General features: G+C 32.0%; 2 protein-coding genes across 5 annotated transcripts; one reads left to right on the top strand and one right to left on the bottom strand.

Annotated features, from left to right (window-relative positions):
• Positions 1–5,927: 5,927 nt before the first annotated feature.
• LOC124366069 (interferon-inducible double-stranded RNA-dependent protein kinase activator A homolog) lies at positions 5,928–36,797 on the bottom strand. 3 transcript variants are annotated; one of them, XM_046822290.1, is made up of 10 exons: positions 36,406–36,792; positions 28,022–28,101; positions 25,943–26,116; positions 25,054–25,207; positions 22,051–22,180; positions 15,914–16,095; positions 12,363–12,481; positions 9,433–9,582; positions 8,304–8,415; positions 5,928–6,220 (listed from the first exon to the last, which is right to left on the bottom strand). In XM_046822290.1, the coding sequence occupies exons 2-10, from the start codon at positions 28,025–28,027 to the stop codon at positions 6,084–6,086; spliced, it is 1,164 nt and encodes a 387-aa protein (XP_046678246.1). In that variant the 5' UTR covers positions 28,028–28,101; positions 36,406–36,792; the 3' UTR covers positions 5,928–6,083. The 3 variants fall into 3 exon arrangements, with proteins under 3 accessions (XP_046678246.1, XP_046678245.1, XP_046678247.1); XM_046822289.1 differs by lacking the exon at positions 28,022–28,101; XM_046822291.1 differs by lacking the exons at positions 9,433–9,582; positions 28,022–28,101 and having other exon boundaries at positions 36,406–36,797.
• A 2,876-nt stretch (positions 36,798–39,673) lies between these two features.
• LOC124366071 lies at positions 39,674–57,739 on the top strand. 2 transcript variants are annotated; one of them, XM_046822294.1, is made up of 2 exons: positions 39,674–39,809; positions 55,571–57,739. In XM_046822294.1, exon 2 carries the CDS (start codon positions 55,571–55,573, stop codon positions 56,027–56,029), a length of 459 nt encoding a protein of 152 aa, XP_046678250.1. In that variant the 5' UTR covers positions 39,674–39,809; the 3' UTR covers positions 56,030–57,739. The 2 variants fall into 2 exon arrangements, with proteins under 2 accessions (XP_046678250.1, XP_046678249.1); XM_046822293.1 differs by having other exon boundaries at positions 39,712–39,977.
• The last annotated feature ends 3,209 nt before the right edge of the window (positions 57,740–60,948 follow it).

Consider the following 60,948-nt stretch of genomic DNA (forward strand, 5'->3'; position numbering starts at 1 on the left):
AATAACATTACCTTTTAAACATACATTTTTATTAAAAATTTATTTTTTTAACTCAAATTATTAAAGTTTTTCCTTACATTTAAAAGTAATTACTGACATTATCAATGATTTGTAAAATTCAATTGAGAAATAAAAATTTTCATTTTGGAGCAGTTACCCGCAGCTTCAAAAGCAAATTCTAAAATACAGGACATAACCTATTTGATGAAAACAATTACGTGTAATATGATGGAGTCATATATTTTTTAAACATATGTAGATATATATTCCCGATAAAGAAAATATATCCATACACAACCAGAAAAAGACTGGTAATGCTGTCACTCGTTATTGCCGGGTTTATGTGCCACACACAGAGCTGCTCAGCTGGTAGCACATAACACATTTATTTACCAAACTGCTACCAGAATCCCCTGTTTCATGTTTCATCACGTCAGATCGTTAATATATTGAGTTTACATCCCAATCGCCATCGTTATTCTCAGATAAGTTACAAACTGATGAATGCCCAACTCACAACACATCTGAACTCTCAACTCAAATCTAAAATTGATAAAAATTTCTGAATATTATGACAAATATATCCCGCTATATCAGCTTAACCATGATCAAAAGAGATGAAATTACAGTAGCAACTTCAAAACCACAACTGAAAAACTAATAGTTATGTTCTTTCTGTTTCTAACGCCTAGGTAAAACTACACCATGTGCTTTCGCAACAGTTATTTAGTTGACTGTCAGAGTGTAGTAGCAATTAAACAGCACTACTGTGGACTTATAGTAGTTCAAATAAACACTACTAGAAGTCAGTGTGTACCATCTTACAGCTGCCGGGCATTGTTGATGTGAAGGAGCGGTTTGGCACATGTTAACACAGACGTGTCCCAAAAATAAATTTTTGAACCAATTTTTAAAATTTTGAATCAATAGTCTTTCTAATGCACTCTTCTAACCCTCTTTCCTCTAGACCTAATGATAACCACAATAAAATTGATTTATATGAACATCCAATAAGAAATTAATAATCGTGTACGTAACTTAGCCTCAATCAAATTTACTCCGTTTCCAAAAAAAAAGCCATGTTATATTAATTCCGCATGTAGGGTTATCTTTTTAATTAGTACGAAGATAAGATTCATTTGAGTCTAATGTCTTAATTTGTTTTCCATACAAAATAAAAGCTCTGTTAACATATTGCAATCACGAAGTATATTACAACTCATGATATACACTTTACAGTATCATCCCCTAGTAAATAATCTTTTAACAATCTTGAAATTAACTGAAAACTAAAGATTTTAATCGATTGCATTAAATTATGTTTTTTAAGATAAATTATTATGTAAACTCATAGTTAGAACTTTAATTATTGTTACAAATTATTTAGTAAATAACATAAAAAGAAAGAACAGATAATAAACAAAATTAAATTCAGCTGTATGTTATATGACTTTGTTGGTGGTAACCCTGGAAGCGTTGATCAAACCCATTTGTTGTCGATCGCGTAACTTCCAAATTGCAACCGAAAGTGTTGATTGCACTTTACTGATAAAAGCATAATTACTGGTCAAAGACCTTTAGATTGTACATTAATCTAAAGCCTACAACTTGTTGTTTTTAATGTTTTGTAGTCTTTGATTTTCTTTTAACCCATTACTAGTTACCAATCTGGTGATTTTCTCAGATGTGATTTTGTTGTTAAGCTCTGTGCAGCGGATATTGATGTTTGTAAACATGTAATTTATTTTTGTTGGGAAGTTTTTTTTTTATTTGAAATGAGCAAAGTTATATCAAAAACTGTTTATTATAACACCAGAATGGGTGACTCATGTAGATCAAGTAATATTTGTTACATTCTGTAGAATCTGACATCACTAACTTTATTGAGTAATGTATATAACACTACTTATAAGATTTTATATGAAATTTATAAAGAGACTCTGAAAGACCTACAAAATCAGGGTACACTTTAGAATTTCCGATAGACACTTCCAGGGTTAAAGTTTATGATCAGAAACTAGATACTTTTATACTTGTGCAACTGCCTAGTTCATAATTTGGATGACTTTTGTATTGAAAACAATAATATTTGTTTGTTGACCATCCTCTTGATAACTTAACTGTCAGTTCTATTTGTTATTTTAAAACAACATTAGGACTTGTTTGTACTGTATCCCTCCTGATACCATTGGGTTTCTGGTCACTTTATTCAAAGTATCTCCATTTTATCCTCTTGATATTTTAAATTGACTTAAAACCGTTTAACAAAATGCAGTTTTTAGACATAGACTTTGTGCATGAATTTTTTAGAGTTATTAGTTTCAACTATTTACGTGACATTTTCAGATAAGGCTTACAAAAGTATGCATAAGTTTACTGAAAACCCATGGTTTATTGTATGATTAAATATTTGTCACAATATCTTAAGGCAAAGGTAAAACTGTAAACTTTAATATGCAAGGAGCTGTGCGCTGGACAATTTTAATTGTGCAGAAGACTGAAAATTCATACATGCAGATATTACACAAATTTTATGTAGTCTTTCATCAGTTTTAAATTCACAACCAATAATTTTAAACTGGTTGTTTTAAAAAAGTTAACATATTGAAGTTTACTTTTTTATATATTGCAAATTGAAAGTCATGTTATATTTTCAAATAAAATAATTAGTGTTAATGTGTCAAATTTTGCAGTGCAAAGTACGTTTATTGAATTTTAGGTAGATTTTTAATATACTTCAATTGTTCATAAATTTATGAGTAAGGTCTACAATTTCATTACTGTGCATAATTTTCACTTTTGTTGATTTAACCACGTCAACGTGGACACTTTAGGTATGTCTATAAACTAATTTTTCAGAAGGATAAAAGATTTTTTTTTTTAATAATGTTTAGGCTTCAGTTACATAATTTGCTCACTGGTATCGTTCAGCGGCGGTTGGCGTGTCCGAACTTATAATGGAAAGATCACACCAATAGTTTGTTCCTGCAGCAGTGATATCGCTAAGTATCTTCTCTTAAAAAAGTTTATAAAAATCTACTAAAAGAATAATTTCTATGCATCAACCATTAGAAGACCTCCATAGTATTGTACTTGCACCAGTTATAATAATCTATTTCCAGCAGCTGGTGGTCATCAGTTGTTTAATAAGTGAAACATTATGGTTGCAGTTTCAGCATGCTATAAAAGTAAGATGCTAATAATGCTGAGATGTGTTACGTTTTACAGTTTTTTAATATCTTGTGTTACAACCGCTGCATAACAACTTGTATTTCCTAAAATTATGAATTTTACACTGCTGCACATTAATTTTAATCATAGCAGAAGCACAAGTTTTACCTCAACATGTCTAAATTAGTAGATTCAATATTCACTACTATTATTAATTCAGGCACTATAATTTAATTTATACAAATTATACAACTTGGTAATTTTCAGATTTGGTCTCCACCGAGTATTTCTTTTTCTTTTTGCACTATATTTCATATCAAACTTAACCTAAGTTTCATTACAAACCTTACAGAGACTATGTGGGATAATTAAACAAACGAAATTATTACTATTTAAGTTTTGATTTATTACTCTTTTAATTGGCAAGTTCAACATACGTGTCAATAAACTGAGTATTAGGTTGGTAAGCATAACCATTAGATAGATTATAAGCAGAAACAAGTATAACACTTCTTCCTACAGAATAATCTAAAAACTTGGTTAAACCTTGGGTATGTATGAGTAAAAAGTATCAATTCTAACACATCATCTGTTCTATGTTTTTACTAACACATAACTTCTCAAAAGTTGATACAGATGGAATTCTGAATTAATTTGACAATGAGGTGGTTACAGATTAAATTGATTGACAAATTATACTTATTCTATTTTAAACCATATCTACATGAAAAGAAAATAATTAACTCTTTCGTTCTAACGCAAATTTAAACACTTGAAAATTAAATAGCTCAACTCTTCAGCAACAAAATCAACAAAGTTCATACAGGCATCACAATTTTAAATCAACTTTTAAGAAATGAGAACATATTTAACAATATCAGTTGTGATTATGCTTTCTTTATACTAGTGAATCTTTAAAATACGTCAAAGATAAAGTACATACATCTATAGCTAAGGAACTAAACTTATAACTACAACTAGATCAAATATTACAACCTCTATACTTTGCATTAAAATAATGCCCATTTTCCAAAAGTAGTCGGTCCATAAAACCAGCACTCACCAGAGGAAAACTACAAAAAATACAAAACACAAAAAAGATGACACAGTGAACAAAAAACAGAACTTCTCTCCTTTTTTGCAATTTTCTGGTAGTGTCCCTCCAAATGTGAGAAGGGGAAAATCCCACTAGTTCTATGCAAAGTATAGCTTGTAGATAAACAGCCTTGCTCTGGAAATTTGGACCACCTTGGAAAGAAAATTCAACCTTTTTTAACTCACAGTGCTGCGATTTTCCAACAAGACTTATGTATATTTTTAATGTTTAAATAATACTTATTTAAAAAAAGTTTGATGATGAGTACAAATCTAAATCGAGTAAAACCTAAAATTTATTTTCCATCACCTCAATTTTAGATTTTATAAAACTTGTGATTTAAAACTAAACTAAAATATTGTTTTTCTTACATACATACCACAACAAATCTTCCATGTACTTACTGGATGAAAATTTACAAATAGTTTGACCAAATTAAAAATCTTGGCAAGGAGGAAAAAGACAAGTGTTGATGAAGATGTGTTAAATGCAGATTACGTAATTTGACAGAATCAATTGTTTAAGATTTAACTAACCATGTTACTAAAATTATTCAATGAGAGAAAGCAGCAAATGCTAATATTGTAAGTTACATTGTGTAAAAACTTATGTTTCAAATTATAATACAAATAAAACAATACAAAATCTAATTCAATGTTTGCTAAAAAGTATTGACAATTATTCTGAACACAAGAAACATTTTTAAATGTGTTTTATTTACATGCTCCCAATATTTATAAATTTTAAACTTAATTATTCAAAAAAATTGTTTTCCAAGAAAGAACAAAGTAAGAAGAATCGAGTCATTTCATTAAAACATTTATACCATATACTGAATGCAAGCAATTATTTGTTTGAAATTATTAAAAACAATCATTATTCTAAAAAGAGCCATGGATTACAGGTGCAGCATTCAAAAGTGTCAATTCATCGTTAATTTCCACAAATGTCTTAACACAATTAACAACTGAATAATTAGCTGCAGAATTGAGTTAGGTTGTAATTATCATGCAGAAATATAACAAAAATGTTATGGAAACATTACAAATTACTACACCCTGACATAAAAATCACAATGTTCGTTCCCAACAAGATTTTCTGAAACATAATGATATGTGTTCTAAAATAAAATGACAAGCCAATTATGAACTCATTAACAAGTGTTAAAAATAAGACATTTTATTCTAAAAGTACAATTGAATGTAAGTATAAAAATACTGTCATAAATTTGGAAGAAACAATTTGAATTTCTAATTTAAATATTTCAAGATAAAAAAAACACCTTGAATAACATCTTGTTTAATGTAAAGATAGAACTTTATAATTAATTCTTGTTTGACAGGTAACAATAAACAATAACATTTAAGATTAAATCGTCAGCAAAATTAATAAAATTAAAAATCTGCGAGTAAAGAGGTTGAAATAACTGTCCAAGATGGTCCCACCCCGATATTACATTTCCCTTTAGACAATTTCAAATTTTGTTGTTGTCTAGAAAACAGACATGAACATTTTTTTTTGTCATCTCGACAACAGACACGATAAACATCTAAAAGCAAAAGCTCAGTGCAACACTTAATGAGGTAGCACAAACAAGAAAGGAAAATCTATTCTCAGGGAAAATAATTGTACACGCCCATCGAGTGGACGTCGTCTCAAAGTGTTTGGTACCAGCCGAATGAAGAGGAGACTTGTGGATTCTTTGCGCTCGCTGCAACCGTATGGAGCCTAGGGGATAAGTCATATGTCGGACTCCATACGGTTGTAGAAGAGGCAGCTACCAACAGTCTCCTTCCAGTTCGGGTCCGGGAGATGTTCATTTCTTCGTCATTATCTTCAAGTACTCAAGAGCGTTGTGTGCTGCAGCCGTCTGAGCTTCCTTAGAGCTATTCCCAGAGCCGTGACACACCGCTACAGGCAAGGTGGACAGTTGTACCAGACACTGATACTTTCCTGTGGACAGACCATATGAGAGGTTCATTTATGATGATATGACACCCTGACACTACAACCTTACCTCTTCACCTGCATATCATACAGTGCCAGATTAATGACAATGTGTATGTCAGTTTTAAGTTTTGACAAATTATTTAAACAATTGTACTGAATTTATCTTCTGCAGTATTGATGGTTGTCTTGTTTCTGAACTGTTCTTTTATATTACTAACTTAATTAAATGAGAATTAATCAAATGATACAAAATGACTGGCAATTTCACTGAATGTTGTTATCTCAAAGTATCAGTACATGAAATGGGTTTTTTCTAATGAGGTTTTTAAACATAATTAACTGTAAAACAACAGTTATTACAATTTTCATAACTAAATAAGTAACAAAATTCACAACAGAGGCTTCAGAAAGACGGTTTGCACCAGCTACTGACATCACAGCATAACTATGTCCAGTATTCATTTACAAAGTTTAACTTTCCAACTTCAGCCAAGTAAAGAATATTAACCCGTCTACAACAGAACCTACATTATAACTTTCTGAAACTGTAAACCAGCACCATTTTTAGAGTGTGAACCTTTTGAGGTCAGATTCCCGGCTTAGTGTTCTTCTAATAGATACATTTAACTTGATGTACTATTCAAACTATGATCTCATTTAAGATTCTCATCTGACCCCTTGTAGGCCGTACTCCTGATATGACAGAAAAGTGTTAGTTACTTCAAAGAGTAGATTTTTAGGTGCAATAATTGTATAATGAGTGTTATCACTTTATCTTTAATAGTTCAGAAAATATTGAACCGGTGCAGTACTTTATGAACACATTATAAAATCAAGTATTGTATTGACTATCATATAAATTTATATTTATATTTATAACCTTAGGTGTGCTGCCTCTCTGCCCATTATTGTCGATCACCTGATTTACGCAGTGCTGGTGTCTATTTCATCACTATTTCACCTGTTAGGTATATGTTCTGCTCTTTATTTTACAATTCGATACTAAGGGTTGACTGTGCAGGAGGGTAACCCTATCAATGAGGTTCTGGGGATCTTTTGTGGCATAACACTAAAATCTAGACAACCAAATCATCTTAAGGCTCTTGATGAACAGACGTCAGAAGGAACTAAAAATCCCACTATAGTGGGTTTTAGAAATGCCCGTGAAGATGTCTCCACATAGTCAGGACAACTGCTTCCTATCATAGAATGTATGTGTATAGAAGTCTCCTTGGAGACCGTGCAGAACCAACGTATGTCCAGCTCAAGAGATACCCATCTTAAACAGTTAAGTGGGTAACGCCCAATTAATAGATTGAACAATAATCTGATGTCTGGTCTTCGATCAACAATAGTCCTAGGATATAAATAACATATACAACTTTTGATTGTCTCAGACCTGGGTGACTTTTCCTGTAGTGGAAAGCTTCTCCAGCCACCCATTTTGTAACAGAATTTTTTATTTTAAATTGGTGAAGCCATTAAAGGTTCTGGACCTTTATGTTGTGACACAGTTTCAGCTCTCACCAACCTGTCCACTGCCTCATTTTCCACAATTTCTTCATGCCCTAGCATCGAATTCAGAGTGACACTGTTATAGATAGCCAAGTATTATCTCTTTATTTCTTTGATGTAAAGATATAATAACACTGTGTTAACTGTTTGAAGTAATAATAATAAAAATATACTACTATAATTAAATATTGCAGAGTATATTTTGCATTGCTTCTTACATTGCATAGAAATGTGTTTTTCATTCTACACCTTACCTTGCTGGAAATTTTTAAACTGGAAACCTCTTTCGATGGACCTAGCCGCTTTCCAAACATCATACTGGAGAGACAAGGTTTCACAAGGGCATGCCTTTATTTTACACCAACAATGAATGAAGCAAAATAATTAGATTATTCTACTGATGTAATTTAACTTATAAATATGCTTTCATGTACTCTAATTTTGGAGACATTGGAATCTATCAAGGTTTAAAAAAGTAAGACTACTCAACAGATTTTTATTAGAAATTTACAAATACAATTAATTTTTAATAAAATACACTTACAATCTACCCTATAGTTTACATACTAACCTGTCATGGACTTTTCTTCGATATCTACATAAGTGACCTCAAACTGCTGCTCAGAAGCTATTTCTTGTAAGAACTGTACAAAGTTGAAGCCCTGATTCTTCAGCACAACCGTCTGCAATAAATCACCTCATGATGAAATAAACATCATCACTGAATTTTTATATATAGATGTTGCTTAGGTATAATGTATAAATGTGACATCCATTTACAAAGGTCTTAATAATATTTTGACTAAATAAAGTTCAACAGTACACATTTCAGTAGTGTGACAATGTAATGCTCCAGGCTTATCATTTGAGTTTAACATGTAATTTTTCATGTTACTTGCATTCAACTTAATTAAGATGATACTAAACTGATAACATTGAAAACTAAGCTGACACAAGGAGGTCTTATTAGTAATTATTAAAAACTAGAACAAATTATTTAACTAGAACAAAGTAATTATGCTAACTTCTTTCATACATCTTGAATTTTTTTAATTCCATGAAGGACATTTCCAAACCATGGTTCAACTGACTGCGTAAAAACATTAGGAAAAATGTCAAGGCATTTGTTACATGCAAAATAAATATTTATTTAATGCAAACATTTTGCCATGACTGCAGAAGTACATAGAATTTGTAAAAGTAAAAAAATCTTAAGATCGCCACTTAAAAATTGCAAAAGAATGTCAATATTGTTAAAAACATGTGTTGTATTAAAGCAAATTTATAACTTAGCGTATATATTTATAAAACTAGTATTACATTACTTTGTTTATTAACTATCACAAATACTTCTTCAAATGTGATCTTTTCAGTAAAGAGTCAGTGTTATTTAATTTTTGATTCCCAAAAACAAAACTTACAAGTCCTTTTCTACAGGAAAAAGTAAATTTGTTCTCAATGTAAAATTTACCCTTGCACTACCCAGAATTTCTATTCTTTTTATTCCTTTACAGAATAACAAAATAAGTAATAACTGAGTAAAACTTACTTGAGATAGCTTTATAAAAATCTAAACACGTTAATTTTAATTATTATACATTATTGATGTATAATAAAAAACACATAATCAAAAATGTTACAATAATTAATTAATAATTGCAAATTGATTTTGGAATTAGAAGAAAAAGTCCTATACGAACCTGTAACTCATTAAGCTTTTCACCAAAAGAAGATTTGAGGTTCTTGTGAAACTGAGACACCTTGTGACTATGTGGGGTCGTCAAGGTCGGAATTTTTGCCTCTTTCAGTTCACCAAATTCGTGATTGATCTGGGAAACGCGCTGAGTTATCTGACAACAAATATTTTAAAATTTATTACAACTATAGAAAACCCAACACCAAGGTTAACTTTACAATTAAAATGTAATTTAACATCTTTCATTCAGTTCACTCAATAAAAACTTGACCTCACAGCTGCAAAATACTTATAATTCATCAAATAAAGGAATTACAAATTTAATTATGATAAAGGTTATGGTACGTCTTGTTTTTGGGAATCGACCTGTCCGCTTAATATATTCTTAGGAAATTACCTTATTCAATTTTTTTACACTCTCAACAGATACGTGTTTAGAATAAAATATAATTTAGATTTACTACAGGAAAAAGCTATAAAAATAACAAAATTAAAAGTATTGCCAACTTTGAATACAACGGTTATCTGTTTATTAAAAGTACTACATACTTACAATAGAAAACCACACACTTTATAAGTCTGTTTTTCATGTTAAACCAGGGTTAGTACTTAAAACTGATAACTGTTAATATTATTTTAATCACAATTTAACACTGAACATTTTCCAAGATTCTATATAGTAAACCCTCCTTAATTAAAATTAATTTTATAAGATCTACTAAAAAGTATCTAGATCAGTAAGTAAACCCCGCTCTTTGTTTAAAATTTGTTATTAACGATGGATAATTTGAAAGAATAATAGGATTTCAGACATTTCTTTCCATTACATACTACAATAAACATATATTTTTTATAACATATAACTATAGCAAATATCCAATACCCTAGTCCACTAATTAAATGTGAGGATTTGAACTTAACTTGACTTAATTTTAAAGTTACAAGAATAATTATTTACTTTTTTCACTAAATAGTTTTGTTTTCGTAGTCTTTAAAATCTTCAGCCCACTTGGATATACTGAAAAGTTATCAGTTAGAATAACCGATACCCACATTCAGTTAAATGCTTAGCGAAATTTTGTAAGAACATTTAAGGAAAGTTAACATGAATTTTCATGTTATAATGTTTGGGATTATATAACGATTTAATGATTGCACTAAAACTTTTAAACAAGATTTTGTATATATATAAAGCCTTTTTGAGTTACTGGCCATAAATATGTGCAGATAACCAGGAGTGATAAAAAAACTTTCAAATCAAGCTATCAATTGATACAAACTCATGTCAATATTATTTTTTATTCACTTCTCGTTCTCTTTAGTAAGGTTCTTTATTAACATTTTACTTTTTTTAAGGCAATTTTTTCGAGAGTAGAATGAACTTCATGTTCTTTTCAACTTGTTATCACATTTTTATTACCGGGCTCTTTTTATAAACTTCTCCTCTAGCCAATTCAATTACAACTTTAAATCTAATTAGAAAAACTAACCAAAATAACAGATAAATAAGTTAAAAGTGTAGAAAAATTCAAGTGCCAGGGTAAGAATGATTATTTAAAGTAATGACAAAGCAAAAAAGTTCATGTATAGACTGGAATTAGAGCCAATGATCCTAAGTGTAATGTCTGCACACTGCTGACTGTGCTACTCACTCACAGGTCATTAGACACACAAGAGATAAGCTTTATCCATTTATAACCAGAATATGTTGATAACTTGCTTTAACTGGATTGTACTTGATAAGAGTGTAGTATATTAAAGATAGTTATTCATACTATTAATACATTACTATTTTAAAATAAGTATTGATTGTTAAAATGTATAAATACTTTACTCTGATCCCATTTATGCAATATATTGTCCTTTATTCCACACAAATATTGAAAACACACAACTGATTCTGAGGTATTTGAAGACTTCACTTCAACTTGACAAAAGAACTGATTTGGTGGCTCCACTTAAGATTCACATCTCAGGATAAAGTCCTCAAAATGACATTCAACAACAAGGCCAGTCATACCCTAGTACATGTTTAAGAGGTCACTCATTTTTGTAAATGATCTTATGTGATTTCTTCAACTATTTTGGTCTAATGTAACTTCAAAATTGGTCCTACAAAAAAACTTGAGAGTCATGAAACATTTAAGATATACAGATTCTGTTAACCATATTTCTTTCTGACAGTATATGGTTTCATTGGTTTTGACATTTGATTCAATAATTTATGTAAAACTATTTTTTGATCCTATACTAAAAACTAATAAACATATATACAATACTCGTTTTAATAGACATATCGATCAACACAATCTCGAATTTTACAAAAAGAAAACATATTACAGAGTTGTGATATATTTACATAATTTACATAAATTTACCACAGATCTATTAAAATTTAAAAAAGAAGTAAAGTATTATTTAACTAATTTGTCTCTATATTCTTTTGAGGAATATTTCAGTACAAAAACCAATTCATTCATTTAAAGAATAATTGAAGGTAAATTGTTTAGATGTAAGTTTTATCATTTAAATGAACTAATGTTACCATTGTTTATTTATATTTTTTAATTAATATTAGTATTTAGTTTTATTGTAGTAACACTATTCTTTGTACCTTGTACAGTACATTATTATGGAATAAAATGGTGTGTGACTATTGACTTCAAATTCTCATTATTCAACAGATAATTAGTCTAACTTTATTACGGTCTCTCTGTGAAAAATGTTTAAATTGAATCTGAAAAAAACAAATTTTTCACAACTGCTCAGCTTAGCTGAGAATGAGTTAAGTTTTATCATCCTGAGAATCCAATGAAAATGTGGGGGGAAATGTCAATTACTATTTTACTACAAAATCTTTTTGCCAATATTGTTAATATTGTTAAATTAAAATTCTAGCTTGGGAAAGGGTCTAATGTGTAAAAACAAACTTACCTCATCATCGTCCTCCAGATTGAATGAGATGTTGTTGGTTTCCACACTAATGTCCTTGAGTTTGTTCCACATTTTGTTGGCAGCCTGTCGCTTGGCTAGTTTCTTGGACTTGCCCATACCTGAACAAATGGCAAACATCATTTTTACATCTAAGAGAACTGAGATTTTCATCACAATGTCTTTAGTCAAGTCATTCACATTGAACTGACCATATTAGCTGATAATGGAAGACTAAAGTTTTTAAATAATAATATATGATTTTAAAGCATTCAGAAAGCGTACAATTTATTCAAAACAAAAGAGATAAAGTTCACATAATGTGTGCAAACCTTTGTTCATTAATTTATTTTCATAATAAACACCCTTTTCAATTGCTGAATCTACTTATTTATTTACATTGACTACTTATTTATTTAAATTGTAAGAATGGCAAATAAAAAGTTTGTGCATTTCAACTTGAATAACAATTTGTCATCTAATTATCTTTATTTGTGATAATTGTGATTGTGATACCTCCTAGCACGACTGGTCGGAGGGAATCCACCAGCTGAGCTTTAATAGTTTACAGACGGCTCTAAAACAAAAATCTGCACAGGTGCTGGAATTGTGAGGGTGAGACCATGCAGGGAGCTGATGGTTCCTATGGGTCCTTATCCTACAGTTTTTAAGGTAGAGGTCGCAGCCATTATGGAATGTGCTCGTAAGAATCTTCGTTTGCGATATAGGAGTAAGACAATCAATATTTTCATGGATAGTCAGGCAGCACTGATGGCACTGGACTCTTGTGTGTTCAAATCCAATCTTGTCTGGGATTGTTATTAAGTCGTTTCTTCCCTTGCCAGAATCAACAATGTGACTGTTTGTTGGGTTCCTGGTCATGAGGGGATCGTTGGGAATGAAAGAGCTGATACCCTGACCAATTGGAGCTCAGCGTCAATTATGACGGATCCTCAACTGTTCTGAGGTATTCTAAGGTGTGAATCCTTTGAGGCTGTCTCAAAATAGGTTCGCGTTGAATATGAGAGAAGATGGAGATTGCATCCGGGTATAACGATAAGCAGAATGGTACTACAGTCACCTTCCTCCAGGGTGGCGTCTGACCTTCTCTCACTAAGTAGACTGATGACTTCTCGGGTTATAGGCCTGATTACGGGACATGGGCCCCTAAGGAAGCATCTTCACAGAGTCGGCGTCCTTCGGGAGGATCTGCTCTATAGAATGTGTGATGAGCAGGATGAAACTGCTGAACACTTGCTCTTTGACTGTCCTGCAATAGCAAGAGAGCAGTATGCCATCCTTGGTAGTTTGGACAAGGGTGAGTATTTCCCCAGGAGGACCTCATAGGTTGTTTTCAGCAGTTTGTGGAAATGCTGAAATCATAGACTGGTAGGCCTCATGGTATGCTTCCGAGGTGCACAAAAGGTCCGTGAGGCTTAAGTTAAGTTAAGTGCATGGCAATAGGCCGCCCCATAGAAAATGAAGAATTATCTCCATAATTATATTAAGACCCTGTAATGGTTCATGCCTTTATGGGTTCTATTTCCTGAGCTTTCCATACCTTCATACAGAAGGTTCATACCTTCTAGACTGACTGTACCTACACTAGGTACATCAAAAACTGATGCCACTAACAGATGGCACAACACCATGGATAAATATCCAAGAACAGCCAATCACTAACCGCTAATGTCAAGATATTGGGGTAACATAGTTGAACAACAAGTCTAGTTTACTGTGGAGTTCCCTTAGTATTAAAAGATTTTTGCAAGCATGTAAGAGTATCATCTCCTGACCTCTTTGACTAGAAGAAGCTGGAAATTAACTAGTGAAATAATGAAATGAAATAATGAATATTTATTCCACAATATCATACATGTATACAAACAAGAGTACAGAGCTTGGAATAGGCCTTGCCACAATTTCCAGTATGTGTGGCTTGGCGTCTAATATACAAACAAAAATAACATATCTGATGAACTTCAATGAGTCTAGTCCGTCTTGATGCTTACAACTAAACAAACAGCTCACTGCAGCGCCCACGGCTTATCACTGCTGATAACAAACAAAAGAGTACTTCTTATTGTTAGGACTAAATCTATTACATAACTCCTTCTTCCTTCCTCACTTATAGCGTTACTGACATTCGATTGTAAAGAAATGGTGAATACAATCTAGCATTAGTATCGTTTTAAATAAAAACATTATTCATGAAACTCAGATTGCTTTTAGTAAATAGCCAAGCTCTTAGTTTTGTACAAAACTCATTTGAATTAGAAATTTCCTTAATATCCATTGGTAATTGATTAAAATATTTTGGCCCCAAATAGAGATACGATTGTCTAAAAATTGATTTGTTTACTTTAGATGTTTTAAAAAGTCTTTTGTTGATGCTTCTTGTTCCATGAAATATCTGTACTGATCCTCTGTTACCACTTAATATATAAAACAGTTTCAAAGTTTTGAAAACAAATAAATGCTGTATTGGTAAAAATTTTTGATTAATATACAATAGTCCCCCCCTTCGATCAAAGTGATATAACAGACAAAATGCCTGCTATCTCTCCTCACAGAGGGTGTAACATGGGATTTTAACAGGAGGTGGTCCTCATCCTCAACCCCACCAAACTGAAAATCCTGTCACTCTGAAAGCAGCACAATAGTACTTTTAGAACTCAATGCATGAGACATTTCCTCAACTTCTTATCCTACAATATAAACATTTGACTGCAGTACACACAGTGCATGATGCGTAAAAATGCTACTCAAAATCATCAGTATAGATCACCAGTGAATGAGTTAAAATGCATGTTGAATATTTGAGTAAATGGCTTAGTATACCTACATACATATCTAATAAATACACTTACAAACCATTCAATATAAGTTTTTTAATTTACTTAAATATTCCATTTTGTTACTAGAGAATGATTAGTACGTACTTTTTTACATTATTTACTAGTCAAATCTAGTTCATAATAATAGCAATATTTATCATCAAATAAGGAAACAATGAAAAATTTATTGAATCCCATTGCTACTTTATTTTATTGAAAAAAGTTATAAAATTCATCAGCCATTGTTAACCTTAGAACTGCCAATGTGTTTTGTTTATACTGGCAAGGCAAACTAACTTCCGAGGATTTCTCTCAACTAAATTACATTTATTATACATTATTATTTTTGGTTTTAAAAAGAGAACTTGATTATAATGAAGAAAAGATATAACTAACACTAACACCACTTGAAAGTACACTTTTTGGTTGCCCAGTGCATTAAAATATGTATCTGCATAAAAAATGTTAACAATTCAAAATAAATATGAATCACAATTATGTGTTTTACCATTGACAATATTATTTTTAATGGGATAAATGTATGGTCCAGCTGAATTTTTAGCTCCAATTACTCCCCAACCAGAAAAATCAACCCTCAAATTACTCTCACTGTCTCAGTTTATTAAGTAATTTAAGATTATCCATAGGACAAAGAAATGAATTTCTTGAGATTATATATTTTGAAATATTTCAGTTAAGATGTTAAGTTTAACTTACCTATTTCCTTAAACTTGAAGACAAGGCAGGCGATGGTAAACTGGCGCTCGTGGGGTAACCCCTCCTCATGCTCGGTCGAGTAGGTGGGTGGTGGCCATCGTCGCGACATGCACAGTTCCTGCAGGAGACCTATTGGGTTACCTCCAATCTTATCCTCATATGGTGAAACCATATTCCCTGTCCTGTTGACACACACACTTTTGCTCAGCACTTGGTAACAGAGTAGAGTGATTATAAGAAATAAATATTCCTCCACAGCCAGTGTGTTTTAGGAACCGGCTGTACTGAAACAACCTTGAATTTTATCCCATAGTTAAACTTCAATCACATATAATAACCTTATTTTTATCACAAAATTTGATGCAGGAGATCCAAACACCAGGTTTTCTTTCAAATTTGAATATTTAAATGACATAGGAATAAAACAGTTAGCGATTTTTTTTCTAAATAACAGGATTCCCTCTCAATCTTAATCATCAAATTCTCGGGTCTTTCCTAGTTTTTCCGGTATAAAAATAGTAATTTCACGGTTGACAGTTTTTATACAAATTACAAATAAAAATAGAAAAAGATGGAGTTTATCTCACACAGTGGCTGATTTCAGTGTTTTGTGCCAAAACACGCCACAAGCACGTGCAGTGATCGATCACTCGGTACTTATAGCGTCTGTTGCCAGTTCTCACGTCTCAACTCAGCTTAAATTCAGGTGTTTCGTTCAAACCAGCATTCAAAAAGCACCGATGCTCACCCTTTGTTTGCAACTCCACAAATCCAATAGGCGAGCAGTCGGTGATAGAAAGTGAAGAGCTGAGTTCGGTGTTTTGTACTCCGTGTGAAACCGGTCTAAGTAAAGTATTGAATCACATTATGGAGCAGTTCACACAAGCAAGCACTTAATGGCCGATCGCAGCCGACGAACACAAACAACCAACCACCCACTACTACAGGATCGCAGCCGACAGCGGCGGGAGCACTGGAAGGGTTTAGAGAGGCTGCAAGTCAATCACCAATTGTGGCGGACGATCCACTCTTCTTGAAATATGAAGGCCGGTGTGTCCGACATAGAACTCTTTGTAGAAGAAATTATGAACAATCAAACCATCTTGGTCATCACAATTAATAATGTTTCATAGCAATAAATATTATTACATTTATTAACTGTCTGTTAAAATAAGTATTTGTTTTTATACAAGCATAAAATGTTAGATATTAAAATTGAAAACACAACACTAAAATTTAGAAAATTACTAAATAAAAACTTATCATTTTAAAACTGAAAATTGTAAATGAATTATTCTTGCAGTTAAGTAGAATTGTAATCCCATAAAATTTTACTAAAAATGTATAAAGGTGAATGCTAAATAAAACAACAAATATTTATGAAAAAAGAACAAAAAAAGGGGGCTCCTATTTGATGATTGATTATTCATGTAAGCTATAAATTATATACTTTCTTACGTCCCAATTAAGTATTTTGCTTAATATAAATAAAATTATTGTTATTATAAATATTATTAAACTTTATTATTACAAATTTTTAGTAGATACTATTTAAATCGGAATCGAATTGAATATAGGGGAAATTGATGTACTCTTTTAAGCAAGTTAAAAAAACGCAGTTGAATTTTTATTAGTTTACTTATTTACATGTTAAGTTAAACCAAAACAAGAAGTTAATATTTCAGTAATATTTTTTTCACAGTACACATAATAACATTGCATCATATATACCAAAATTTAAGTGTAATTTTGACTTGCTTCCCTTAGTAAAATAACCAAATCATTATTAAATTAACTTCTTTTGCCATGCGAAACTACTAGCGCTAGTGAGAAAGTCTACTTATAAAGTACTATAATTGTACAATAAATAAGAATAACAAATTGTCAGGCAAACAATTATTCATAGACTTGAGAAAATTTGTCTAAAGTGACCTATCTGATAACAAGTGACAAAAATAAACAAAGCAAAATAAATCAGTTTTGATTTTGTAGTTAATCCTTAGACATTATATGAAACATTAAAAATAAAAATAAAAGAAAATAATTACATCATAGTGTACATGTGCTAATGTTTATATGTTATTGAGTGTCTATAGAATAAATAAATAAATAAATATATGTTCATTGCCATCTTACAAAACTGCATCAGCAAAGTCAAATATACACCTAAGTGGTATAGTCTGGAGGCAATATTATTAATCCAACATATAAACATTTTTACCAAAAGTTGCCAAGAATTTCTCTCTTCCACCTATCTTCATACATAATAAATATACAATTTCATAAATGATACAACGGAAGTAAACTTAGGTACTAAACAACATCCTGATCAATCCCTATTACAAACTATTTAAAATGGACTGTAAAATTGTAAATAAAACTATAACCTATAATATTAGCACCTATCTAGAAAGTTAAAAATATTAAAATATTATACAATTAAACATTAAAATATTATACAATTAAAAATATTACAATGTTATATAATTAAAAACATTAAAATATTATACAATTAAAACATCAAAATAAATAAATAATAACTAATATTTATTGTCATTTTTCAAAGAGCATTGACAAAGTTGTGTATACATCTCAAGAGTCAAAAACAATATCCTACCAGTACCCAAATTATTACATTTAGATATGTTCCTTAATTTTAACATGTTTAGACATATTCCAATCCTATAAAGTTTTTTTTTTTCAAACATGAAACAAAGTATAGTAAATAAGAAGAAAGAAATAAGAATAAACAGGAAGAAATGGAAAACTAGAAATTCACTTCATGAATACTAAAAAAATCAGTCAGATAATAAAAAGGATTCCTCAGTAACCAAGTATACACTTTAGCTTTGAAAATGTTTGTTGGATACTTATCAACTACATTTCTTAATTTGTTATAAATCTTTTGAGAAGTTAAAATGTGACTCTGCTGTGTTTTGCTTAACCTACAGTGTTCTATTGCAATGTTGTTTTTATTTCTGGTATTGTAGCTATGTATGTTGCTGCCAAAAGTGAGAGCTGGAATATTTTTCAGGAAGTATGAAACCGAGTCAAAAATATACAAATTAATAACCGTTTGCAGCTCTAGTTCAATAAAAAGTGGTTTGCAATGGTCCAATGGATTTGCTTTAGTCATTATTCTAATCACCTTCTTTTGCAGGATGATTCAAGAAAAAATTGGCACGCCCTTGAAGTTTACCATTTGACTGCAACAACTGGTAGCCGGTGTGAACCGTTCAATGCTCGCCCAAACACTACTATGTCACCGGGACATTGTGACACGCTGCTATCATCTGCGATGTAGTAGTGGTAGCGTTTGTTTGCGATCATCGCTCCGGCACGCAGAGGTCAGTCAGCTAGCACTCACTAAAGTAAAACACTCTATTTAATCTGTTACACTACTAAATCGCGCCAAGACCGATCGCCACAATCAGACTTGCTTAATTCTCGCTCTTGTATGAACCAGACCTAACAACATAGTAACAGTGACAACACATGTTGCTTCATTTAATCGCATGTTGTAGAGATTTTCAAGTTTTTTTCACGGTTACCATGGTCCGGTGGGAACCATGGAATAACCAATAAAAATATTTTAAAACTGAACAGCATGTGGATGCATACTAATCATATCTTAATGGGAGAAATCTCCCATAATTCTGCAACCAAAAAATATTATAAACAAGTTTGACGTCAACATTGTTTTTATGAGGCAGAAATCAAGATGGCCTCTACCACACCCAACTCTTTGTAGAGGCTTGTATTGTATATAAAACATAGTATATACTGTGTTATAATCACAAAATATCTCTGAAAAAGATAATTAAAATTACTGTATATATTTAGAACACAAAATACACTAAATTAATAACATTGCTAGAACGATTTATTTACTACCACAAATAACTGTTGTTAAATTTATCTCCGACTTGCCCAAAAAAATTAAACATACTGATGACATTAAATGGTTTAGTTGTCTTTGGGTGGTTGTGAAATTTAAACAACCTTCAATACACAGGCATGTATTTTTCTTATATTTAAATAATTTTTATATTAAAAATATTCTATTATAAAAATATTTCAATACAAGATACAGTAGCTTTGCAACTTGATAACATGTACTTTTTTACTAAAGTTTTGCCACAGGTTGGCCACTTGAATCATTTGTTTAAAATTTCAGTTTTTTAGGTTGAAAACCTTTGATTCTCTATTCTATTTTTAAACCAAACATAAGCTACTTTAATACTGTATTCAATATTTGAATTAGATGACGAGAAAATTCTGTCACCTCCTGTACATATGTAAATATGCCCCAATCTCACCTAACTAACCCGTTTATATATAAGACATACCACAGTGTCAATTCACTGCCACAACCTATTTTAAGCTCCTTCGTTTATACCTGTGTTTCAATGTAACATTGATTTTACCTGTATGTGTATTGTGAGTTTCAATTTATGTATGTTTAGAAAATACAAGTAGCCAATTCTGGAAAACTGCAGGCATCAATCAGTCCAGCATTACGGGTTAGAGGTCTGTGTTCCACCAAAAATTTCATTTCAAAACAATTTAGCAGTACAGAAGATTTATTAGCAAAAGTGAAAAACTTAAGATATTAACTTTGACATTAACTCAACTTTTAACTATAAGAAACTACAGCTCAACAATATGGGCTTGGCTTAATAATATTGAGTAAATAATATTAAAATGTATGTAGAAATACTATCACTTGAAGAGAACATAAATTAATTATTCTATTAATTGTGCCATAGTTATCTTTCAGATTCTCCTCAGAAATTCCAGTAGAGGGGTGAGCCAGAACTGTTTATTATTTATTTTACAAGTATGTAGAGGAGGAAACCTTATAGTTTTACCAGAATCTTATCTCCAGCATAAGTCGTGAACAATTAATAAGACATGTTGGGGCCAATTTCTCTTGATACACTAATGTAAATATTACCAATAGTATATGTAGTAACTGACATTGGTATAAGCAGAAGTGTGCACTTCTGGTTGGTTTATACCTTGCAGATGAACCAACACTGGGTACAGCAAAAACTGATGTGTCACTAAAAATCTGGACAACCCTATTAATGTCCAGGACAGGAGCGGCACATTACTAACCCCAAGAGGTGCAAGGGGAGAATGGTAGGTTTAGTCTACTGCGGGGGATGACTGTTGGAGTTAGTGGGGCTGCTTAAGTGTTAAAGACAGTTACTAGTATAAAGATATAAGGGCATACCACACTTGCCCGCTTTGACTGGAGAGACTGATACAGAGCTGACCTCCCCTTCTTCCATGACTGAAATTAATACCCAAAATCCTTTTTTATGGATAGAAGGCAGTCCCTACCCCCAACCTTACCCATCCAGAATATCCTATCAATTCAGAAGCAGGATTAAGGTCCTTTTAGAACTAAGTACAATATCTTAGCTTCTTGTCCTAAGAAACCAATAAAACTAATATTGGTATATCTAATTAAGTAAATCCACCCATTTATACACTAAAATATTAAAATAACAGGCTACTAAAATAATGAGAATTATTAATAACGTTTTGATAACATTGTACGTAAATCATAAAAAATGATTCAAGTTCATTTTTTAATTAAAAATGATGTTTTAGTACTAAAATAAAAAACCGGCATCAATATCTGAACACCTAATACATTATTTTAAAAACTGTTTTAAACCAGCATTCCGGGAGCAATATTATGGTTGGAATAATCAGTCTTGGATTAACCAGCATCAGAGGTAGCTCTCAAACATATCGTCAGACTATACACTCAATCAGGTGTTGCCAACACATTCTGTAAACAATTCGGTAACACCATTGTTCACTCATCATCAATCTTCATTAAGATTCACGATAACATTTTATAAACTGCAATGAACAGTATTAGTCACTTCCCACTCAAAAACCGGTTTCAATTATTTGTAATTTCATACTCTTTTATAGAAATATAATTATTGACATTTCCCTCATTCTACAAGATTCCTGACGTACACTCAGTTTCCTCGATTAGGTGGCAAGTTGTAACAATTATACTTTTCAGTAATCATGAACACACTACATATGCTTTGTACACTACAAAACTACAAAATATTTTACAAATCGTTAAAATTGAAACAGATACTAACAAGAGCTGTTCATTGATTGAGTTTGTCATAGAATTGATCATATTAGGATCTGCATTCCCGATTAGTCTGTCCAGCACATTCTTGGCAGCTGCATGTTTTGCCTCTTTCTTGGACCTTCCAATTCCCATGGCTGCAACAAAAACGGGTTTTATGCATTTAATGAAAATATCATATCAGACATAAACTAGTACATATACAGCCAAGCAATAATCTATACACAAACAACAACAAATGTATTTGCAACATTGAATCTCTATTAACATTTTCATTTAAGTAGGCAGTGCTCTTGTGTTTTACGAACATACAGGTAACCTCAATAGCTTATATTTAATTATTTTACTATCTACAAAAAGTTAGCAAAAATCAATCTTGATTTGATTGAAGTTAAGTTTGCAAAGAAATGTATATGCTTAGTATTAGTATAGAGAGAATATCATGCAGTCTGTAGAGAAAACTGTTTTATTACAACTTATTATAATATAACCAGATCATTGGTCCTTAGATCACTCATGTTAGTTGGCACATTTAAACACATATGTGAAGGAAACACCTAAATAATTGAATCAAAAAGTGAAGTCTCTGTCATGTATTGGTTAGCATTCTGCCTGGCAATTGATCCGAGATGGATTTCTAAAAATACTTCTAGGCATTTACAAAGTATTAACCTTTCCAGCGTTATTGACGCGGATCCGCGGAGGGCCACTACAAGCTCAAAACGTTATTGCCGTGGATCCGCGTTTTTGCATTCTTTACTTTCTTACTGCTATGTTAGTTGAATATTTTGCTGCTAGATGGTTCTAGTAGTCATGCGACATACAGACGGGTTGTCCTGCCTTGAATTCTATTACAGTGGGAGTGGCAGTGGCTTCTAATTGGCCAAACACTGTCTAGCGGGCGTGGCCCCGCGCCTTTCACAAAGTCATTGACGGGAGCTCCCGTCAAGGCATCTAGTCAGTTAGTTAGTGAGAAGCGTCCGGTACACGTACATGTATTTCGGCTATCGCTAATTTTCTGTTGTGTCCTAATTATTAATATTATATACAACAGTGTCTGGTGTTTATTTATTTTTTTTTTACAATTATTCATGTGAATGGCGAATCCAGACTTTTCGGAATTTGAAGATTTGGTAATTCTGAGCAATTACTTGGTCAACCCCAAACTTTTTCATACGGTCATAAGGATGTTCTCAGAAAGCAAGAAACACAATTCAAGCCCCGCAAGGCCGTCCTACAGGTTGCAGAGCGATAAGAAGGTTCAAAGTCCACGCGATAACAGTGGCTTGCAGGAGACGCGCGGAATGCCAGTTGTGACAGCCCGCCACCAAATAAACACTCTTTGTCTACTTTTGTATTTTTCTAACTTTATTAGTTTGTAATATAGTATATGTTTATCTGTAAAACTGTGTTTCATTCCCCTATTTACTGAATAAATGATAAAAAAAATAGCGACAACTACACTGCTATTCTACGATATTCTCAAAAGTTAAAAATTAGCCTAGGAAATCCAAAAAGGGCTAAACAAATTTTATTTACTGTTAAATAACTCTATTTTGACATACAGAAACAAAAATAAATTTAACTTTACACATTGGAAATTTAAAAAAATTGTAACTTAATCAAGGATCAGGTCCAATTTTTCATGACGCTTAAAGGGTTAAAACTAAATTACGCTATTGGTCTTTGTATAAATGTAATAAAAGAATGTAAAAATATTTAAGTATATAATAGTCTACATATGTACATAAATAAAATGTATTAGCTCATCAATTTGTTTATCAACCTTAATTTAGATGAAATTGTTGTGGCTGCCTAAGTGCTAAAGACAGTTGCTAGCGTGGACATAAGTGCATGCCACACCTGCCCATTTTAACTGGAGAGACTGGTACAGAGCTGACCTCTCCTTCCAAGGAGACATGACTGAGATTAAAGCCCAAAATCCTTTTTTATGGACAGGAGGTGGCTCCTACTCCCAATCTTACCCATTCAGAGCATCCTATGACTTCGGAAGCAGGACTAAGGTCCTTCTAGGCATTTATATGCATTAAAATTTAATTAGGCTACAGGTCTTTGTATAAATTTAATAAAAGAATGTAAAAATATTTAAGTATATAATAGTCTACATATGTATGTAAATCAAATGTATTTGCTCATCAATTTGTTTATCAACCTTGATTTAGATTAAATTAGAGGCCCATTTATTGTTTACAAAAAAATCACATATATATACATTTATTTGTTCAAAACATTATCTTCTCTATTTCAATAATATGCAAGATTTGTATATAATTTATCACCACAGTCTTAATTCATAATTTAATTATAATAGTTTTGTATTTCCAATTAATTCCGCTATTAATTTAATTTGTCTCCTAAATCATTTTATTAAATTTATTTCAAATAATATTCTGAACTTTCAGATATGTTTCAAATTAGTTTCAACCAAATTTCAGTAAGTAATTTTTATAAAGTTATCTGCATTATAAATGATTAATATTAATAAAAGTCCCTGCAAATAACCAATCATACTAATTTTACAAATAACTCATGGATTTAAAAAATTTAAATGAAATACAGCCCGACTCGTACTTATTCAAAATCAAGATAGAACTTCTTTAAAATCTCTTACACACACTGGACACCGGAAAATCAAGAAAAGCGAAGTGAAAAGGTCGGATATGAGTCTTTATATTTCAATTTCCCTTGTTTACTGTCCCACAGAGGACCATACACATGGCCCATGGCAGGTATACCTCTTTGAAACCACATTTCCTTTTGTTTACGGATAGAATCAATAAGTTCTTTATGAGCAGTTTTATCCGACATCCTATCTATCTGCAAAAATCTCCAGCCACAATTCCCTTTTTCAGTTACACGCAGATTACTTTTTTTATTATGACTACCAATTATATTTAATACATTTTTATTTTAAACCTATGTACAGTTTGTACATTTATGCAAATTTCATTAATATACAATATATTTGGCTCAATCAATTTGGACTGACCAACAACTTCAGCAACAGTGACTCGGTATCGGAAGGTGGGCTCGTGGATAGCTCCCTCCACCTGCACCAACTCATACTTGGGCGTTGTACCTCGCCGACTCAGCAGCTCTTGCAGCACTGATACTGGTGTCTTGGATGGCAACGCTTGCATCTCCTGAACAGAGAAATTAATTCATGTTTAGACAATACAGGAATAAGTGGGCACTGCAGATTTAAACAAGTACTCTTATTCAGGTAGAGTTTGAACTTACCCCATGTCTAACTCAAATTCTTAGTACGATGCCTTACTCCATGCCGAGACTGGTTCTTTTTATTTGAACTTTGAAAAAGATATTCATAATTCATCTATTACACACATGGTTCTGACATATTCTCAGATTTCAAAGGGAACTAGCTAAAAAGATCATAATTTCATTTCGTAAACATAAATTACTTCCTGGATATATTTATTTCTAAAATATAATTTCACTTTATAACACTGTAATAAAACTAACTTTCTGAACAAATGTTGTTACTTTCTAGACTCCCCTTGTGCATACATCGATAAGAAAAATAAATTGACTAAATAGTTTGGCAACAACACTAAATTAAACTTATATTGGTAAAAAATGTTCCAAAAACCACAAACCAGGATCTACTATTGCTATATGGGGAAGGAGGGGTATTCATTACTCACTTACCCACTGCATTTTCAGTGTTATGCTGCTGTTAAATTTACAATGTCATTACTCCTACGAAATTATAAAACACTAATTAGAAAAACTGTAAAATATAAATTTAAGTGATTATTTTTATATCAATGATACATATATATATACACAAGATATGAGGATACATTTTTATTTGATTTAATAGTTTCATCTGCTCTTTACAAATTCACTATTCCTACCCTCTTAGCAGCATCCTCCAGAGATAGTTCGACCGCAGGCTGTCTGTGATGGATGGGACCCCGCATTTTGCCCCTGGGTCTATGGAGGGCATTCATACGCTGTTGTGGGATGTTACTGTCCTCCAGCTTGATACTGCCGTCAGGAGACTTCAACACAGTAACTGGCACTGAGACCTGTCAACAAAATTCCACTGTGTAGCTCAGACCAATCATTCCAGATTCTGAATGGTCTTGACCTTTTTACTGTTGATTATTTTATCTGCCTAGGCATATTTTTTTGTCATTTGTACGTATTCTGCCAAAACTGACATCTATATCTAGAAAGCTACCACTAACAGATCCAACAAAGGGCATAATTTAGCTTACACTACTTACACTGGAGAGGTCTCTACCTTTTTCCAGAGATATATGATCAAACATTCAATTTAGCACGTTAAAAATTAACAAGTCCTTTAGAAAAGATTTACCTATTAATAGAAAATATTTAACATTTGTGAAGATGTACCTACTTCAATCAAGTTCTAATGTCTCATACCAATAACAAAAAAATCCATAATGGAGGTTTGTTCTGTGTTTTTATCTCAGAGTGCTTGCAACAATTTACACAATGTATCGCTCCGTATTTAGTTTTTGAGTGGAATTTTTGAGCAAAAATTTCTGATAGCCTACATCCTACCATAAACCCATAACAATGTAATCTTAACCAGAAAGTTGCTAAAACATATTTAGCTCTCAGTTAGGGTGGCAGGCCCTCGGGTAAGGCAATTAGCTCTCTGGTTGGTAAGCCCTCTGAAAGGATAGGTCCAAGCACATGCATAATAAGCAGGTATATCCGTTAGGTCACTTTTTCATAGACAAATATGTTTTGGTATATCTTTAGTAAAATTATTCTTCATTATCATGGATTAATATTAGGATACATACGAAAGTCTCTACATTGAGAAATTGAAAAATTTTCTAGGTCTTACCTCAGTTTTATTTAACATTTGAAATTCTGTGTGTATGATCCAGTAGTGGCACAGTACTTTAGATCTACTGGTAGCATTTTAATTTTTTTTATAATTATTTGAACCTTAACCAATGCTCTAAACATAACTCCTTTCACGACTTACATGCACCACATGCCACTTCGAGAGTTCATTAATATTGCTATCCTAATCACTTCTCATTTACTTTCCATTTGAAAAATAAACAACGGTGAGAATTGTAAATATTCACCAACAAATTATCCATTTATTTACATTGTTCATTACTATTTATTATACCACAAACATGATGAACAGCTGAATAATATGATGTCTTAATTTGTTCCTTTTGTTACCTTAACTATAACGTCAGTGATATATTTAACATCATAGAAAACCAACGACAATCAATTTGTTCCTTCAAGCATTGTAACTAATTCACTATTCTTTAACAGTGTTGGGTCTTGTTTATAAATTTATCATGTTTAGAGATTTATCTTTATTGTAGTTGTAATAAGATATCAGGATTAAACGTTGTGATAACAAATGATGTGTTATTATAGGTGTAATGTTATGTTGCCACGGCAATGAGTTTGACTTATGAGAATTTCAAGTTTCTCATATAAAAAAAATCTATGTATATCTATTATTTACATTATAACTATTTTCCTAGATATACCTCCATCTTCTTTTAATTTGTTACAGCCACTTTTTAAAAAATGTTGCGTACCAAAAGAATTTTACATATATATTTATAAGGTATTACATCAACATCATCATCGAATGTGGTATTCTTTACTTAACACATTGACTACGACAGATGCCTTACGGTGCATAGGCTTCATAACATGTTCAATGTCACTGAGTATAGACCAGCAGTGAAGGTGTTCATTGAGAACAAAATGATACCAGAAAATATTTACTTTACCCACATTACATAAAGTGTTCTAAAACCAATTTTTTTAGATTAGTATGCTATACTTCTGTTTCCACAACAAATTTTTAACAGCTCACAAATCATATGAGTTTATTGCACAAAAATTGATAGCATATTATAGTCTATTTGAAATTTAGGTTAAATATCACAAGTAGTCTATCGATGTAAAGGACTCACAAGCATTCGTGATTAGGTCCATTCGTAATGAGACTTTCTAGAATTACGATATTCCGCCCTGGGCAGTCTGGCAGTTTGCGCTGTAAATTAAATCAATTAAATCTTATTTAAAGGTTAAACATTGTAAATAATGGTTAACAAAATTATACACTCAGGACAATGACTTCAGGAGTTCCTTAATAAAACCATATAACCGCCCAATCAATAATAAAATTTAAATTTAATAATTTTTTCATGTTATTCTAAAAATTCATACTTAAAAACAATACTTTTCTTTACTTGTAACACTTTATACAAAACAAAAAATGGTTTTTAAGGTAATTTCCCAGAAGACTACAAGAAGAGATAGAATAAGGAACGAAATAACTAGAGAAAGATTGAAGGTAGTTTCACTGCAAGAGACAATGGAAGGAAGAAGAATACAGTGGATGGGGCATGTGAAGAGGATGGGAGATAATAGAATGCCTAGAATAGCACTGGAGAAGGAGGAAGGAGGAAGAAGACCAAGAGGAAGACCGAGAGGAAGATGGGAGGACCAAGTGTGGAAAGACATAGAGAGAAGGGGACTACAGAAAATACAGGTGGATGAAGAGGAGACCTGGAACGATAGACTAAAGTGGAGGAGGCTGTGTACGACGACCCGTGAGAACGGAAACGTCTGACGATGATGATGATGATGATGATGACATTAATACAGGGTAGAAACATGACCATCTCAGAATTTTATGAAATTTGTTATGAAGGTAGTCCTCATACAGATTAATAATATTGCCAATTTTTCCCCAAATATTTCAAACTGTTTCAAAGTTACGGCTATGTAAAGTTTCTCAAAAATCACCAAATAACCGCAACCAACATACTTTAATATTGCCAAACCTTTTCTTCTCACCAAGCTATAAAGATGGGAATGGTTTCATTTTACTCAGTTTTAAATGCTCTTTCTTTTGATATACAACACAACATACTCTGGTAATAATATTTTTTTTATTAAATTAAATTCAAAATTTTGATTTTCTTGAAAAGTGCATATTTTATGTTAGTGTGTTGATTTCATATGGACTGAACCTTTAGGGGGTTATTGTTGTTATACCTTTTATACTTGTATCTTACATAAAAAGTTGGTCTTAATCAGACCACAGGTTTTCGAGTTGTAAATGATCAAAGCTGCAGTTTGGTTGAACAGCGCCAAAAACCTATACATTTTTAGATCTTACCAACATATACAACTAAAATGTATTGTTTGTAAATAATTTTCTTTATACAAGAGTCATTCAATAATTAAAGAGACAAATTGTTCTGGGGAAAAAAACTGTTGGTAGGGGAAGTTTGGTACTATTATGTTTTTAAGTAGGGATCACTGGGATAAGCCCTGATTGGCTGATGTATTAACATTGTTTTGTTTATAAAATCAAAAATACATTTCAAGATTGTACATCTGCTTGAAAATTCCACTTTAGTTAACAACATTCTGTTATTAGTTTTTTACTTACTAAAGACAAGAAATCAGTAGATACATACTGTAGAATGTCTAAAGTTTGTGGTAAGGGTTGCATTAATAGCGGAAAGTTTTACAAATGGTTAAAACAGTTCAAAATGGTTGTGACTCAGTAACTGACGAACACCACTCTAGCCCACCAGTTGTAGTCCCAACTCCCTCACTTGAAAGTCAAATTGATGACATTATTCGTGCCGATGCTGAAGCTCGAGTTTTTTATTATCTCAAAGAGCAGTGTACAATGAACAATACTACTCGAATTTGCTTTTAAACAAGGCCATGAGAGAGAAATATTGTGAATCTCAGAGGAGAAATGTGATTCTCCAGCAAGACAATGCACGTCCTCATACTTTTCAACTAACCCGTGAAACTATCAACAAAATTGGCTGGGAAGTACTGCCTCGTTCTCCTTACAATCCTGATTTAGCACCTAGTGATTTCAATTTCTTTGCTGCATTGAAGAAAAGACTTTGTGAAAAAAGGTTCCAAGACAACAAGGACATGAAAACATTTGTGGGTAATTGGTTCAAACATCATGATAAAGAGTTCTTTGCAACCGGCATAAAAAACCTTGTAGCCCCCATTGGAACAAGTGTATAATTGTTCCAGGGAATTATGTTGAAAGGTAGTAAAAGTATTGTTTTCTAAAAATAGACTGTTTCTTTTCCAGACTATTTTGTCTCTTTAATTATTGAATGACCCTCATATCTCTAAACACAAATATAAAAATGCAAAATTTTAATGGGTATATATACTTTTTGTTCCCAGTTTAGCATTTTCCTTTTGAAAAATAAAAAATAATGTGAAATGGGTAAAGTAAATATTTATAGCAAATATACCAATTTTTAAAAAAGTCTGCAAATTGCGGAAGGTATACAATTTATTTGTCACCAACAATGTCTTTCATACAGTTTTGAGATATGTTTCTTGTTAAGCATGTAGAATGTTAAATTAGGTAAAACAAAAATGGGAAACACAAAGAAAACAAAAAATATAACTATTAATTAATGTTCTTCTCACGTTATATTTTAAGATTGCACAATGGGAGTTGGCTGGCTATTAGTATGTAAGGCATAACAGTTATGTGAGTTTTTTGGCTCCAAGCATTAAGAAGGATGATTTTCATTCTACGCCATCAGCCTGAAAAGCTTCTGCTGCAGCCAGTAATGGCTGCAGGTATTACTATGACCTAATACTCCTCAAGATTTTTCCAAAACTGTTTTGTTTTTTCAGCCTATTCACTTTCTAGATCAGCGCAGCTGTGTGGACGAAAAACATCCCTCAAGATAGTACAGTTCAGTAAAATCTGTAAGTCTATACTTGAGAAACTAAAAATATTACTAGTTCACCTAAATACATTGTTCTATGTGGCAAGAGAGAGAGATGGCCATGACAGTAAACAATGTAAAGTTCCTTGACAAGCTGAAGAACATGACTTAAAATGAAAAAATATCTTACCTTTTAATTCTCACACAGTCCAAAAAAAACTAAATACAACACCCACTACACAAACTGTCCAAGTGTGAGCAAGCTATTGGAAATTCTCTACAATTGCTATCAACTTCAACTGTTTTACTATTCATGTATATTACAAGGTGCATAATTTTAATAACAACTGGGATGATTACAATAGTGTCAAAAAAGAACTAAACATAATAATTGAAATATATTGAAAGAAACTAAAATCTGCTATCCTCTGTCGGTAATCGCTCTTTGTCGTTATACAATATAGGTAGATAGGTACATGTATTATAGATATGAAACTTTAAATTAAGCCTTTATAAGCACTTAAAAATTATCTGGCCTTGAATTTAGATAGGCTATTGTTTTGAGAGATCTTTTTCCTTTTCCAGCCAGAAGTGCAGGTTGGCAGTAAAGAAGTATGATCAGGGTCATTTTTGATCAGTACTTTCCCGACCTCAGATCACACCACAGAAAAGTACTAGTATACACCTCTGACAGAAAAAAAAAACCACCCAAGTCAGTACCTGATTTGAAGCTCAGAATATTAGAGTGCTCATGACGTTAATTTTGTCCTATCTCTAATATGTAGGCTACATAACTACTCTTATCACATACTTGCAGAACTTGTGAGAAATGCTAGTTTGTTTTCATAAAATATGTGCAACCAATTTTACAAATTTAAACATCTTATATTAACAAATGTATAACTTTTGTATTTATTGTTGGAAAAATGAACAAGATCTTGTTTTTAGCCTAACAATGTGCTTGTTTTCGAGTAGAAAATAGATTTGGCATTGTTTACTAACATGTATTTTTTGTTTATGTATAGTACTATATAAAAATACACTTCTTTTAGTTTGAATACATATAACTGCCTTTTATAAGCCAACAGCAAAAAATGAATATACTAGACCTATTCTACATCTATTTAGAAACGCTCACACAAAAACTGAAGCACCTACCTTGAAAAACAAAGTACATATGTTTACTTTACCACGTTACCTAAAACCAGAGGCCACTATTTTTGCAAATTTTTCTTACCGCGAACTTAACAAAACTACATTCTTAGAAAGAACAGGCTCTGTATCAGCGAGAAGGATTCCAATCTGTCCGTATCTACTACTTGTTATTACCCTATATAAGTAGGTAATTTTTTGTTATTACCCTATATAAGTAGGTAATTTCATTCGTAAGTATTATAAAAACAAACAGTTAATATTTTTCTTTTCACCTCTGGCAAGAAAAGGAAACCCCTCGAGACAATACCCAAATTCAAGGTCTGATCACATGAGCCCTCATAAAGGTTATCTTTTTACTTTGGTATTACTAGTAACAGATTTATGTAACCTAATCTAAACCTACTTATTTCACGTAATAACATTCCATAGCGTGAAATTTCCATTCTTAACTTAATTGCTTACATGAAACAGCTGTTACTGGTTACCAAGTAACCTAATACCAGAGTCGTTATGATAACTCCATATCACTTAGCCCAGGTGTTAATGAAATAACAATATCCTGGTAATAGGTTATCACCACTGATTAACCTGTTACAGACACTAATACTGCCCATCTGTAATGGCCACAAGTACAATGGCGATGTACATGTTTAATTTGTGTCGCAAGGTGTCAGACACATTTATGCTTCAAAATAGGGGTAGGCCTAGGGTACGATAAGCAGGTAGACCCGGTTTTTTTATATCGAAGAATGTAATCATTGATATCTAATATTCGCATCTCAAATCCTAGACTATCAATCGATATAAAAGTATCTATAATCCTCAATAACAAACATGTTTTAAATTAAAATGTGAATTTAATATTAACAGTGATCAAACAAATTATTATAACCAAAATTAAGAAAACTGAAGATGACCATATTTGCTCCTCTCACAGTTACATTTGTTTCTTTCCCACAAGTTTCACATAATGGGTCTTTCAGTACGAGTCCTAAATGTTGAAACCACGGAAAACTTGTCTAATAATCTTTTAAAGCAATGTTGTGAAGTTTTCTAAAATTGACTGCAATTTTAATAATCAACATGTTACTTATGTAAAATTGAAATATTACCTTACGTGTATTATTTGAAAGTGTTTCCAGCTGTTGATACAGATTATATACGTTAATTGTTCAAAATAATTAATTAGTATCAATTGATTATATCGATGGTTATGATTAAGTAATATCGTTTGCCAGTTTCGATATAAAAAACCGGGTCCGCTTATCATACCCTACCCCAAAATAGTAAAAAGTAAGTAGCCTAAATGTAACTCAGTTTCATTAGTTAATTTTATAAATACACATAACCTAAGTTTTTATTAATAATTAAATTGTTACTGTAAAGATGTCATAACAGCTGAACTATACTCTAATTTAATTTCCACCTATTGAAACCTTACATTGTTTTGTTCAGGAGGGCGATAGAAATAGGTAACGTAAAACTTGTATTTTGTAGGGTCGGCGGTATTTATTTACAATAGCGTGACCATGGAAAATGGACTTATTTTTCATGGGTTAGGCATTTATAACCAAGTATTATTATCACAGGTGCATATAAACTGGGGGGAAAGTATATTATTGTATTATATTGATGCCTTTCGGGCATTATTGCGTTAAGGAGCAGGGGCATCACGTGATCTGGGATTCGACTTTTGCAAGCTCGAGTTAATTTTTTTTCTAAAAGAGCAAGCAGTGCACAGCACTGCGCAGCGGGCAGGCATCGTTGACAGGATTAACGTACTAGTCAGCATCATTTCAGTAACTTATCACTTACCTTAATGTTCAGGCCGTGGTTTACATAAAATTGTAAAACTCCATACTCGTCTTTACGAATTGCTTCCACGTAAGATAACGAACATCCAACACAAAGGTGTGCCATTACCACTACTGAACTAGGAGGTTAAGAATAGACACGGAGGAACAAAATAGTTCAAAATGGTGTCCCTTCTTTATTTGAGAGAGCCGCGGAGTAATACCAAACTGTCAAATATGGATAGTGTTGCCAGAGGTACTGTCAAAAACAGAGTTTTCAGAGGATTTCAAAAAATCGTAACTCCTTTGATTTTCGTTGCCGACGAATTTTTTCTTCACTACTGTTTTCAGGAAAAATTGTAGTTTTCAGGAAAAAAAATGAACATACCTTTCCATGGTCACGTTATTGTAAATTGATACCGGGTCGGCCCTTAGCTTCACAATTATTATTCGTTATATTAATATCAGTGATTCGTTAACCATGAATATCGACAATTCGAGTGTGGGACACGTATTATACTGCAGCCTTTAGAATAATATGTGCATGTCTTAAAATATAAATCGCAGCGTAGCTGTAAGATAAAAGGCCCCTAAGATATATATAGTACTAGGGGGTGCAAATGACAAATAACATGATTTTAGGGGTTATATTCATAAGTGGTTAAGTTTCTAATGTTTTAATGTTCAGTTTGTGTCCTGCGTCTGGATAATCTGTTTACTTGAATATTATCTGCAGCCGGGACTGATAGCAGCCTGATAACGTATCTGTTATCTGAGTTCTCCGGGGCAGAGTCAGTGCTTCACAAGATATCGTGTTCAGTAGGTAAATCAACCATCCACTAGTTCGACCAACCCTAGTGAATTGTGTGTGTCGGAGTGTTTAGTAAGGCATGTAAAGAGTTTACGTTTTAACCGAAACGAAATTATTTCCTTTTTAATTGAACATGGAATTTTTAATAATGAATGTATTTGTTCGTCGTGCAGTCGCGTGTTGTTTTTAAACCGGGAGACTTTGTTGTTTCGTTGCGATAGGAAAATTAGAAAAATTAGTAAGAAAAGAAGTTTTAAATGTTGCAATTTTTAAAAATCCACTTTTTTCTTGCTGCTGCTCAGCTATATCCGCCAACACACTAATGGTAAGTGTTCTCTGTTAATATCCATCTATATATTTATATTTGAGTTTTTCATGATTTATTAAGTTTTTTAACTTTACATAATTGCCTTTGCATTACATTTCAATTTATATTTCTGATCAGCCCTTCTAGAATTTTATATTTTACTGAGGTACTATCTCGAGGGATGTTTTTCTTTAATTGACATCAGGCATTCTGATGGCTTTGAGGCACTCGTCTCATTTCGATAACAAGTAATTAATTTGTTGCTCGAAATTAAGAAAAACATTGTTCATTTTGATCAAAATTCTGCTCATTTCAGTATTATTTTTCATTTACGTTTGCAAAGATGGCGGCGCAACCGATGACGTCATCACGAGGTTGAATCATGGTCATTGGTCACAAAAGGTCACGTGACGCTAGACGTGGATGTAGAACATGGAGATATTACTGAATAGTTATTTAATTTTTTATGTTCTAGAACTTCGTTATTTCTCATTTCCACCCCATCAAACCTTATACTTTTTTTGTTCTATAGGACGATTCCAATAAGTTAATAACGCAAAACTCGTATTTTTCCGCTCCGGCCGTTAATATGATAATTACCAATCGCAGCACCACCATAATAAACCTTTTGAATGTGACACTCTTACACTGTTTAGCCTCTTTAGGACTAAGCTCTATTGGTTTTGAGTTTCACTCAAAGAAAATAGTGTCCTTTTTTAAAAACTGAGTTCTCAAGTAAACTTAAAATACCATTAGGGCATATTTTTTCCTTGAAAACATGTAACTTACCATAACATTAGAGATTAAGAAAGGGTCTTCATATGAAAGGAATAATAGCTTAGGCTTATTACAAAACTAAATTTCAAAATATGGGATTATAGAAACCAGCATTAGGTATGCCGGTATCAATTTACAAAATCGTGACCATGGAAAGGTATGTTAATTTTTTTTTCCTGAAAACTACAATTTTTCCTGAAAACAATAGTGAAGAAAAAATTCGTCGGCAACGAAAATCAAAGGAGTTACGATTTTTTGAAATCCTCTGAAAACTCTGTTTTTGACAGTAACTCTGGCAATTTTACTGAAATGATGACGTTAATCCTGTCAACGATGCCTGCCCGCTGCGCAGTGCTGCGCACTGCTTGCTCTTTTAGAAAAAAAATTAACTCGAGCTTGCAAAAGTCGAATCCCAGATCACGTGATGCCCCTGATCCTTAACCCTCCAAGTGTTGTTCGACAAAATTTTGTCGGTTATTTTCCATCTTTAATGCAATAATGGCCGAAAGGCATCAATATAATACAATGATATACTTTCCCCCCAGTTTATATGCACCTGTGATAATAATACTTGGCTATAAATGCCCAACCCATGAAAAAAAGTCCATTTTTCATGGTCACGGTATTGTAAATAAATACCGGTATGCCTAACATACAACATATAACATACATGAGGATGTTATTGATTTTTAATTGTAACCTGTTAGCCTATAAAGTATTTCATTTGGTGTTTAGATTAGACTATGAATAATGAATATTTAAATTTGTATTTACTTACAGGATCAGCCATTATAACAGATTCAGTACTAACAACTTGATCTATTATTTCAATACAAAGAAAATACAATCTTTTATCCAACTATCACTGTAAAGGCTGTTTGACGATACGTACAACAAAACGGCATTAAATTTAAGCCTTGAGGACAAAATTTTATAATATTGAGTTTTGGCTTCCGTTTCTGTCTGAGCTTTTAATTCTCCAAAACCAACAAAACAAAGAGTATTTTTCCACTCAATAGGTGTTCCAAAACGGTGCAATCGGTCAACATAATTTCACAAAAATTATTAATTCGCTCGGTAATGTAGATCAATTTTTATACGGAAACATTCAAAATACTGAATAACAATTCTATAGAGTTCAAATATATACAAATAAACTGATATAATATTAACCCATAAACTACAAGAAGCACTTTAATATTCTCTGTTGATTGTATTACCCCAATCAGCTGCTCCTTGATTTGTTGTTTGTATTACTGCTCAATACTAGAGCAGAATTGTTGAAGATGGAGCTTATATTGGCTACAGTTAACTTATTAAATTTTAACACATAAAACCAATATTTAATACTTTTTTAACGGCCATAATTATAAACTTTTTGACATAATTTCTTGGTCGTGGCAATAAGGCAAACTCAACATTAGCGTCGGCAATATATTTCACTCGAACCAGCACTCAGCAGTGGTCATAAACGTACAACACCTACTATAAATTACAGAGGAACGAGTAACTGCTAGTAGAGCAGATATGAGATGCAATGTAGTCTGACTTTTACTATACATTTAAGGAATGTTATGAAACCTATCTAAGTTGCCTTTTGACAAAAGTAAGCTTCTCAGAGCTGTGAATGTATATATATTTTTTCTTGATCGGGAGAGACAAAATCAGCTTTGGAACAAAAATACGAAGACCGGAGTAAATTAAAATTAGCATAAATTTACACTTTTAACATACTTTCTTGATTGTGGAAAAAGGCAAACTCAATATTGGCGTTGGAGATATAGAAGCAGAAGTACTCATATGGGTTTAAACCCTACGAAATTGAGTGCGAAGCTGCGGGCAACTGCCAGCTTGGAAATAATTAAGAGAAGCATGAAATAGATGTCAGGTACTGCATGCCTACAATTTGGAACAACTGCAACTTAGTGTTTTAATATAAAACGGTGTGTATGACATTCATTTTCTGGTTTCTATAAAATTGTAGGACCAGCCTTAAGTTTTTAATAATATATATAACAAATTACTTTGTTAAGAGAGTAAAACGCTAAGCTACACGATGTTTTAAAATGCATTTGTTCAAGTACCCCAGCCACAAATTTATTAATATTACATTCCATAGTGAAACAATGTGTTATAGCTTAAATATTGAGGATGGTCTTAGACGGTTTAAAGTTTGATCCGGGACACTTAATTGTTAGAATGCATCACGTATTTCGGCGTGGAAAGTGTACTTCCACAAATATTATTCTACTACATAACTTCATCCAACATCATCAAGTGGACTGAATCCTGTTATACCTCTTTAAAGGTCGCAGAATAAACCATGAGATCTCATTATATGAACTTAATGGGTATGAAATTTCCGGCCCATTACGGCATTGGCTAAGAAGCTAGAGATGTAACCAATCGATTCCTGGTGGCCAGGTTTTCTAGAGCTCACTTTAAAGGTGGTATCAAATCTTATCGTGTATCCCCCAAGATCGGGCTCTATTCCTGTAAAATCTATTCCTGAATATCATCCACAGTAATATGTCTGCTATGTGCAGATAATATAACGGTTTACCTTCAAGTGGCCTACCTGGATGATTCTCGCCATCGGCAAACACCCCATGGAATTGATGATATTGTCTGAGCACTTTAGACATCACGCTTCTAGGCATGCTGTCATTACATATTCATTACATGTCATTACATATACTCATCCAGTTGCCTTCGACTAGAGCTCAACTGATACTGCACTGAAAATCATTACCAAATCCCGAACGAAGTGATAACGCCTTTGGATCTCAGCCCGATGTAGCCACATATGTAGCAATGCCAAATTACTTTTGGGTTACTAAATCACTCTCTTTAAAACTCTTATCATACCAGTCTTTGAGTATGCTTCTGTTCTCTGGTTTTCTTACCCATATCAATATTTTGAAACGGCTGCAGATGAGTTTAATAAGGATAGTGAGACTACCACTAGGCATTTATTTCATATTCATTATTTATAATCACCATTAAGCATGCCATCTTGTAATAAAACTGTTGAAAACTGATTGTCAAAAGGGGTAATAATTAAAAATAAAAATGAAGTAAAATACTTAGATACAGAATTGGCATGTTAATGCCCTTTGATTTTCTTTATGGAGAGATATATTTCGGGCTGATTACAGCCCATTATTATTTGTATGAAACCTAAAATTAATGGTTGTGGATGAAATTAAAACTTACTCAAGCATACATACGAGTATAATTAATTGTACAGTTAATTACAAATACAGTTCTTGATTGACTATTAATAAGGTTAATAAAGCAAGTAAATTCTTGCAATTATGCCCTATCCAAAGGAGCAGCAAATAAAGGATTTGTTATTAATATTATCATAAGTGCACAATCATATATTTCATATTTTTTTTAAAATATGTATTTTCTTTATAAGTACTTCAAAGTTAAAAAAAAGATAATTATAATGTAAGAATTGCGAACTCATTCTTAATGTCCGAACAGACCGAATACTTTGGTAGAACTAGTTAAAACTACTTACAACATCATTGTTATGATGGCAGCAAATGTTTTGTCCCTAAGTATCCAAGAAAATGAAATCCGTCCCTGAAATCTAGTTAACATTTCCAGAAAAACATACAAGTAGCATAATTAATTTTCTATAAATATTTACATATTTTTCTACAATATTTTCATAGTTTCTGTAATAAATGTTGAAAATAATCTATTAAGATTTCAACTATTAAACAGGAGTTATATGATCAATGTTGTAAAAATCAACCTTTAAAAAAATTAATGCATCTTAAATTTGATTTTGTAAGGTGGCTCTATGAGATGAACTCTACATTTCTTTCAACTGTGCCAAGAATTCAACACAATACCTTTGATTATGTATCAGTCTGGATAGATCAAGACAATACAATATTTGCCTTCAGAACGTGACAGAATATTTTGATGTTTTAATAATATGATATATAACTTATATGACAGGAAATTATATTTCAAGATACTCTCTGCAGTTTTTTTATATTATTTGTTGACCCTTAACAGATGGTCAGTGGAACGGTTCCAAAATACTGTGGTTCAGCCAGACAGGCTATTTTTTGTTCTGTTTTCTGTTCAGTTTATCTTGTTTTCGTGTTGTTAGTCACACTGTCACTGCGTTCTGATTTCTGAAATTCAACAATAATTAAGGTAGATTTTCCATTAGATGGAATACAAAATAGTTCTATAATTAGATGGAAATATACGTCGCTTTTAAGTAATAATAAAATTAAGGAAAGATTAATTACAGCGAATGTAAGGAAACTGAGTACTTAGGGAAATAATTGTCCAAGAGTAAACAAGGATTTACACATAAAAGTAAGTTTATTTTGTTTTGATCATTATTTTATTTGTCATATAATAACTTTGGGGTTAGTAATACACATTTATATTTACATAACTACAGCCTAGTAGTAAGATGGCATATATTGCACCACTTCACATTATTTGGTGATGATTAAAATGCATGAAAATAAATACAATAAAAGCTAGAAAGAACCCCAGGGAAACATCCCAAGAAATGTTTAGTGCATTACAATCCCATAATCTATAAATATTTAATTTTTGATTCGAAATTTTTAAAACTTTCCTAACCATAAATTTGAAAACCTAACTAACCAATATCTATAACATAGGCTATGTTCAATTATCTCTACGTTACTTTCTACTAGAATACTTTGAACTATTACTTTTTATAGCAGTCACTCAGACACATAAGGTATTGTTTTGACGTTAGGAGATTTCTTTATTGCCATTATGTCTTGATAAAGTAGGCATATGGTTTACCACATTTCTACTCGAAACATTATGCTTAATACAGAATGTCCTTTCCACATCTTGTCCCATAGCAGGACTGTCCAGTGCCACAATTGGGAAGGACTCATTGCTCCAGTGATAAACATATCAGTCTTTGAATCTTATTTGCAGTGTGATTTCTTCTGCTTTTAACCACCACACAAGTGCTGCTTATATAACCGTTTGTTCCAAATGCTCACAGCTTTGGTTTTAATCCCTATTTATATATGAGTCCTTTACAAACACTGTAGTAGCTCTGGATATGATGCTCCCTTTGTATTGATTACTTCAGATATTTTTCTCTAATGATTCCATGTTAGTTTGTTTAGGGGTCATTCCACATCAATTCAACCAGAAAAAAAATAATTTTTTCACCAAAACAACTCAGATTTTTTATGAAACTTGGTACATTTGTTCTATATATAGAGATAATAACACCACCAAATTTTAAATTTTTTTATCTCACATACTTTTTTAGTTATGGCACTTTAAAGTTTGGTCGTTTCTCAGTTTCCGAGCATTGGATAGTGCCCAGTAAAACGTGTATTAGGATAGAAAAAAAAATTCTCATTCACTTATTTGGCACCCAATCTTGGTGAAATTTTCAAGGTAAGGTTTATATAAGTATAAAGGAAGTTAAAAAAAATATATAACATAACCCTAAGCTAAGCATACAAAATATTATAAAAAAAATATTTTTTGAACTTTTTACAATTTAAAAAACGGGAACATGGCTCAGCGTAAAATTAAATATCTCAAAAAGGGAATGAGATAATCAAGAATTTTTCCCCCCTAAATTATCTATATGAAGTGGGCTTTAATTTAATAAAATAAAAGTTTTGTGTATTTTCTTCCTTCTATTAACTAAGGCCATTGCTAGTTACAATATATTAATTACAATCAAAGCGAGGTTGTACCAAGTGTCTCAATGGCTACAGATTGTTAATGAAAATTAAAATAAAATTTTTAATAATTTTAATTTAACATTTTAATAATTATAATGTTCTATATAAACATTATAATTATTATAATATTTATATAGAAGCTTAGTTTAACACAGTACTGTACCTAAGTTCAATGTCAAACATTCATGTTTTAAATAGATTAGACTTACAGAAATAAACAGGCAGATATTCTACCTCTAATCTGGGCAAGTTGCAACACGAGGTTTTTCATGTCATGACAGGCTGCTTTTCTAGGCAGTGTATCTGACAGTTATGAGCCAGTCTGTTACTAGTGTCCCAAGAGGTAACAGTGTTATAAGCTGTGGTGGTTATAAAGTGGTGTTTACCTTTCTTTTGGATTTATGATATTGTGTTAGTGTGTGTGTCTGAGTGTTGAATTGAGTTTTAACAAAGGTGCCAATCTTTAAAAAACCTAATATTAATACAAAGATTAATGATATTCCATATACTTGTATAGATCAAATTTTTGAACTTAATTTTTGAAATTTTCGTTGTTTTATGATGCATTTGTAAAGAAGAGAATTTAACCTGCTTTTAAATCAATTAGAAATGGACAATAAGTGTAGTATAGGGCTATTAAAACTGACAGAATGCCACAAATTAACTTATGTTACAAAAAAAGGGCTAGAAAATGTTAGTGATTTGTCTGAAGAAAATCATCAACTTGATTAAAATAAGAAGTGAATTAGATGATAAGGAAATAATTAACATTTGTTTTGCATCATAAGAGTTTATTTTTTGACCAAGTACGAATTCCTCCAAAAAGTCTGTTGTGATCCTTTTAAAAAACATAAGAAACCCATTAAAAATGGCTTAAGAGTTGTAAGTATTCAGCAAAGTCAGGCCTGTATCACAAAAGGTTTTAAAGGTAAAACCAGGGGAAAAGTTGTGCACCAATTGCTCTAAAAATATATTCTCTCCTACTCCAAATGACTGTGAAGAAGAATCACATGATGATGATCTTTTACACTGCCGACTGAAACTGAAACTCAGTTACAAAAAGAAGAGGCTATTGATTCTCTAAATTCCTCTTTAACGGATATTGGTTGTTCACCTCTTAAATTACCATGCGTTGAATGAAAACTCCAAAATTGGTTATGCACAAAATAAATTAGAAAAACTGCATCAAAATGTAAAAAAAAGAAAATTGAAACCGTTTTAGATGTTCAGTTGCCACCAAAAATACCTAAATTTGCAAAAAACAGCTGAACAAAAAGCAGATGAAATGGACCTGCTTGTTGAGAATATAAAAAGTGAAGTAAATAAACTTTCATCAAAAAAGAAAATACAACTATTAACGATTCCAGCATCACTGAAATTGGTCTGAGAACAAAAATCAAAGATGCCTTTGAAGTGTCTGATTATTCTGCTAGACAGGCACAAAAAATTGTACAAAGAAAAAGGACTTTTGGCTGAACCTGAACCAAGAAGAGGAAAGAAACTCAGTCCTGAAGTTGTGGAGTTGGTCACAAATTTTTATCAAAGCGCACGAGCAATCAAGAGTTTTGCCAGGTATGAAAGATGTAGTAAGCCTGGGAAAGATAAAAATATGAGAAGAAAAGATTAATTTTAAGTAACCTCAATGAAATATTTGCAAACTTCAAAAGGGAACATCCTGACATAAAATAGGGTTCTCCAAGTTTTGTACTCTTGCGTCCCAAATGGTGTGTTCTGGCTGGTGCTAGTGGAACACACTCCTGTTTGTGTGTGTACTATTCATCAAAATGTGTTGCTCTTAATACATGCAGCACAACTGGAGAGAGAGTCACAAAGATCTACAAAATATCTTCTTTTATGTGAAAATCCAACTCAAAACTGCATGTTTAAGGCGATGTGAAACATGTCCCTCAAAAGACAATCTGACAACATTCTTACAAGCAAAGTTTGAAAACTATGAAGAAGATGATAGAATAGAATTCAAACAGTGGGTAGCTACAGACAGGACACAGATGATAACACAAACTTCATACTATTGATGAATTTGTTGACGAGTTGGCAACAAAAAATAGAAAAAACTGATCCCTCATTCTTATATTGCAAAAAGCCAGTCCAGCTATTTTAAAAAGCTTAAAGGATAACTGTGCGCCAAACGAAGCCATTATATCAATGGACTTTAGTGAGAATTTTCTCATTTGTGATTCAAGATGAGGTGCAGGGTTATCATTGGACCTCAGACTCCTGTACTGTTCATCCAGTAATTATTAACATGTGTGTTTGAACGAGGAAAAAATAGTCTCATCACATTGTGTAATCTCCGATGACTTAAATCATGATGTTTGTATGGTTTATAAAATACAAGAAACCCTGTTAGAGTATGTCAAGGAAAATTAATCCCAATGTCACGGATGTTCACTATTACAGTGACGGTTTGCGCCGGACAGTACAAGAACAAATACAACTTCATGAACCTTTCACTTCATGAAAAAGACTTCAAAATTAAAGGCCAATGGTCTTTCTTTGCTACAAGCCACCACGGCAAAACTGAATGTGACGGTATTGGGGGAACTGTTAAAAGGTTGGCGAGAAAAGCAAGTCTTCAAAGGCCTCTTCAAGATCAAATACTAACAGCAGCTTACCTTTTACGAGTTTTGTAAATCAAACATATCCAAAAATAAATTTCCATTTCATTTCAAAAAAATCAGCAGATGGATGTTCGCCGACAGCTTGAAACACGTTTTGAAAACCTTAATACTCTTCCAGGTTACCAGAAGTTTTCACAAACTTTAGACCCTTGGACTCTTCAGGAACATTAGAAGCAAGGCGAATTAGTACTGATGAACATCCTAGCCTAACGTACAATTTAAGGAGAGGGTTGGCCTTAAATGTAAGTGAAGAAGATTTGTACCCCTCTCGCTACATTGCTTGTAAATACGACAATCTTTGGTTCTTTGGGATAATAACAAATGTTGCCAAGGAAGATGGAGACGCTACAGTAAAAATTTCTTCATCCAGCAGGACCATCCCCCTCATTTTACTGGCCAAAAACGAGATGATATATGTGATGTGCCGATTCCACACATCCTTGCAGTGGTTGAGCCACCCACACACCTCGACTGGAAGAACATAAATCAATTCTCACCAGAGTGCCATAAAATTAATTGAAAAGCTAATGGTTCATTAACTTTCAAAGCCTTAAAATAAGTACAGTGAAAGGGTGAATTATGAATTTCCCAAACATAAAAATGTAATTTATCCTTTGTTTAACAAGCTATAACCCATTTATTGAAACCAGGCGAACTTCACATTGCTCGTAAGTAATATTAAAAATGTCACTTTCAATGGTATCAATAAATAGAATAGGAAGAAAATACACAAAACTTTTATTTTATTAAATTAAAGCCCATTTCATATAGATAATTTAGGGGGGGAAAAAATTCTTGATTATCTCATTCCCTTTTTGAGATATTTAATTTTACGCTGAGCCATGTTCCCGTTTTTTAAATTGTAAAAAGTTCAAAAAATATTTTTTTTATAATATTTATGCTTAGCTTAGGGTTATGTTATATATTTTTTTAACTTCCTTATACTTATATAAACCTACCTTAAAAATTTCACCAAGATTGGGTGCCAAATAAGTGAATGAGAATTTTTTTTTTCTATCCTAATACACGTTTTACTGGGCACTATCCAATGCTCGGAAAACTGAGAAACGACCAAACTTTAAAGTGCCATAACTAAAAAGTATGTGAGATAAAAAAATTTAAAATTTGGTGGTGTTATTTAATCTCTATATATAGAACAAATGTACCAAGTTTCATAAAAATCTGAGGTGTTTGGTGAAATGACCTGGTTGAATTGACATGGAATGACCCTTAGAATAACTCCTAGATTCTCGGCTACATTAGGGTCTATTGTAGTAGGCTATTCTCCAGAGTTACTTTCTAGTAAAGGTTACTGTTACATTTCGAGATAAGTTGAGTTGTTTACAAAACCATCGTCTTGACCAGTATACTTAGGGCAGGTTTGGCAGTTGGGGGTTAAAGTGCACAGAACTTCAAAGTGCAAGGAAGGTACAATTCGTGTTCACTAGTTTTGGTTAATGACACATTCCAACATTACTAATGTATTATTCTGATTAACATAGAGGCCTCCGGAATAAAACTGTATGGTTTTAGGGGATGAAAATCACAACTTATACTTTTTAATATTCGAAATAAAAATGTCATTTGGTACTTGTTTATATTTGTCAGAGTTAACTGTGCCCGATAATTTATTTAAGTTTTCTTTGGTCAGTACAGTACCAACAGCCATCACTTGCAATAGTGCCTTTACTGCCTTGCGGACAACCTTGACGTCCATTTCTCAACTACCGTGTGTTAACTCTTATACAATCATTTAGTATGTAAAATTGTGTGTTTGAGTGTGAATAATGTGAGAGCAGTTAAAATCAAATTAATTTATTAATTTTTAATGATTGATCATCTTGTTTTTTTCAGAATGAGAACATGTGATTGTATGATGTTTTTAAATTAAGAAACGAATATTTTGATGTGATCGGATGTTACCATGTTATTGTGTATACATACACAATTAGGAAGATCCATTTATCAAATTAATGTTTGTTTTTTACATTATTTAATATGTTTGTAGAAAGTTATAGTTAAAATTGTTTACATTATATTCAGATTTGCTTTTATCCACAGCTGTTACAAAACTCATATTATTAACCTATTGCTATAATCCACCTGAACAAAAAATTATAAGATTTAAGTGGGTGAAATGACAAATGATAAAGCTGTAAGTTAGAATAAAAGGGGAACTATTTTTCTTACGAGATAGTAAGAAGTTATGTTTAGGTGAATTTCTAATATTTGCTTTGCCCAGTATCGTTTTCAAGTCGGCGTTGATGGCTGGAGGCAGTCTTGTTAACCCGATATGAACTTGTATTCTCAGAAGGTCTAAATTAATAAACAAAGTTTATTTTGGTCAATTCCTCCAATTTCGGTATTATTGTTATATTCAAGCATGGCACGACAGCTGACGTCAGCAGTTTCCAATATGAGGCTGACTCACGGTCCCAACTAGATCACGTGAAGCGTCGTGCAGTGGTAGAACAAGAAAATATTTTTCCACTAAATATAGTTGATTGGTCCGATAAGATAAATGTATTCTAAATTTGTTAAATTCTGTAAAAAGTGGTATTGCCTTCGAAAATAAATTAAATGAAAGGTTATAAAGTATAAGTTAAATAATAAAGAGAAGTCTACAAGCACCCTAGATGTTTCAAGAACATTTACGATGGAGGATCTAGACGAGGCTATCACCATTATACCAACAGGGAGGGTAGCTAACTGATTTAGATAAAAATTTTCCAGAATTCGGCTATAAAGTTAAATTTGGCTTCTTTCATTCTGCAGTGACCTCTTGACTCATAAGTCATCTTTATTGCACATTAAAATTGCATTCACAATTACATTCATACAGAACAGGAGCATTTTCAATAAATATATGCTAAAATTTAAATATCAATTAAGTTTATAGCAAAGAGACTGGACTAAATAATAAAATATACTGGCTAGGTGTTAAAGTTTTACATGACAACAAATTAAAATACAATACAAAAAGACAAAGAATAAAAAATTATGTATAAAACAAATACTATGATTATAAACTAGTTTAAAAATTTCAACACTGAGTAAAGGATAGATTTAGACATATGCTCTTGAGGTAAAAGAAAAAAATTCTTGAACATTTTAAAAGCAGTAACTGGATAGAAAAGCCAGTCTCTTTCTTGAACTTTGGAAAGATGTCTCCTTTTTTATGTAATCTGGAAAATGGTTAAACAGGGTGATTCAGGTGGAGATTTTTCATAGAAGGTGGTTTTATGTAATGGATACTGTATCAAAGAAGAATTTAGAGTAACATGAAAATGTACATGATTCCCACTTAAAAATTTCTCTATACAACTTCTGACAAAAACTACACATTGATATATAAACAGGGAGGGAAGGGGTAAAATTTTGGGATTTTTAAAGATTTCTCTGCAAGGGCGTCTGAAGCCAGCACCAGTCAGAACTCTTATGACCTTTTTTTGCATAAGGAACACTAGAGAACTCGCTGGAGGTGCCCCAAAAAAATCAAACCATAGAATATTAAGGAATTGAAATAAGCAAAGTACACTTTACAGAGAGTTAGATAATCAACAATTTGAGGAAGAGTTTTACTGTGTTTAAAACACACAATAGGCCTACTATTAGACAAAGTCTCGTAAAAACAAAACAAAAAAATAGCACACAGGATTCCATAAACTGTGTTTACAGTCTAAAATGTAGTTGCAATAGGAAATACATAGGTGAGACAAAAAGGTCATTAAATGTAACGATAAAATAACACAAAGAAAACACAAGATAGGTCTCACAGAAAAATAAAAAATTGCACACTATTGTTGGTTCAAAGACCATCATATGAATTGGGATGAAGTCAACGTAATACATCGGGAATCACATATTTTTTTAAAGGAAATTAATAGAGGCAACATATATAAAATTGGCAGACAATCAGTCAACCATCAGTCGAGATTAGGTCGCTTTGGTTGCCAATACAAAAAAATGAACTAAAAAGAAAACCAAAAGCATCAAACAGATATGATATTTGTAATAAACCAATGCAACAGTATGGTTTTAAGAAGTTCATCTAGCATGAACCAATAATAAAAAAAGGACTGATTCCTGTCTCCTTTCCTTTTCATTGCCGCCATCTTGTTTCTGCTGTCATGATCGCCATATGCTATTGGCCTTTGGTCAGTCATAGGTAGTTGATTGACGAATGCAGACGTATTGTGACCTGTATTCTGTAGTTCAGTTTTAATAATTAGTGTTGAGTTTAGTTTTTTAAGTGCATGATTTAGATTTAGTGAAATTGACACAACATGGTGGTTGTGATTCCTGACTTAGGCTTTGGTATGGTTTTTTTTTAATTTTAGCCTTAGTTATTTACCTGAAGAAGAGATCAGATTGCAGATCTCGAAACGTAGTGTTACTGATTTTTTGTTTCACTGAACAATGGCAAATTTCCTGAGAAATCCTGTTTCCTTCACAATCCTTCCATCATCAAAAATAAACTTCAAACAAAGTACATCCAGTAATAAAAAAACTTTCTAATTGTTAGATTATCATTTAGGACGACTAGTACATCAAGTTGGACTGTCTGTATAAAAGTATGACGTGCTTGAATATTTCAAGGTCGCATTTTTTACATCTTCAAAAATCTGTCATGACTTTTGGTTGCATCCAAATTGTCAGACATTTCAATAAGACACTTTTGAGTTCACTTAACATTCCCTCTGAATATCTGACATGCTTGAATAACTTTTTTCCTACCTCTTTTTACGACAGCATTCCGCTCACTACTCGTCAGATTAATATCTCTCGGTTATCAGAAAGACACAGTGCATATACATTGTGAATGTCAGACACACTCAAGTAGTTCCATGTGACTGTTTTTTCTTACATTTTTGAAAATTTGAACACGCTCACCTCCCCACTAAAATGGCTAACTTAACATAAACATTTTTTGTTTTAGGACCTAATCTTTACAATCCAATAGGTTTAGTATCGGTTTAGTAACTGCAAATTTAGCATCCCAGGCTCCCCTACTATGAATTCTGTGAGATCATGGCAATAGATAAGGAAGAAGAGTGGACCAAGAATAGACCAGACCCTGAATAGACCCTGACTTGGCTCTTTCCTGGATTTGTTCGAATAACTGAACAAATTTCCGATCCAACAACCTAGATTGGGTGTTACGGACCTTACTTGGAAGAAGTGGGTCTTTTTGAACTGAAGTAGGCAAATGCAATACATCAAAATCCAAATAATGAGTGATTTTTTTATCGTTATATGATTGTGGAGTGTAAAAAATGGAGCACATAGCCTATGATTGCTCCTTGCTCTTTTTTCCGGGATGCTTAGCTGGTGAGCTATAGTAGTTGACTTACCTTCGATATATGCATGTTTAAATAGACTAAGTGAGCCGACTAATGTTTCATCCTTATGTGTGTATTTTAAATCGTTTTAATGGTTTTCCCCATGAAAGGAGATTAGGATGATTGGTCTGAATGCCTTAAGTTGAGATGAGTCTACATTTTTCAACACAAACACCACTCATGTTGTCCTTCAATTCTCTGGGATTTAGCCAAAAACATAGCTGCTCCTGGAGAGAATTATTATAGTATTTAAAAGAATATCTAACCCTTCTTGTAGTAGTGACAGAAAGATTCCATCAAGTCCTGGTCATTTAAATGGTTTTAAAGAAGTAAAAGCACTTTCTGCTGAAAACTTTTTTCTTGATTGCTGCCTGGACCAGGTGATCTTCAGACTGGACCTTCCCTCCATTAGAGGTAAAAAATACTCATCCCAAGGTGAGAGCCTCAATCAAGGTGGGAATTAAGAATTTTTTCTTAATTCTTTCTTATATACATTTAGGGAACTTTAGTAAAGATTTCACTAACCTGTAACAATTGCCCATCTGAAAAGTATCCTCACTTTATATTTTTGTGTTTCTAATCTCTTTGTCCACCAAGGCACGTTTTTTAAGCCTATTGCTTCTGAAAGGACAATTTTGCTAATAGGTTAGGTCTTTATTATGGCAATTTATACCACTTGAACTGACCTTTCAAGTTTCATTCATTTTCCTGATGGGGATCTATCTCCAAGTCGAACTTTACAATGAACCTATAGTAAGCCTGAGAGACATACCACCTGACTAGATCTATACCATTTCGGTTTTTAATTAAGGTGATACCTAACAACTCTTGCCTAATCTTTGTAATAAAAATGGGTTCTTACTCTTTATTTACTAATTCGAGATTGAACTTGGGGACAAACTCAAGCAACTTCTCACTTCTCTTGTTTATGTTGCAGCTGCCACAGTAGGTATGATGAGTATTGTTATTACAACCAATAAATCGTGTGTCATTCCTCTTCCTCCACACTATTTCCACTTCAGTTGGTGGGCAGGTTCTGGATGTGTTCGGAAAGTACGATGAGGCAATAATCACCTCTCTTCTCCTTTGTTGGATGGCACTTCTGCTGCCACATCCACCAACTCTTATTATTAATTTTGTAATAAGAAAATAATTCATTAGTTTTCAGAGCAAAACACAAGCTTTTGGATTTTCAGCAGTACGATTATAATTTGGTTACCAACCTGGGTCATGAGGCCCCTAATAATTTCTTTGTTGACCTAAGATTCCTGGATTAGAGTTTTATCCAGGTCTGCTGAGATAAACCTCCTTCTCAAGATAACAGTTGTATCCTTTGCAAGGTGGAAGTGTATCTGTATTAGACATGTTATTTGGGCGCCATTTCTTTACCTCGCCCAGGTGATCTACTCATGTCGCTATTCTTTGTTTGCTCGGGAATTGTTTCATGATTTTTTCCTTTAGCATAAACTGATGGTCCCTTTAATGTAGGCACTTTCTTCAGGGAAAGAGAACAGGTTGGTTTTTCTTCATCCACTACTAAAGTCACTTTTGAAGTAGATCTCCCTGTTTCAGGTTTGTCAGGGACTTCTGATTTGACTTCTGGTTCCTTCACTTCCATCCTCTCAGCACTATCTTATTTTTAAGATAACCCAGGCTTCTGTTTCTCCTCCTCCTGCTTTTCGGAATCCTGCGATAACCTGTGGGATTTCTTCTTGAGCCTTTCACTGTATTTCTTCTAAACTTATATGATTCAGGGACCCTCTTTCTCAAATGTGCTTGCAGTGGCAGAGTCTCTTTCAAACGTAAAAATTACAGACTTATACTCGACACTGCTGCAAAGGACAATCCATTACCCCAACAAAAAGTACTAATTCTGTGCCATGAGATACATCCAAATCTTCTCATTTGAGTCGTTTGTACTTTTTGGAAGGTAGGAATTCGCAATTCTTGAGCGAGAAAATCTCTCTTGCACAATCGTCAAACTCATCACCTCACATGACGATAGTCTCATGTTTACATCTTAGCTATTCTGCTGTTTCTTGATTGTCACATGTGATATTCAAGACCTATTGTCTACTGTGAAATCTTAAAGAGTTTGGCTCTCTCCTCCTTCTTCCATGATCTCTTCCAGGATTACATTCTGTATAGCTTCCATCTGGTCAGGTGTAAGAAGGGTTGCAGTAAAACTCACATTTAGTATACTCAACTACAACCTTACTCCCTCAGTTGCTTGTTTATAGGACATTGTAATGTAAGTTGCAGTATGCTCTTTTTGTATCCCCCCAAATAATTGATAACATTAACAATTTTATAACTTTTCAATAAAAATATCCAACATTTACAATACTAAGCAGAAGTTATTTCGATAGAAATAATCATTTTAATTGTATTGTGTTTTAACTCTTTTCATACTGAGGATCACTGTGAACGATGATCCGTACTAATGTGAAAAGTGCTGGAGTCACTGACATTGATACTACAAATTTGTTATAGCATATTTTTTATCTATTTTCCAGTATTCTGACTAATACGGTTAAAATTCATATGTTTTAATCTAGTGTTTTTCATTCTTTCCTTGCATCTTAGTGATACACCTAAGGTTTGCAGTCATTGCATCTTTTGTGAAGTTTGTTTTCTTTGGACCAGTGTTCTGCCATTTGGTTTGGTTATTGCAGTTGGTGACTTGTGTAATAAATATTATGTTATTTTGGTGATTTGTGTAGTAAATATTTTGTTATTTTGCAAGTAAATGTTTTGTTTTTACTACAATGTGTTCAATGAGTGTAGATAAATTCGTTTATGCAAGTGTTCTTATTTTCATTTGAAGTTGAGGCCTGGATTTTGTCTTTAAGAATGGTTTTTGAAACATGAACTTCAGTGGTTTACTTTCATGTTGTAATACATAATTCATACGCATTTTGTATATTTTAGAACCTAATTGTAAAACATGTAATTTGGAAGCAACGTCATAGAAAACATGAATAAAATTTATGCTTGCGTATTAATGTTTCTAAGTGACATTTTTATTTTTGCCTCTAAATTGAAAATTGTTGTGTAAAAAAGTATATAAAATATGTTATTTATAAAAGCATATAAAATATGTTATTTGTATTTGTTTTTCTGCTCTTTATTGTGGACATTCTGAAAAAGAATTTTGAACTTTTGTTAGCAGGGAGGGTGGTGTACATTACTATGATGTAAAGTTAGAAGTTTTTTAACTATGTTTTTGAATTTTATAAACAAATAATTATTCTTAACATAATTTTTATGTCCGGTTTATTCTATGAAACTGTGTAAAATCAAAAATAGAATATGTTTAAAATTAAAGATAGTTACTGTAATTTTTCTCTAAAATTCTACATTTTGTAATAGAATAGCACAGTGAAGAATATCCGTTTCATAATTCTTAATTGCCCCTCGTTGTTGCGTCATATGTGGTAGATCAGAGTGGATTCTGTTACATTAGGTGTGTAAGACTCAGCTGTAGTTTTCAACTGCTGTAATATTCTGTTTTATATAACTAAATTTATTCAATTATGCCAGTTGAATTTCATTGAACTGATTTTACTCGCTTGGAAAATAAATCACTTATAATACCTTTAAATCTACATTATAATGCTAAATTACAAATTGATAAACTTACATTTTTACTAGTAAGCATTTACAAAAACCCTAAAAGTTGAAAATGTTGTGTTTTTTTAATTCCTTCATTGCTAGTGTACACTGAGATTGACTATTCCCAATCTGACTCTGTACCAAAAGGCGACTACCACAGTCAATGTTTTAATTGTGTTGATGGTTTAATCTTATTTTTAATATCTAAAGAAAAATATATCTTTTTCATATTTCATTTTAATAGTGACACTCTTAAATATTTATCTGGATTAAAACATATTCTTTTAAAAAATTGAATTATGTAACTTATCTAATTGTCTTTCCAACTAGAGTTACAACCACTTCTACGACATGTATTGATGAAATCATAACAAATGTCTGTGGGGATCAGTTAATCATTGAGAGTGTGGTAACAGCATTATCTGATAACGATAAACAAGTTATGGATCTAGTGAATCTTCGTAACAATAAAAATAATCTAAAACTAAAATTGTGAGGATGAAATTTTTCCCTAGACAGCATAACATTATTTTAATTATTACTGGAAAAAGAAAATTGGGTAACCCATTTTAGTTCATTAAAAAAATTAATACAACACTTTTTATAATATATTTCAATATTATTTTGATTTTTCTTTCCCAAAAATCTAGAAAACCCCAAAAAAAACATGGATTTCAGAAGAACTGAAAGAAGTAAACATAATCTCATCCATCTAAATGAATAGTTTAACAAAATCTGATACAGAGATGGAATCTTCATGGACTTATCTTTGGACAATAGTTCTCAATGTAAAAATGTTAAAATACCACAAGTATAAAAATTTGTGACTTAAAAGGGTTAGAGTTCGTACTTGATGAATAAAGAAAAATTTATAGAAATAACTAAAACAAACAACAATCAAATCCTTAAATTTGGGTACCCAAATGTTCCATTATAGGTCTACTATTATTTTTGCAACTTAAAGGACATGCCTAAATGTCAAGATAACCAAGTAAAAAAACCAAATTTGATACATGCTAATGATTAAAATCTCATCTAAGCCTACAATGACTGGCATAGAGTTTAAAATGAACTTTTATTATATTAAATTTTCAAGAATTCATAATAATAAAAATTTGGTTTTGAACATTGAAAAAACTAAGTACATGTACGAAACAAAATAAAAACAGTGCCGAAGTCAAAATTTGTATTGATAACGAAGAGTTATCTCAAGTTCATAAAAAAATTTCCTAAGCTCTTTACATTGATAACCATAGCATATTGATCATTTTTTAAATAAAATGAACCTTTGAACTTGAGCTCTAAATAGGTTATCCAACATATGTAATCTAACTGAATTAAAAAGTGTGTTTCATGCTCATGTTCAATCACTTGTATTTGATTACTAATGGGATCAAGTATAGGATATTTATGTATGGAGTACATCCACTCAAGATCTGAATATACCTTTAATTGATCAATTAAGGATCTTGTTCTTATGTAATGACAAATCTGAACAAAAATTTTGGATTTAAAACGTTTAAATGTTTATAGCATATGCATTTTATAATGTTTTTATAAGTGTAAAAAGTAACATAAATAAATGTTAGTATACAGTGGTATTCACTGTTATAATAACAGTAATAAAATCAAAATAGTTTTGCATAACCATACACTAGAAAATTAAATTCATACAATGGTATAAAGTTGTTCCATGTTATACCAAAGAATTAGAGACACAAAGAATATTGTAACAATTTCAGGCTTTTGCTATTTAGGTATTATTGCTTATATTGCCTCTTATACTTTAGACAGTAAGAAAAAGTAAATTAATTGTAACTGCAACATTGTTAATGTTAGTATTAAATACTCTCAGTACCACATCTAGGGATATTTTTACTTAGAGTAACATAGATGCCCAGGTCTGAAAGTGTTAATCTTAGATTATAGTATGTTAAACTAAGGCTTACTTAGATATTTAGGTCTGTTAAATTGTCACTTGAAATTTTGGAATTATTTACTGAATTTCAATAATGTTTAATGATTATTTGAATTGGATTGAATGTGGTGATTCAATTATTGTACAATTATTTGGTATGAATTTGCAAACAAACAAAATTTGTTTACTCTTGAAATAAACATTTCAATAATTCTCTTTTGGTTTTTACAATTAGTCTTAATTAAAAGTTGCATCAGAAAGTACAACACTTAAAAATAATATGAGTAACTTATTCTGAATGTGATTATATAATTTCAACTAATCTAGCATTGTAATCTGTTATGCACCGTGGGAGTAGGTGTGTGGGAGTAGATGTTGGGCTTTATCTATGTGACGTATAATAATGGTTCTTGATAACTACAATTTTTAACCTTGGGAAAATGCTTGTTTCATATTATTGATATATTGTTTCTTATATTGGAGACTTTTATATAAATTGTGTTATTACTTGCCATAAATCCCAACATCAGTCTGTTGAACTGAAAATTTACTATTTATCACTTCAAGCACTACAGCAATTCCCACCAATACATTAATATTTTACAGTTTTATTCATTCCAATATAAGCAAGTTAAATTTGTATGCAAGTTTGTTTCAAATGAAATTCTAACAATGTTTTATGTTTAAATCTCAGATGACTGCTTTATCATGGTTCTTTGGTGGGAAGAAGAAAGAGGAGAAACCGGTTACAGTGGAGGCCGTTGAGGTGGGTAATGATGAGGACTATACGATCATACAGGCCTATCCCAACCAGCCTGGACTCTACCCCCAGATGCCACAGTCACTCTACCCCACATCTCAGTTCTACACGCCTCTGCCATACTCAGTGCTGCCACAACGACAGGACCAGCAACCCGCAGGGAGCGTCGCAGTCAGAGCTAATCCTCAGAACCAATTGGATGGCGTTCCTTTCGTCTTATCCCCCAAGCTGGAGCAAGGCTCTAGCCAGTCTCAGATACCTGGACTAGAAGATCTCAGACGTGCGGTATTCCAAATCGCGGCTGACATAAATGATCCTATGTTTCAATACGAATTCAATCTGGAACAATCGGTTATGCAGGAGGCGTCCTTGTATAATCGCGACAGTGCCTAGACAGTGGACTGTCACTAAATGACCTTGTTTTGTGTACATAATATTTTAATGGAACAAATTATTTTGTGTGTACAAAGTATATATTTTGTTAATCACCTTCTAAAATATTTTAATTTTAAAAGAATTGTGATATGCGCCTAAACAAGGAGTATTGACAAACAACTTCATTGATATGTGTCTATTTTAAAAAGCATTATATTCATATGTTTGTTATATATTGAATATTTGTGTTGGTATGCAGTAAAATTAGTCTTTCTAAATTTTTGTTCGTATTGAATTAGAACTTTTACTAATTTAATCAATATATAAATTGACATAGAAGGAAGTTTTCTTTTCAGATAACAAGATAAATAATTTCAAATTGTAAGAATAAACGATTAAAAGCGATGACTTTATATTTTAATATATTTACGTATTTTAAGCGAGTTTAGGTAACTTAATTTAGCGAATCAACATTATTATGTAACAGTAGGTCGAACATATTAGCTCAAAACATTATATTTTATATTTAAGGTATGAACGTGTTACACACATCTTATCTAACTACGTGTTAAAACTTTATCTGTGATGTTTTTATTAATATTATTGTAAATTCTTATAAGACGAAGCTCTCCTTAGTATCCCTCAAAATTTGTAACCAACACATCACATTTCTACAGTAGGTTCTTGACAAGGCTTTCAGTGATCTGTTTGGCAAAGTCTGCCCACTGATGCTTTGCCTGTAACACGAGGATGTGTAGTGGTGCTTGTGTTGGAGGCAATTCTCATTTTAATATTATAGGCCTAAGTGAAATTCACTTTTTCTGGTGGTTTCAAATTCTTTGCTTGGATTATTTGGTATTGAGAACACCATCTTTTCAGCTGGTGTTCTTGTTGTTGGCTTGATGAAAGCAATCTTGTGCACTTAAATACACATTCTCCTCACTCACTATTAGTAATCCAAAACATTGTAGGGATTAACTATAAAATTAATATGAGGCTTTGTCAATGTTTAGCATTCCCATGTGTAATCATTTTATTGAAAAATCCACGCCTAAAGTTTTACTTGGAATAGGTCAACAGAACAGAAACCAATAAATGCAACTAAAACGACAAACAATTCTAATCCTGTAGGAAATTTATTATAAAAGTGAGTAGGTAAAATTGAATTAAATTTGAAAACAAGGATTAGTTAATAATAAAAAGTTAATTGACTGATCTTATGACTTATTGTCATAATATACAAAAAAGTATATGTACTCTACAACACAAATAACTACTGTAACATTGGTTTGAGTCATTTTAATCTCTAAAAATGTACACCAAGATGTAATTTTAAATATTTCCTGTTCTGCTATATAAGTGTCAAACAATACAAAATGAACAAATGTTTATAATTGCAATTTTCTTTCTCGAATGTAAGCAATGTATACAGACAGATTTACAATTAATATCGTAGGTTTATTTCACTAATTTTTATATTTTAAGAAGCGAAATGTGCAAGTGGCTCTGAACATAATATTACAGTATCAATAAAATTACAGACAATTCAATTAGTGATATTGCCCATTTCATTTTTTTTTACTTGTTTAATTCTTCTACAAGCATTTGTTAATTTTTCTTTGTGTTCTCAATAATTGTAGCACCAATTAATTAAAAACGTCGGTTAGTGAGATTAATTCTGGAACATTTTCCATCTTATTTGTCAGTGATTCCTCAAAGTCAGCAGCTGTTGACAATCCTCTTTCAGGCACACATCAGATTTTCAACTACATACATACATACCTTTGTTATAATTCAAAGTCTCAAAAGAATTGGTTTTGTCACTCCATTTTCAAGAAACGTTTTGCCTGTTAAATTAGTTTTTTCAACATATTTGCAAATAAAATACTTTATTTTGCCAAAATAATATACCTAAACAGTTATATATGATGTTTACCACATAAGTTTTGAGAAACTAGAATAGTTAGACTTGCAAAACCGCTAGCGTGTTCAAAGTAATCACATTCAGTATCTTTTTTGAAGAAATTGTTCACATGTGAAAACGCCCAGCCATATTTTTTTTTATTTGAGTAAAAATACTAAGTAGGTGTGTCAACAATGTTATTTTGTAAAGAAAATTGGAGCGGAAGTTTTTCTTATTTCGAAGAACAGCCAAAAATAGCTGCCATGGTGGTGTGGATCTAATTCCTGCTGAAGCTTTGATATAGTATAAGTGCAGCTTTCGTTTTCTCCTTTCACGAAATCGTTATAATCATAGTGATCATGGACAACATTTTTCTGAATAATTGTGAATAAGGGCAGCCTGACCATTAATCATCCTGAATTGAACTACAATTTCTCCAGAATTTATGTTATTAAAAAAGTCGCCCACGGTAGTGCTAAAATAACAAAAACAAGATTGAGATGTTCTATGCACTCTTTTTGGAGTCCAAAAACTTTAAAATTTTAGAAAATCATAACTGATTGGAATTTTACACTGCTGTTGAATACTAAATATACTACTAAAAGATCCGCTTTGTACTATTCTGAATACCATGTTATTCTGGTTATGTCATTTTAGAATACATGCAAATTTATCAACTCACAAAAAAAACAGTATAATCTTCTTTGGTAATTTCATTTATTATTATGTGTTTCATCATTTGTGTTTTCTAAACATTATTGAAACGCTCACTTTATGTATTTCGTAAAAAGTATAATGTCTGAACTTGGTATAGTTTTCCTGCAGCTTAATAAAATTGTTTCTTTAAAAAAATATACTAAAAATGTTACAACAATGGTCCTCATCTCACTAAGAAATAAATCTGTAAATAACATGATGTAATATTGCTGTATATTTTTGTTTTATAACAGCAAATCCCATCTACGCAGCTATTTTTACACTCATTACTAATCTAAATAGTTATATTGTTAATAAATAAATTAAATTTGGCATTAAATGACAATCACTTACTTTTAACTTTATTAGGTATACTGAATTTTTTAACAGAATACTCAGAAATTTCTTTAGAACTTAACAAATTTTAACTTATAACAATTTTATAAATAAAAAAAGACTGTTTTAAAAAATAAATGAAACCAATCATTTTGTCACTACTTTTTGGCTTCATGTAGAATAAATTTATGTATATCATACAATATAATCCTTCGTTTTTATTTGTTTGAATCTAAAAAATATCCTTGCACAAAGTTGAAATATGTACTATCATTTAAAAGATGAGAAACATGAATCGCTTTTCAAGACCAATTCAGATTGTATTTTTTGCAAATACTCTTAATTCCATTTAGTCCTCAGCGTTATTACTATTAATTTATTAATAATCAATCCAATTAAGTTTTTTTTCTGGCCTCAATATTTTTTATAATTAATTTGGAAACACTGCTTTCTTGAACAGTAGACATAACTGCAATTTTAAATATAAGTGTAAGGCGTCTACAGAACCATCAGCAATATCAAACATTATTGGTTGTGAGTCAACACTTGCACCAGAACAACTGGCAATGCTGTTGATCCGTGAGTGAGTCAACACTTGCTTTAGTACAACTGGCACTGCTGTTGATCTGTGAGTGAGTCAACACTTGCTCCAGTACAACTGGCACTGCTGTTGATCCATGAGTCATTTATGGTTTGTTTGTGCCATTAGTTAAAAGTAGGCCATACTTTAGTGCTCAAATTTGGTGGCTTAATGTACACTTTTTATTTATAAAAATGGTTCCTCTTTTTATGGTTATTTGGTTGTGCAATATTTCATAATAGTATCTAAAGTTGTATTTTCTAAACATAGTAAATAAATGTAAATGAATATACATTGTTCTGTGATGGAGTGTTAATTATTGTAACGTTGTCAACAAAATATCCTAGATTTATTTGTATTAATGAAGATGCATTTAGAGTCTATGGTTATCAGTTAAGTTGATTAGTTATTAGATGACTTCTTTAGTTGCAGTAAACCAAGTTCTTGTTTCACATGTATTGCATAATATACTTCTGTTCTCTGTTGACATAATAAGTAAATGGTACATTATATATTTCAAGAGTTAACTTATAAAATGTATCTGAAGATCGTTGATTGTGCCTATATGATTTTTTGCTATTTAGTGTAATGTAATTTAATTATTTTTATGAAATAAATGAATATATTGTTTTTTGTGTGTTATTAATTTAATTCATTGCTTTTATCATGAAGTGCACATATGACAGTTTAACTAGCAGTTACGTTAAATGGCAAGTTGTTTTTGCACCCTTTTTTTAAGAATCTAAAACATTTTTTATAAATTATTTAACACTATTTTGGCCTACTATATTTTACATATTTATCAGTATAAACTGAAAAGTTACAAAAACATGATGCAACAAATTATGTAAACTCATATGCACACAAGTTGATCCATGTTCTCAAAACTTAATACTAGAATTATACCAAGTACCATAATATGCATAAACCGTACATATTTAAACCTGAAGACATCGACTGACCCATTTTTTGTCGATCTCGTAACTTCCAAAGTGCAATCAACACTAAAGTATCAGTTCGTACTCTACTGGTAAAAGCATAATTACCGGTCAAAGACCTTTAAATTATACATCAATCAAAAACCTATGAGTTGTTTGGAATGTTTAATAGTTATTGATTTTCTTTTATCCCACTACTAGTTGCCAATCTGTGTGGTTTTCCCAGATGTGATTTTGTTATTAAGCTCTGTGTAGTGGAGATTGTTATTTGTATACAAATAATTTTGTTTGGATGTTTTTTTATTCAAATTGAGTAAACTTACATCATACACTGTTGATTGTAATACTTCAGAATAACCCTTGTAGAACATATAATATTTGAGATATTCTATAGAATCTGACTTTGTCGAGTTTGAAGTAGAAGTGTTGTATTTTATTTTAATTTTGAAGTAAAACACTTATTTAAATACTGTTCTACATCAGC

Source organism: Homalodisca vitripennis, chromosome 7, assembly GCF_021130785.1.
Source record: "Homalodisca vitripennis isolate AUS2020 chromosome 7, UT_GWSS_2.1, whole genome shotgun sequence".
Classification (NCBI taxonomy): domain Eukaryota; kingdom Metazoa; phylum Arthropoda; class Insecta; order Hemiptera; family Cicadellidae; genus Homalodisca; species Homalodisca vitripennis.

Bases quoted from the DNA above. Each gene is read 5' to 3' on its own strand.
- LOC124366069 (XM_046822289.1), bottom strand. The intron at 16,096-22,050 runs GTTAGTATCTGT...GTGTGTCAACAG, and splicing joins TCAATCAATGAACAGCTCTT to GACAGGGAATATGGTTTCAC. The intron at 12,482-15,913 runs GTAAGTTAAACT...CCATTTGTTCAG, and splicing joins CTTCAAGTTTAAGGAAATAG to GTATGGGCAAGTCCAAGAAA.
- LOC124366071 (XM_046822294.1), top strand. From the start codon at position 55,571: ATGACTGCTTTATCATGGTTCTTTGGTGGGAAGAAGAAAGAGGAGAAA.